General features: G+C 36.4%; 2 protein-coding genes across 5 annotated transcripts; one reads left to right on the top strand and one right to left on the bottom strand.

The window, feature by feature from the left end:
• Nucleotides 1-7,279: 7,279 nt before the first annotated feature.
• On the bottom strand, nucleotides 7,280-11,105 carry LOC108342042 (protein JASON). The gene is made up of 7 exons (XM_017579746.2): nucleotides 10,831-11,105; nucleotides 10,569-10,617; nucleotides 10,414-10,484; nucleotides 9,325-9,464; nucleotides 8,016-8,781; nucleotides 7,847-7,929; nucleotides 7,280-7,706 (listed from the first exon to the last, which is right to left on the bottom strand). The coding sequence occupies exons 1-7, from the start codon at nucleotides 10,924-10,926 to the stop codon at nucleotides 7,598-7,600; spliced, it is 1,314 nt and encodes a 437-aa protein (XP_017435235.1). The 5' UTR covers nucleotides 10,927-11,105; the 3' UTR covers nucleotides 7,280-7,597.
• An 18,649-nt stretch (nucleotides 11,106-29,754) lies between these two features.
• On the top strand, nucleotides 29,755-40,044 carry LOC128197325 (uncharacterized). 4 transcript variants are annotated; one of them, XR_008249719.1, is made up of 5 exons: nucleotides 29,755-29,978; nucleotides 30,055-30,161; nucleotides 30,247-30,301; nucleotides 30,715-30,795; nucleotides 39,574-40,044. XR_008249719.1 is itself a non-coding variant. In XM_052878679.1 (4 exons), the coding sequence occupies exons 1-4, from the start codon at nucleotides 29,989-29,991 to the stop codon at nucleotides 39,586-39,588; spliced, it is 324 nt and encodes a 107-aa protein (XP_052734639.1). In that variant the 5' UTR covers nucleotides 29,755-29,988; the 3' UTR covers nucleotides 39,589-40,044. The 4 variants fall into 4 exon arrangements, 2 of the variants coding, with proteins under 2 accessions (XP_052734639.1, XP_052734640.1); XR_008249718.1 differs by having other exon boundaries at nucleotides 30,055-30,301; XM_052878679.1 differs by having other exon boundaries at nucleotides 29,755-30,161.
• The last annotated feature ends 32,045 nt before the right edge of the window (nucleotides 40,045-72,089 follow it).

Genomic DNA, 72,089 nt, shown 5'->3' on the forward strand with positions numbered 1-72,089 from the left:
CCATGTTTTGGAATTGCTTGGATGACTACCATGAGTTTCTGTTTCCTCTGATTATCTGTGTGTTGGATGTTGTCTACTCCTTTTCTTTTTCCAGAATCATTGAGGATTGTGTAAATCTGCTTTGTGTCTTTGGTGTCTTTTTCTTTTTGTTTCCTAAAGATTGTGTCACTCTCTTGATGTATTTAGAATTGTTCCTTATTTTGTGTCTTGATTTTGCCTAGGAGTGCAAAAGACTAAGTGTGGTCTATTTTGATGAGTCATTATTTTCTACTATTCACTTAGCTTTTCGCACCCAATTGTATTAGTGAATTGTGCTTAATTCTCAATTATTGTCTCATTTTCACTATTTGGGCTTAATTTCAAGATTAATTCTTATTTTAATTAATTTGAATTATTTGGGCTTAATTCTTTCAATTATTATTTTGCAGGACAATCACTGTTTGAAAGGTAAGGAACTTATTGCACACAATGGCTTGACCGAACGGTCTGTTCTTGACCGAACGGTCTGTGCTTGACTGAACGTTCTGTTATTGACCAAACGATCTATGCTTGACTGAACAGTCTCTTCTTGACCGAACGGTCTATGCTTGACCGAACAGTCTGTGCTTGACTGAACGGTCTTTGATTGACTGAACGGTTTGTGCTTGATTGAATGGTATGTTCTTGATTGAACGGTCTATGGAAGCCAAGCTCTACTGGACCGAACGGTCTCTAACAATTCGTGCACCGAGCGGTCATAGAGAGCGAACCTGCTGAACGGTCTGCTGAAGCCTTGACCGAACGGTCTGTTGAAGCTTGGAATCGAACGGTCTGAGAATTGTTGCATCGAATGGTCAGAAAGCGAGCATGCATTGAACGCCTTTACCGAACGGTCTGAGTCCTTAATGACCGAACAGTCAGATGCAGTATCCAAAGGAACAACAACAGTGTCAGAAGCACATTTTGGGACTTCAAGAGGGTGCCCACGTCAATAGTGTAGTTTAATTTTGTTTTAGAAGGTCATTGGGTCAAACCTTAGGACTTTGGACCCCATTTTAGGTCATTTTGTAGGAGACCCATTAGAAGGGAATTTTTCTAATTTGGGGTATATATACCCCAAAATCACTTTCACTTGGCCTACCTCCCAGCCGCCACTTACAATTTCAGTTCTTGGGAGCTTCTTCTTCTTCCTCCCCCTTTGGGGAGATTTAGGTTTCGCTTACTTTTTCATTTCTACCTTCATGTATTGAATCCTTTTCATTTTAAATAAAATTTCATTTTAATTTTTACAGCACTGATGTCTAATGTTCTTGAATCTGAATTTTCATTCACGCATTGCCATTTCATTTCCAATACCGTTTTGATATTTCGTTCGCATTTTGTGTTCTTCAGCGATTTCCGATTGTGTTTTGAAGTGTATTTTCTGGTGTACATTTAGTTTTTGTATTAACTTTCATTTTCTGCCATTATTTCGTCTCCTTCAAGTTAGTTCTTGTTAGCAGCGTTTGATTCTGTTCGCATTTTGATTCTGCACAATTTATTGCTTCTACAATTGCTATAGACCGTTCGGTTTTAAATTAATATCGTTCGATCTCTAACATGTTTCCTTGTTAGAGACCGTTCGACTTTCTTTGCATTCAATTGTTTAGTTTTTAATCTCATTTCCATTCGGTCTTGCTTTAATACCGTTCGGCTGTGTTGTGTTTTAATTCATTTTCTTGCTTTGATTCCGTTCAGCCTTCGTCTTTGCTTACTTTAATATCATTCGGTCTGTTAGGACCGAACGACCCCTTGTCCTTTTCAGTTTGCTTTTACCGTTCGGTCAGTGTAGAACCGTTCGACTTTTACTTGTGCGTTTAAGTTTTACTTTTACCGTTCGGTTTGTGCTTATACCGTTCGGCTGTCTTGTGTTTTAACTCATTTCAATTGTTTTGCTTAAATATCGTTCAGTCTGAATGTTAGAACATTCAGTCACTTGTAGGACCGTTCGATATTCTTGTTTTCCACATCTCTTTCAGGGTTTTTAATTATGTTTGGTTGTCTTCAATTTCCAGTTTTAATTTATTTTAATTTTCCTTGCAAAAACACTTTCAAACACTCCCTCCCCAAGTGCGTGTTTGACCTAAGTCTCGAACCACATTTGGTCCTTGAGAGATAACCTAGAAGTTACTTCCTAGTCTATACTGCATTTTAATTGCACATCAAATTTGTATGGGATGCGACCTGCATTAGTAAATCATCCATTGGGGGAGCATATTCTTCGAGATTTTTCTAACCCCAGTAAATGCTCAATCACAATCCCAATTTCCATTGCATTTTTTTTTTCCGATGAACAACAAGAGGAAAGAGCCTGATTGTGTTTTCTTTCTTTGAATTTCCAAGTAAGCGTAATATAAGTTATATATAGAGTTTGATTTGGTTGTAAAAGCTATGTAGTTAGAATGGTGCACTTAACGAGGTAATGTGTCATTGAGTTTGTATTATTCATTATTTAGTATTTTTTCTTTTTCTATTTTTATTGAACAACTCCTCCTATGTCTTCTTATAGAAGCTTTAACATATTTGGTCACACTAAAGGGGTGTCTCTTGTGCCACCTCATCAAATTTTAATATGACATTAGAATTTTAGGTTAATATTTATTCCCTGTTTTATAGAAATTGTTTTATTTTATTTTTTATTTTTACATAATGTGGTCTCAATATTTTATTAAAAAAAGTCAATGTGATCTTTTTTTTTCGTCTGATCAATCTTAACATAGTTAAGGATGATAATAGAATGATGTGGATATTTTCCCTCTTGAAGAAATATAAATATATCACTTTGTCAAATTATCACATTCTAACAATGTTCATGCAGATAAAAAAAACGACATTGACTTTTTGGAATGAATAATGAGACCACAGTGAGACCACTACGAGTAAAAAATATTAAACGAAAATATTGAACCAATATTACAAATATTGAGAGCAAAAGAGGATTGTACCTAAAATTTATGGATGTCTAAACCTAGAATCCATTGAATAAAATGACGATGAAAAGATTTCTTAAGAAAAAGTGAAGACACAAATACATGATTTTAGCAAGTTTAATGTTATGGTTGCATAACTCATGAATTGTTGTTACATCTTGATTAAGGGTAGTAAAACAGTCTAGCTTAGCCTATTTTGGTCCAGTCCTTCACTTAATAAAAACGAGTTGAGTCAGGCTAGTGTATTACAAAAAGTGGATTAGAAATTAGAACCTGCCCCACCACAAAGCGGGTTAGTCTACCATTTTTTTTTAAAAAAATATTTTAATATTTTGTTTATATATATACTTATAAATGAATATTTAATCATATAAATATTTTCTAAGTTTTAATTGATTGATATTTTTAATTGGATAAATTAAAATAATTACTACATGTACATATTAAATTACTCTATTATAACTAATAATTGAAAATATATAAAATTTAATCTTTTTAATTAGTTATTTTATTTCTTAATTTAAAAAAAAATTAAAAACAAAACTAGTCTGCTGGTCAGGAATGGATTGGCCGACCTTTTACCCACCAATTTGACGGATTAGACAGGTCGGACCAAAACAGAATGGTGGGTTGAAAATTTAAACCCGATCCACCCCGTTTTGGCATGTTGACCCATAAGCAACAACCTATTTTAAAAGTCCTAATCTTGTTAACTCCGAAACTATTATGTACTTTGATTTGTTTTTTATATTTGTTATGGTTTAATTTAATCTCGATCTCATGTTCCTCAACTATACTAAATAAGATAAGAAAAGATTATGGTTGAATATGCATCTTTTATTTATAGAAACTCCTGATAGAGAAGGAAACAATGGAGACACAAGATTTGCACCCTTGACATCACAAAGGTTTCTCTTGGTTCTGATGAGTTATGTGGTCGACCACAAAGACAAAAAACTGAAAAATTAAAACCCAAAGGTGTTAGGAACTCTTATATACATTGTGGGGAGCTTCCAGTTAACAATATAATAACTGTATGTTTCTGTGAAATTTTGACTCACCTTTGACCTTCCAATTTGATAAGTTAGACAGGCTAAACCAAAACTAGTTTGTGATTTAAAAATTCCAACTTGACACACTACATTTTGACAGGCTGGCCCATGAGCAACAATTTGACACCCCTTTCCTTGTTGTTAACTCCAGAACTACCATTCTCTCTTATGTACTTAATTCGTTTTGATATATGTTATGGTTTAATTTAATCTTCATCTCAAACTTCTCAACTATACTTAAAAAAAAATAAAAAAATAACTAGTTATAGCTTAATATTCAATTTTTATTTGTAGAAACTCCTTATGGAGACACGGGATTTTCACCATTGAAATCACAAAGGTTTCTCTTTCTCATGATGAGTTATTGATTGTGGTCAACCACAAGGACAAGAAATCGAATAAATAAAAACCAAGATGTGGAAACTCTTATATATACTGTGGGAGTGTGAGACCCATAATAATTAGCCTCAATTAATCCTGACACCTCACCATTAATGCACGCCACGTCATTTCCAGTCATTAAAATCCACTCTCTAATCTGATCTCATTCCTCTCAGACGAGCACGAAGAACCACGCCCATCATTTCTCTGAAACACGCGCACGTCATATACTCAGTGCATTAAAAACGCACCAAGCGCTGCATGCACGCATGCCACTTGTCACGCTGGAAGTTTCGGAAGTCAGAATGGAGGTGCAGGTGTCCGAAAGAGAGACGCTCGTTCGTCTGGATTTGGAAGGAACAAAAGTGATTTTCGAAAACCCTTCCGTTCACCTGCATCACTCATCTTCTTCCTCACGAAAGCTCACCCCTTCATTTTCTCCAACTTCTCTCTAAAACCAGTAAACTTCTCTCTACTGCAACTCCTCATTTCCTTCTCCGATTTCAATTTCAGAACCGTAGGAACGTTCATCCGGCTGTGGTCTTCCTTTGGAACCGAACTGAACTGGAATCTAAGCTGGTAAGTTCCTTTCCCTAGTAGCTGTCCATTAGGGTTTCATGCGAAACCATACTCTCGGTTCATGCATGGACTGTATCTGAGAAATTTCTGGTTTTGGGTGTTAGATCAAGTGGTTAGATTGAGTGGAAGGAACTTAAGTGGCTGTTGCGTATAGAAGAGCTGTAGTTGAACGTGTGGAAGTCATATTTTAGGGCGTACACTGCTATCCAGGTAAGGGAAGCTTACATATATTTAAATTTATACGTGTATGATTGTATGAAAGCATGATGTGGGTCGTCTGTATGAAATTTCTGTATACGTGTTTTTCTGGATCTGCATGAACGAACTCTGTTGTGCTGTTATGAATGTTTACTGATATGATTTCTGGGTGGTTGAACTGCATGCTGGTTGAAACGTATGAGTGATGGATGAATACTATAATGTATGAATTGTTAATATGTTGATTATTGAATATGAATTAATCTGGAAGTGAAAGTATAAAGTTCATCAATTTGAGATTCATTTGAAGTATAAAGTATAGGTTAAATTGTTGAAATCTGGAATTTGTTAAGGTTGAGAAATCTGCACTGAAATCATGCCTTTGATAAATGACGCTCGTCACTGTACGGTCTTAAACCGTTCGGTTTTCCTCTTAAAATAACTTAGAATGGGATTCCTTCATTTGGAAAGAATTCTGCTCGTGAACGAGCGTCCCTATTTGGATCTTTGAGAGCGTTCGACCTTATGTCGAGCGTTCGTCCGTTAGAGCGTTCGACCTCATGTCGAGCGTTCGTCCGTTAGAGCGTTCGACCTCATGTCGAGCGTTCGTCCGTTAGAGCGTTCGACCTCATGTCGAGCGTTCGTCCGTTAGAGCGTTCGACCTCATGTCGAGCGTTCGTCCGTTAGAGCGTTCGACCTCATGTCGAGCGTTCGTCTGTGAGAGCGTTCGACCTCATGTCGAGCGTTCGTCTGTGAGAGCGTTCGTCTTTGAGAGCGTTCGACCTTATGTCGAGCGTTCGTCTGTGAGAGCGTTCGACCTCATGTCGAGCGTTCGTCTTTGATAGCGTTCGACCTCATATCGAGCGTTCGTCTTTAATATCGTTCGGCCTTATATCGAACGATCGTTCTAAATCGCGCAAGGTCTCCTATCAAGCGCTCGTACAACTGAATAAGTATTTGATTTTAAACAGCGTTCGTCCTGAATTTGAAATAGCGTTCGTCCTGATCTCAAATAGCGTTCGTCTATACAGTTAATTAACGTTCGTCTTTTAGAGAAGTGTAATTGAGAATGAAAATGTGATGTTGAGGAAATTATAAAATGGACGAATCATATATGAGGTGAAATTATGATATTGATATTTGAACGAGCGTTCCAAGGAGGAACGACTCTGATTTCTATTGGATATGAAATTTGGTAAAGTATGACTGTGGATAAGTTAAGACTCGCTGTCCATCCTGATGTTCCGTGATACGCCTCTTCAAGTAGAAGGGGGTATTCATGTGTGGGAACGGCAGGAGGTCCTTAGTCCATAAGTTAACATGGGCGACGTAAGAACGGACTTACCTCGAGTGGCAGCTGTTTGGTGTATCCCAGTTACTACATCACTCGGGTGCAAGGACGCTTGTAACTACACAGATTCATACAGTCCGGACGGTCGGTCTAGCATTAGTATATTTATGTTTGATTGATGTTATGCGTATATGAGTTGATTGTATGATGGTTTGAATAAAAATGTTGAAGTATGAATTTAAATTACGTAAGCTTACCCTTTCGTTTTTTTCATTGTGTTGTCTACTGTCCATGTACGTTCGTCCTGTCTTGCAATGATCATCCGTTGTGGATGTGAGCAGATGGTGGTGCATCCCTTGAAGAAATGCTGGAAGAAGAAAATTTGGACGATGCCAATCTGGTGGAAGTTGAAGTAAAGGCCGAGCCTTAGAGCGCTCGTAGATGTTAGGTTGTAGATGTTAGCTCATTTTTGGACGTTCGGTTACTTTTGGAAAACCGTTCGTTCTGATTTATTTTCCTGTTTCTCTGAAACGCTCGTTATTTTGTACTGTAGCCGTTCGGCTTTGACCCTTGAACTCTGTTTAATCTTAAAGACTGTTTACTATACTGTTAATTGTAATTAATCCTGATTTATGGTAATTATGGTATTTTGGGATGTTACAGGAGCATCCAATTAACAATATAATAACTTTTTGTTTTTGTGAAACTTCTTCACATTAAGCTGACATGTGGTCATAACAAATTAATCCTATATACATTGTTTATCCTTCTTATTTAAGTCTACTTATATTTTTAACATTTATCAGGAATGCTAAAATGATTAAAAAGTGTTAAGGATCAAAGAGCTCCTGTCCAAAAATTTAGTTCATGTAAATTCCAACGCTGAACTACTTAAACATTTAACCAAAAAATGTTCATTACTAGACTCCCAATAGCCATTATTTTACGCAATGATTCCCATTACTTATATACAATACAAGTTGTGTAACGCACAACTTGATAGTTCTAATTACCACAAAATTTGAATAATCCACTGTTTGTTCCAAGCAATCATCATGTTGAACGTGGTGGATTCAGACTTTGTTTCCACAATTGCCAAAATATCTCTTTAAACCAGACAAATACAGCAGGTATGGACAGTAGACACATCAGAATGACACCACGGACTGTGGATGAGTTGAAGATTGCAGCTGAGATAGTGCAGTATCACTTTCTTCGTTTTCGTCAAAAGGCATTGATTTTCCACATGCATCCTTCCTGTGAATCAAAATAAGAAATTGATAGGAAGTTATAAATCACAATTAATTATTTAAAAGAAAATAGCAAGCCTGCTATTAATTGCTCATACAAGTGAATATAGTTCAAGCAAAAAGCAAACCTTAAATAGGAATGCATACCTTTGAGTGATGACACTCTCCTCAGATAATGCCTTTTCCAACCTCTCTTCAAATGGCGTTGCATGCCAATTCACTTTCTGATCCTGAAAATCAATCAGTAAACATTAGATGCAGATGCAATATAGAGAGAGAAAAAACTCGCCTAGGAAATAATGATTACAAGTCATACTTCTTTATACTTATTGGTTGAATTTGGTATGCCGTTACCATCCCACCACTTAGGAGGAGGAGCTTGAGAATCCTCATTCTCGTTCCAGTGAGCTGCAACCATCCCAATGATAGGCCTGTCGACAGGTGATTTCCGGACATGATTATAAGCAATCTGCATTCTCCTGTTTCTCTCTTCCAGAATGACAGCCGCAGGCTTCAACCAAGAAGATAAGCTTTCCTCCACTTTACATTCATCTTCACAAGAAATTTTCTTTAACCCTTTATCTGGTGTTAAAGTTGTAATTTCAGAACATTCAACTGATTCACTCAGCTTCCTTGAATCTTGGGTATGACCATCTTCCTCAAGTATCTTCTGAGAGACTTCATCATCAGGGTTGTTAATAGGATACACAAACTGGGACTTAAGTCTAGGCCTAACGTTTTGCAAGTCTTCTTTTGTTGTAGGGTAAACAGTTCCAGGAGTTTGCATCTCGTCAGATAGCTTCATTGGGGTGGGATAAGGTGATGGTTTATAGGCACTCTCATTGTTTGTGGAATCTATTTTCTTCATTTGTGGTCTGCCATATTCAGACAAGTCACAGGACGATAAATCAGCCTCACATTCAAAACGTACAGACTTGTTTCTCTTAGTGTATGTGGCTGATGGCCAAGGTGAAACAGAAGCTGTATTTTCATTCTTATCCAAACTGTAAAGACTCCCTGTTCTATTTCCTTCCGTAGAATCGAGGGAGGCACATTGACTGCTTTGTGCATTGGAGATACAGCTGTAAATTAAACGAAATTCACATACAGTAAGGTTTTATGTAATTTTCAGGTATGACCCACAACACGTGTACATTCAATGAAAATCTCAAAAAAGTTCGTTGAAAGAAATCTAAGATAAAATGAGAGATCATCATATTTTATAACAACTCTTAATAAAGAACAAAATTTAATTTCGTGAGACCGTTTAATAATAATGGCCTGCAGCGTCAGTTGACAAGGCGGCTTTCCCATTGATCTAAGAGTGAGGAACAGAATATCCACCTCCAATGAAATTGACTAAAATGTTACTTGCTCACACCCATGATACAACATTCCCATTAAAAAAGTCTAAAATGGAAAAAATGAGAATCAATTTCATCATTTTTCGGAGACCCTTATTAACCGACAAATTTTCTTATATGTTTTAATGGTTCTGAGCTGCAGTTGATTCCCGTTGCCTTAAGAGTAAGGAACAGAATATCCACTATGACACGACAAAAATATTAACATTAATTACTATTCGATATCGGCATGAAAAAGATTCAATACAAAGACACAATAACCTGCTTGGCGTTTGCTCAAAACAATTAGTTCGCTTCTCCCCTTCCTCACAACATTTTACAGGAGTTGAGGGATTGAAAGGTCGACTCTCATGGTGGACTTTCTCAAAAGCGATCCTAGCCCCAGCTTTAAGAAACTTGGCCTGCAGAACAAGTTCATCCAATCATATAAGGAAATTTTACAAAGCATATATAAAAATGCACCCATCTAATGTACAGATAACAAAATACGAACAAACTTAAAGCTTCAAAAAAGTGTTTTTACACAATTCCTGTATAATGAAAACACAGTTCACTCAAGATAGACCGAATTTAACCAGTAAGAATTTAGAAATAAATTTACAGTAAAATTCTATCAAGACTGTTATTTTTCCGCCAGTAAGGCAGTGATCATCTTAGCAGATCTAGTGGCTAATATTACTAAGATTCATGTGCCTGAATCTGCATATATTAGCAAGTATATTACTAATATTACTAAGATTCAGGCTATTCCACAAGTTAGAGCTGGCACTGCCTACCACAAACATAACTATACTGAAATCAATGTTAAACCTCATTTCACTTCAACTAAAACTACATATTTTAAAGTTTACTCCGTGGCATCAGCAATCCAATTATCCATATTAAAACCTCAATAAAAACATTGTAAAATCAATAGAAGAAACAAAGAAGTTAGGATGCAATTGGATAAAACAATTCCGTGTTTAAGTTCCTCCCAGTTCCTTCACAAAGTTGAAAATGCCAGCTTTGTCTCCTAATTCTCATCATTTTCAAATAGTTTTTAAGAATCTCTGCTTATTAAGTTATAATTTAATTGTTTATTAGGCTTTTGTGACAAATGACACTTGCTTCCTTCACCTTGTTCTCAATGCACTTCATTCATCTATAAAATAAAATGCAATAAAGTCCCAAAAAATCACATGGTTCTCAACTAAAACAAAGTCAAACACCTCTCTTTTCCCTCACAAACATTAACAAAATGTTCGAACACTGGAAAACTCCAAATTTCAAAAGACAACAAACAAAACTAGAAAACTCATAATCACACAACAAACAATCGCAGCTATATCAACACTAACGAAAGAAACCCACCTCACAGTCACCTTTCTGAGATCGCACTTCAAAATCCTTCACATCATCACGGACAACAGAGTCTTCTCTCTCTTTTCAAAATAAAAATCACAGAATTGGTAAACACATTCAAACAGAAGAAAAAAAAACAATAACAACGCAAAATTAAAATTCACCTTCACAGAGAAACAAAGTGGATAACTGATTTCGAGAGACAGCAACATCCTGGTAGACACAGAAAAATAAAAACCTCACACATCGAAAAACAACAATAACAAATTAGAACTAAAACTACACAAAACTCTCACAAAATCAGAAGAATTACTCAACGACGGTTTGAGCTTTGCTTCTGCAAAGCGAACAAAGCAGCAGAAAATCGAAATCAAAAATAAAAATTACAAAATTACAAAAAACCAGTGGAGAACAGTAGTGTGTTACGTCGGGTTTGTGTTTGCCGGAACGAGAAGAAGGCACTGTGGTGGTTGTGGCGGTGGCGGAGTCGCGAGCTCTGAAGCAAGCGAAGAAGCACCCCATAGCTGAGGTTCGGGAGAAGGATCAGAAAACGAACCTCGGTGTCGAACCTAAAGAACAGCAGCAGCAACACTACTCAGAGCGTGTCATTGAAGAGGACTCGGAGCAGGTAAGGGAACGCTACATTTTTATTTTTATTATTTATTATTTTTCATTTTTATTTTTATTTTATTTCTGAAAAAAAAAAGTGAGGTGCGAGTGCGAACTCGATTTTGAAATTTGAACTAACGAAGGGGGAGGGAATGAATGAACGCGTGCACTGTGTGATTCACACGCTTAAGGTTATGGCATGGCGAGAACTCGCTTGGATACTGAAACACGTGGCTCATGTGGCGCGTATGATGGAGTGGCGAGTGGGATAAGGTATGAGAGTGCTGAATGTTTGTGTTTTTAGTGTCTGTGTATTGAATAAGAATGTTCTTTGGAAGGAAATTGTAATCATTTTAATCAACATGGAATCTCCCAGGTAGATCTTGCTGATTGGGGTTAGTGGTAACGTAATATTAAGGGTAAAATGTAATTATAGTTATTGGTTAAAATAAAATATTTTAGGAATAATATGAAATTTAAAATTTTTTCTTAACTCAATATAACTCGAATTTGTGATTTTAATTTGACAATTCTAATTAAATAAAAAAAACTAATTAGTCTTACCATTAATCTTGGAAGAAGTTCAAGTCTCTAACATTTAGTATAATTATAACTTTTATTAATATAAAATTTAATATTTTATATATTTTATTGACATACATATTATATATATATATATATATATATATATATATATATATATATATATATATATATATATATATATATATATATATATTTTGTGAGAATCAAGTAATTGGAATAGTCAAGTGTAAGTTCGAACCGAGCGTTTATTATTAAAATAAGTTTGATATATAAATGAAATTTTCAAAAGCTTCGTTCATTTTCTCTGATACATCTATCTCTCTAAAACTTCTACTCTCTTCTTTTCTCCTTCTTCTCTCTAAAGTTCTTCAATCTCACTTCATTTGACCGTGCATAAGTAATCTGGAAGACAAGAGCTTTTTGTTTCATCGATAGGTGTAGTGATTAGAGCTAGTAAGTTTCGTTCCTTTAATTCTTGTGAATTTCTGAAATTTCTGGCACATGCAAGTAAACTTTGTTGTTTACATGTGTTTATCAGTCTTCTCTTTCTCTTTCTAACTTCCTTTTTGGTACTTTGGTTGGTCTCTTTTCACCAATCAATGAGTTAAAGGTGTTCTTAGGATTTTCTGGAAGTGATCAAATTTCTGGAAGGATAGAAGCCGTTCGATTTGGTTAAGAGGTAAGGTGATGTGATCATAGAGAAGGCAAGTGATGAAGAGAATAAAAGGATGACAAGAAGCATGGCTAAAGGAAATCATTTTACTTCTTGTCTTCTTTACACATTTGTAAAAAAAGCAGAATAGGTTCATAGGTGTGTATTTTCCTCCTTATTTTCTTTTCGTTAGTTTTAGTTGAATAAACGCTCATAAACCCTTCTTTTCCTTTTAGCACAAGCAATGTGGGACTTCCCATGGCTTGGTCTTAAAAGAAAAGAAGAGAAAGTAGGTGTCTTAGCTTGTAGCGCAAGGTAGCATAGCTAGTTTTCATTTTTTGAACTTTAGGAGAACAAGGTAGCTTATATACCCTTTTCAAATGAGAGAACTAAGCAATGTGGGACTCCAAGCACCTAAGGGACGTGCTGCAGCTGCATGGCCAGACCTTGGAGCCTTCCAAGTCCCACATTGCTTGAAAGTCTTCACCAAACTCACTCCAAAAGCTATATAAGAAGTCTAGGGGGTCTCCTTTGTATTTACCTTTGAAATCAATGAAATTTTGAGTTGAATTGCAATCTTGCATTCTTCTTAGAGATAGTTTTATGTCTCTTTAGTCCAATTTGGCAGACCTTATCTTGATGCAAAGTCAAGTGGCGGTCCTTCCTCGACACTTATCTTGGAGTCCTCTCTCAAGTGGCGTGTCATCCAGTCATAAGTTTCCTTTCTCTTTCTCTTATCCGCTTTTATTTTCCATTCATTCTTTCAATTGTCATTAGTATACTTCTCTCTAGGCATGCACTTCCATATCATAAGGGAAGCTAGTTAATTTAATTGTTTTGTTGATGAAGTATAAAAACTTTGTTTAATGATTTTGCATGTGGGTGAAATTGAATGTTTGAGTGTTCGACTTTGGTTGTTTGACATGTTAAATACTGTGATTGTTGAGTTGTAGATTATACATACTTTGGAGTGAATTCTGGGTTGAGAAAAATATTCAGTTTTGGTAAATTCTAGTGTGTATTTCATTCTGCAGAAGTTTTGCAGAATTATGCAGAAAATCGAGCGTTCGTTGTTGACCGCTCAGTCAGGTTCAGGTACTCGGTAGGTAGTATTCAATTTCGTAGTAGTATTTGGTCTTAGAGTTGCTCGGTTTCGTGCTGACGTTCGTTTTCGGCCTTGGAAGTATTCGGTTTGCTATTAGCGCTCGTTAATGGTCGTACTCGGTTCTGTATTATCGTTCAATTTAGTAGTGCTAGGTTTCTTATAAGCATTAGGTTTTGTATTCCCGTTTGGTCTTAGTAGTGTTTGGTTTGGTATTCGTGTTTGGTCTTAGAAGTACTTGATGTTGTATTAGTGTTCGGTCTAAGTAGGACTCATGTGTTATTTTAACATTCGGTTTTAGTAGTATTCGGTTTAGTCATAACGTTCGATTTCGTACTAGTATTTGGTTTAGCTAGAGTTCGGTCTTGTACTGGTGGTCGATTGTTCTAGCGTTCGGTCCTTCAACTGCTTTAGGCACTTGTTCGAGCATTGCTCGTTAAAGGACCGTTTCAATCATGATCAAGTGTTGTGAGGGTTTTACCATTCGGTCTTATGCATTGGTTATGTTGAGTTTTCCCGTTCGGTCGTACTTAGAGGTTGTGTTGTGTAACATCCCAAAAATTCACCCTAAAAATTAAAATTTATATTCAAAACTTAAATGTTGTAATAATACATAACATCCCGAACATAAACTAAAATCTATACATCAGTTTTAAGCTCAGACGCAACTGCAAAGATAACCTTGAATCCTTCTAATTCGATCTTCCATCTCTTCCTCCATTTGCACAGGATCACGTGACAATCCTTCAACTGCTCCCGTATAACATCACACATTATACGATCATCGCATTCACATGCACAAACAAGCAAAGTAAGGGTGAGCTAACCTGAAACACATCATTTATAAAACGTGCATAGTTATTTCAATACAAATATCATATAATAATTAAATCAGACATCCTCAAGCCAACGTACCACAATTCCTGTTGGACACTCATTCCATAGTACCTAATAATCAACCCAGTACACAATAAACTCTCATCCGGACGATACGTTGATGAACAAATCAACGGAAAGTGCCCCACTTGTAATTTCATTCTTAGTCCCCTCAATATGTCCACAATCAACCACAAATCAAGACATCCTACTACAGTACCCTCAACCTCAATACATACCCAGATATCATATCATTACTGAATCAAACGATAAAACAACGAACTTATATTACATCGGATACTGTTTACACGAACATTAAGATTGATCACTTAAGCTCGAAACTAAACATCAACCGCTATTATACCGATTACCATTAGGTCGAATACCAAAAGATCAAACGCTGATTAAGATCAAGTACTTAGACTTCACGTTAAAACAGTGTACTCTGCTAGAACAATTACTATTATTTCAAACACTATTCGAACGATTGCTCAAAGATCAAATCTCGCACACCACAGATTAAGTACCATTCAGACGAACACTTTATTGATCACTTTACTGGATTTAATTCTATCTGAGGGTAACCTCATCGAGACCGGATGTTCCCTACGTACAACCACTAACTATTAATGATCCCTACCTGAGACAATCATCATCCGACCCGAGCATTACCTATGAATGATCACTTCCTGAATCATGCATCATCACAACTAATCACTATTTATTAATCAATCGTTACCTCAACGACTATCAAGGCTGGTCACTCCCTATAAATGATTACAACCTCAGAGCAACATCACCAATAAAGATCATTCCCTATGAACCATCGCTACGAGACAGAACACTATAATAAAGAACGCTTGAGTCTGGGTTAAACGCCTAGAGTACTCTACTGAACACCTCAGTACTGACCGAACGTAATCAAACTAAACCTCAGGTTACCAAATTAAGATCGGACGCTAGCTACCTCAGATCCACTAACATCAAGATCAACTGTTACCTAATAACACTCGCTACCTGGAAATAAATAACACCAAGACCGAACGTCACTAGTAAGAACGCTCGTTACTACCTATAGATCCAACAAGTTTACTTCCCGTCTCTCTCTCGAAGTATTCCAAATCCAACTTTATCTGCACTACCATCTCTCCTGTATCCGTACGACCATCACGGTTAGAAACCACAGCCACAACATGCAAGAATGAATAACCAGAATTATCACATTATAAACCCACTACATATACTATAATAATTCGCAGAATAAATCGACTCACATGACACTGCATACTAGTCTTTCATAAACTGATGTCGTTTACTTGTAATTCGTCGTCATAACCTGCTCTCAATAACAGGCGACCCGAGCCGTCATCCATCGCGACTTCAGACCTATCTCCCCGACTCCTCAAGGACTAACGAGTAAAAACATCGATACTACGCGTAACGATGCACTATACTCAACACGAGCCGAAGTCAGTGGGCGAGACATTCACCTCCTCGTGCAGAAGAAGGTGACACTCGAATCTCCGTCTCACGCGTGAGACTAGCAAAAATGCTAAAAAGACCGACGAAGTTACAAGTAAATAACATAGTGTATGTACCACCTCCAACCGAATAAACGTGCTCAATCACGAAGTCATACATATTCTCAATAATATGTATAACTAGAATAAACGTGCTCAATCACGAAGTCATACATATTCTCAATAATATGTATAACTAGAATATACGTGCTCAATCACGAAGTCATACATATTCTCAATAATATGTATAACTAGAATATACGTGCTCAATCACGAAGTCATACATATTCTCAATAATATGTATAACTAAACCAATATTGGATAAAGGAAAATAACCAACAATTCTCAATAATTGCTTCAAAATACTCCCACGGATTCATGCATTATTACCGAACGCTATTTCCAACTCTGATGCTGTCTGAACGAACGTCCTGAAATCAATCCTCATCAAAACCGAACGCTGCCGAGCTCCAAGGACGAACGCTCATAAAACCAAGGACGAACGCTCTCAAAATCAAGGACGAACGCTCCCAAAACAAAGGACGAACGCTCCCAGAAAACAAGGACGAACGCTCCCAGAAAACAAGGACGAACGCTCCCAGAAAACAAGGACGAACGCTCACTGAAACCAAGGACGAACGTCCAAGATCCACACCGAACACTTAAAACCGAACGCTCCCTTATATCCAAAAACCGAACGTTCACTTATACTCAAAAACCGAACGCTCGTTATACCCCAAAAGCCGAACGCTCATAATTATCACAAGGCCGAACGCTCAATTACTGAGCCGAACGCTAGGATCCATCATTTAGGCCGAACGCTAAATCATTGGACGCTTTGGACGAGCGCATAAGATCAAACATCCTCAAAGACCGAACGCTCTACATAACCTACGGACGTTCGTCTTGAGACCAAGACCGAACGTTCAAGATTACTCCACAAAGATACTAAGTTACGGACGAACGCTCATAATTCACTGTTTAAATACCACTTGGACGAGCGTCCCATATATTATGACGAACGAACGCGGACGTCCGTTCAGAACCGAACGCTCAACAATTTGGACGAACGTCCAATTTCACCAGAATTGGACGAACGTTCAGAAGTTGACCGACCACTATTTGGTCGAGCACTGTTAGGACGAACGTTCAGAAGTCTTCTGGGAATTATTATAGTATATGTAGTGGGTTTATAATGTGATAATTCTGGTTATTCATTCTTGCATGTTGTGGCTGTGGTTTCTAACCGTGATGGTCGTACGGATACAGGAGAGATGGTAGTGCAGATAAAGTTGGATTTGGAATACTTCGAGAGAGAGACGGGAAGTAAACTTGTTGGATCTATAGGTAGTAACGAGCGTTCTTACTAGTGACGTTCGGTCTTGGTGTTATTTATTTCCAAGTAGCGAGTGTTATTAGGTAACAGTTGATCTTGATGTTAGTGGATCTGAGGTAGCTAGCGTCCGATCTTAATTTGGTAACCTGAGGTTTAGTTTGATTACGTTCGGTCAGTACTGAGGTGTTCAGTAGAGTACTCTAGGCGTTTAACCCAGACTCAAGCGTTCTTTATTATAGTGTTCTGTCTCGTAGCGATGGTTCATAGGGAATGATCTTTATTGGTGATGTTGCTCTGAGGTTGTAATCATTTATAGGGAGTGACCAGCCTTGATAGTCGTTGAGGTAACGATTGATTAATAAATAGTGATTAGTTGTGATGATGCATGATTCAGGAAGTGATCATTCATAGGTAATGCTCGGGTCGGATGATGATTGTCTCAGGTAGGGATCATTAATAGTTAGTGGTTGTACGTAGGGAACATCCGGTCTCGATGAGGTTACCCTCAGATAGAATTAAATCCAGTAAAGTGATCAATAAAGTGTTCGTCTGAATGGTACTTAATCTGTGGTGTGCGAGATTTGATCTTTGAGCAATCGTTCGAATAGTGTTTGAAATAATAGTAATTGTTCTAGCAGAGTACACTGTTTTAACGTGAAGTCTAAGTACTTGATCTTAATCAGCGTTTGATCTTTTGGTATTCGACCTAATGGTAATCGGTATAATAGCGGTTGATGTTTAGTTTCGAGCTTAAGTGATCAATCTTAATGTTCGTGTAAACAGTATCCGATGTAATATAAGTTCGTTGTTTTATCGTTTAATTCAGTAATGATATGATATCTGGGTATGTATTGAGGTTGAGGGTACTGTAGTAGGATGTCTTGATTTGTGGTTGATTGTGGACATATTGAGGGGACTAAGAATGAAATTACAAGTGGGGCACTTTCCGTTGATTTGTTCATCAACGTATCATCCGGATGAGAGTTTATTGTGTAATGGGTTGATTATTAGGTACTATGGAATGAGTGTCCAACAGGAATTGTGGTACGTTGGCTTGAGGATGTCTGATTTAATTATTATATGATATTTGTATTGAAATAACTATGCACGTTTTATAAATGATGTGTTTCAGGTTAGCTCACCCTTACTTTGCTTGTTTGTGCATGTGAATGCGATGATCGTATAATGTGTGATGTTATACGGGAGCAGTTGAAGGATTGTCACGTGATCCTATGCAAATGGAGGAAGAGATGGAAGATCGAATTAGAAGGATTCAAGGTTATCTTTGCAGTTGCGTCTGAGCTTAAAACTGATGTATAGATTTTAGTTTATGTTCGGGATGTTATGTATTATTACAACATTTAAGTTTTGAATATAAATTTTAATTTTTAGGGTGAATTTTTGGGATGTTACAGTAATGGTATCAGAGCAGTTCATCCTTAGGATGACCTTTGTGTTGTGGGTTTACCGTGTCTTCGCTGTGAAGAATTTAGTGTAAATGGTTTGATTTACCACTTCCTCCGTGTCTATATAGTAAGATGTGTATCTAACTAGATGTTTTGAGAACAGAAAACGTCTTGATAAGAGTAATGAGGGTGCACACTCATGTCTTTTACCATAGACGATTTTCCTTTCTTGATTCTGAAGGTTAGAGTTAAAAAAAGGTTAGAGTTTTAGTGGTGTTTCCTGTAGTAATTCGTGTCTTGTTCTTGCTTTTGTGGTAGTCTTTTGTGCTCGATAGTAGTAGAGGAATGCATATTCAAGGACAACTTGAGTTGTATACCTTTATTAGAATTGGTTTAAGCCTTTGAGACAAGATCTTGCCGCGAAGATAGGAGTTAGAAGACTAAAAGTTAAGCTTCGGAGGGCGAGTGAAGATATTGGAGTTTAGGAGTAAGGTTATGAGTGATGAAAATTTCCAGAAATCAAGTCATAAGGTCATATGTTGTACGTTCGCAAGAAGTTCAGAGGCTAGATTAAGAGAAGCTTTGGATAAATATGGTTGTAACAAGGTTGGAGAAATGAGTTGGGTTTAGAATATCAGTAACGTTAACAGTCAGAAGAAAAGGACGTGTTGGCGAGAAACGGGGTGACGCTGTGAGAGTTTGGTAACATGAACCTATGTATTAGTGATGGTTGGAATCTGAATAAGAAAATGGTGGATGACCTAAAATTTAAGTTAAGAAAGGAATAGGAAATTCTATAGCAGACTAGGGGAAATAAGTATCAAGAAAGGAAGTAGAAGGAGAAAATTTCGAGAGGTAGTCAGATAAGGCAGGACATGAGGTATTTGAAAGAGAATGAAGTATTGTTAGGATCTTAAGTTAAGTGGGAAAATTTGAAGGAGATGATCAAGTTGTATCAGCAAGTGGATGATTCAGAGTCAAGTTTAGTTGGATGTTTCAAGATTAGTAGTTCACACAGAAGAAAGGTTTGATCATAGGCTAAGATGAAAGGTTTCAAACGATGAAGACAAAGGTATGTTTTTGTCGATCAGTGTTTTAAGGCAAGACCTCCTAGAAAATGATAGTTGCTTCTTAGTGTTATCACCCATGGAAGCGACTCAAGCTGCAGATCTTGCGGTGCAGGAGAACTCGGAGTGTAAACTTTGCGGTCGTGAATGACTTCTTAGATGTTTTCCTGAAGAAGTTTCTGGTTTCCTCCTTCACGAAAGCATGAAGATCATTTTAGGTAAGTGTTTAAGGTTGAGAGTATGCAAGCCAGAAAGGATTTGTCATTTGAAGTGCAACCAGTAGGGATCGAGGACGAACTGTTAAACGATTTAAGGTCATCTGGAATGGTATCACAGGCAACCCTACCTGGAGGTTAGAGGATGAGATGAGAGAAACTTACCTCGACTAGTTCCGATAAGCTTAATTTTCGAGGACGAAAATTTTTGTTGTTGGGGAGAATGTAAGACCCGTATTTTTTTGGACATGGTGGGGACATGGTGGTCACCCACCTCTTTGACTATCAAGATGCAATTATTGGGGGTGCATTTTACCGGAAGCTTTGCAAGGTGTGGGATTCATTTTTTGGCAGGAGAGGGAGAGAGAGAGGGAGAGCAACCAAAGGGAGGGAACCCTTTCTCCCATTTTCACCCGTCCAAAGAGCACCCATGGGAAGCTGTTCCAACCTTGGAAGGGGCTTAGAGGAGGACCTGAGTTGGGCATCTGGTGATGATGGAGTTCTTGCATCAAGAGCTGAAAAAGGAAGTGAAGAGCTGTTGAAGTTCCTGGAAGATCTTGATCTGCACGTCTGGGAGGAGATTGATCCCAAAACTTACATGGAAGTCTTCAAGAGGTAAGGGGAGCTTGAATTATTTCCTTGATTTTTGAGTTATTAGTGTTTGATGAAAAACTGGGTAAAATCTGCGAAGAAGGAATGAAAATGGAGGTTTTCTGGGCTTTCTGGACTCTAGTGCGATTCTGCAGAATTTCTGCAGAATGCGCGTTCGTCCAATTTTGGGAAGTCAAAATTGGACGTTCGTCCTAACAGTGCTCGACCAAATAGTGGTCGGTCAACTTCTGAACGTTCGTCCAATTCTGGTGAAATTGGACGTTCGTCCAAATTGTTGAGCGTTCGGTTCTGAACGAACGTCCGCGTTCGTTTGTCATAATATATGGGACGCTCGTCCAAGTGGTATTTAAACAGTGAATTATGAGCGTTCGTCCGTAACTTAGTATCTTCGTGGAGTAATCTTGAACGTTCGGTCTTGGTCTCAAGACGAACGTCCGTAGGTTATGTAGAGCGTTCGGTCTTTGAGGATGTTTGATCTTATGCGCTCGTCCAAAGCGTCCAATGATTTAGCGTTCGGCCTAAATGATGGATCCTAGCGTTCGGCTCAGTAATTGAGCGTTCGGCCTTGTGATAATTATGAGCGTTCGGCTTTTGGGGTATAACGAGCGTTCGGTTTTTGAGTATAAGTGAACGTTCGGTTTTTGGATATAAGGGAGCGTTCGGTTTTAAGTGTTCGGTGTGGATCTTGGACGTTCGTCCTTGGTTTCAGTGAGCGTTCGTCCTTGTTTTCTGGGAGCGTTCGTCCTTGTTTTCTGGGAGCGTTCGTCCTTGTTTTCTGGGAGCGTTCGTCCTTTGTTTTGGGAGCGTTCGTCCTTGATTTTGAGAGCGTTCGTCCTTGGTTTTATGAGCGTTCGTCCTTGGAGCTCGGCAGCGTTCGGTTTTGATGAGGATTGATTTCAGGACGTTCGTTCAGACAGCATCAGAGTTGGAAATAGCGTTCGGTAATAATGCATGAATCCGTGGGAGTATTTTGAAGCAATTATTGAGAATTGTTGGTTATTTTCCTTTATCCAATATTGGTTTAGTTATACATATTATTGAGAATATGTATGACTTCGTGATTGAGCACGTATATTCTAGTTATACATATTATTGAGAATATGTATGACTTCGTGATTGAGCACGTATATTCTAGTTATACATATTATTGAGAATATGTATGACTTCGTGATTGAGCACGTTTATTCTAGTTATACATATTATTGAGAATATGTATGACTTCGTGATTGAGCACGTTTATTCGGTTGGAGGTGGTACATACACTATGTTATTTACTTGTAACTTCGTCGGTCTTTTTAGCATTTTTGCTAGTCTCACGCGTGAGACGGAGATTCGAGTGTCACCTTCTTCTGCACGAGGAGGTGAATGTCTCGCCCACTGACTTCGGCTCGTGTTGAGTATAGTGCATCGTTACGCGTAGTATCGATGTTTTTACTCGTTAGTCCTTGAGGAGTCGGGGAGATAGGTCTGAAGTCGCGATGGATGACGGCTCGGGTCGCCTGTTATTGAGAGCAGGTTATGACGACGAATTACAAGTAAACGACATCAGTTTATGAAAGACTAGTATGCAGTGTCATGTGAGTCGATTTATTCTGCGAATTATTATAGTATATGTAGTGGGTTTATAATGTGATAATTCTGGTTATTCATTCTTGCATGTTGTGGCTGTGGTTTCTAACCGTGATGGTCGTACGGATACAGGAGAGATGGTAGTGCAGATAAAGTTGGATTTGGAATACTTCGAGAGAGAGACGGGAAGTAAACTTGTTGGATCTATAGGTAGTAACGAGCGTTCTTACTAGTGACGTTCGGTCTTGGTGTTATTTATTTCCAGGTAGCGAGTGTTATTAGGTAACAGTTGATCTTGATGTTAGTGGATCTGAGGTAGCTAGCGTCCGATCTTAATTTGGTAACCTGAGGTTTAGTTTGATTACGTTCGGTCAGTACTGAGGTGTTCAGTAGAGTACTCTAGGCGTTTAACCCAGACTCAAGCGTTCTTTATTATAGTGTTCTGTCTCGTAGCGATGGTTCATAGGGAATGATCTTTATTGGTGATGTTGCTCTGAGGTTGTAATCATTTATAGGGAGTGACCAGCCTTGATAGTCGTTGAGGTAACGATTGATTAATAAATAGTGATTAGTTGTGATGATGCATGATTCAGGAAGTGATCATTCATAGGTAATGCTCGGGTCGGATGATGATTGTCTCAGGTAGGGATCATTAATAGTTAGTGGTTGTACGTAGGGAACATCCGGTCTCGATGAGGTTACCCTCAGATAGAATTAAATCCAGTAAAGTGATCAATAAAGTGTTCGTCTGAATGGTACTTAATCTGTGGTGTGCGAGATTTGATCTTTGAGCAATCGTTCGAATAGTGTTTGAAATAATAGTAATTGTTCTAGCAGAGTACACTGTTTTAACGTGAAGTCTAAGTACTTGATCTTAATCAGCGTTTGATCTTTTGGTATTCGACCTAATGGTAATCGGTATAATAGCGGTTGATGTTTAGTTTCGAGCTTAAGTGATCAATCTTAATGTTCGTGTAAACAGTATCCGATGTAATATAAGTTCGTTGTTTTATCGTTTGATTCAGTAATGATATGATATCTGGGTATGTATTGAGGTTGAGGGTACTGTAGTAGGATGTCTTCATTTGTGGTTGATTGTGGACATATTGAGGGGACTAAGAATGAAATTACAAGTGGGGCACTTTCCGTTGATTTGTTCATCAACGTATCGTCCGGATGAGAGTTTATTGTGTACTGGGTTGATTATTAGGTACTATGGAATGAGTGTCCAACAGGAATTGTGGTACGTTGGCTTGAGGATGTCTGATTTAATTATTATATGATATTTGTATTGAAATAACTATGCACGTTTTATAAATGATGTGTTTCAGGTTAGCTCACCCTTACTTTGCTTGTTTGTGCATGTGAATGCGATGATCGTATAATGTGTGATGTTATACGGGAGCAGTTGAAGGATTGTCACGTGATCCTGTGCAAATGGAGGAAGAGATGGAAGATCGAATTAGAAGGATTCAAGGTTATCTTTGCAGTTGCGTCTGAGCTTAAAACTGATGTATAGATTTTAGTTTATGTTCGGGATGTTATGTATTATTACAACATTTAAGTTTTGAATATAAATTTTAATTTTTAGGGTGAATTTTTGGGATGTTACAGCAGAGAGCTCCATTCCATGGATCAATCTTCTCCCAAATCCTTCGCAACAGAAAATGGGTTGTCACGGCAACAAGGAGAATAAATCAAATGCAGAATTTAGCGCTGCTTATGGATCAGGCACTCACAGTGGTAGTGGTAGTCAAAACACTGTTCAACCACCACCTACCACCACTGTTGCTCAGGTTCAAACATCACCTCCTCCCAAACCACAAAGACCGTCAGAGGTGGCAGTGACTCCACCAAAACCCAAACTTTCTCCGACCTAGAATGCAAGGGCGGTGCAGAATAAAAATATATTAAAGAACTAAAAATAATTATGCTTCAAAAGTTCTTCAACTCTCCACATTTCATCTTTTTTGTAGTGCATAAGAAGTATTATGAATCCTTCTTACTCTTTTGCAACTCTAATTTGCAGGAGAAATTGTGGTTTTGAAAAGGTGCTTTTAAATTTTTTTTACTTCTAAGTATTATAATTTTTTTACAAAATTCATTTTACTTCTAAAAATTATAATTTTTTAATAAATTCATTTTACTAAATTATAATTTTTTTACTTTTAAAAAATTAATTTTAATTATTATTTTTAATTTTTTACTTTTTATAAACATTTTTACAATTAAATATAACATTAAAAAATAACATTTTATATTACTATGGACAATTTGGTAATCTTCAATTTCTATCAATTAAACAAATTTTTAAATTTGTCACATCAATCAAATCCTACACTAATTCTCACATACTTTACTTCTAAATCCACTCTCAATTACCCACAAATCCACTCAAAAAAACAACAACAAAATTACCATCAAATCCACTCAAAAAAACAACAACAAAATTACCATCAAATTCATTCAAATCATCTCCTCCAAATCATCTCCTCTAAATCACTACAAAAGAACAAAGCCTTAGATTTCCCTCTTCTCCACATTCTCTTGTAAAGTCTCATTCGTTCATTCAGAGTCTCATTCCCTCATTCACACAGAGCCATTCGTAGAGTCTTATTGACACATCTACCTTTGATGCCTTGTTCACTCATTCGTAGTAAAGTCTCCTTCACACAGCCACCTTCGGCGCCTCGTCCTGTGAGCAACCTCAGTCCTTCTCACCGATTGCCATGGTTCTCCGTCAATGCATTGCATTTAGTAAGTCTATCATTCTTTCATTTTGCAAATAGGGTATCTCTTGATCTTATCTTTGTGGGTTGCATTTTGCAGGCCATTGGTGGTGAATCAAAGCTTGAGTGAGGCACCATTGAGAGACTAGGTGTGCCCATTGTTCCTTTTCTCTATCGTGCCCTAATTTATATGTTTTGTGTTTGGTTGGGTTGAATTTTTATAGTTGTGTTTGGTTTTGTTCAATGATTTTAATTTGTTTGTTTTTATTAAGAACCGTTTGATTGTCTATGTTCCCCTTTGAATTTGTATCTCTCGGCTTATTCCCAAGTAATGTGGAATAACTATATGATGTTGAGGCATTAGTAATGGTATTACTTCCTCATATAAAGCTTTGTTCCTCTGATGTGAACAAAAACAAGATTATTTCCTAAGACAAGACATCAAGGAAAACACGTTGAGAATAAAAGCTAGGATTTGTTCAACTCTTAAATTATTCTTCTTTTAGTTCGATTCAACACAACAAATTTCCCTTCATTCTCCTTTAATAAGCTATGTACAAGTGTATTTAATTGTCTTTAAACGTTTACAAGAGCTTGGACAAACTTATCGAGGTGACAAAAAATGAGGTTAGTCTCCTGTACGTGAAGATGGTAGATAAAATCTAATTTAAGTTATAAGACCATTTTGAGAAAGTGGATAATAAGTAAAAAAAAAATAGAAATAAAGATAATACAACACTGTGGACATTTATTTAAAATACATTTTTTAAAAGAGATATATGATTTATGTGTCATAAATTCATGTAATTATTTATATTTGTTATGTACACAAACACTAACAGTGCAAACTTCTAATGAAAAATTAGTTATTGTGTGTTTCGGTCAATTTAGTTCCTTATGCGCTCTTTGATTGTTCTATTTATTTGTCATTTACATTTAATCTAAATTTTTCTTTTATTTATCTAAGATTCTACTTTTTTCTTTTAATATCTTACTTTCATGCAATTTTTTATCTTCTTTTTTTTCTTAAAGATTTTTGTTCTCTCCTCTTTCTACCTTTCTTCTTTAAAACATTATTTTTTCATAATGTAGTCCGACTTGAAAGTAGTAGAAGATTTTGAAAATCGTATCAATTGAACAAGATCATCGTTAGAGCTTCTAGGTGCTATAGATGTTTTCTCAATTGCTCTTGAAACTGTAAAGCCTAGTTAAAGGGAAAGTTACATTAGTTAAGCCTTAGTTAATAAGTTAAAAATACAGTTTTTCCTTTGTAAGGATCCTTATAGATCTTTTTTCACAAGCTAATTGTAAAGGTCACGAGGTCACATGTTGGGTTAGAAGTTTTAGGGTTCCATGTAGGAGTAAAGTTCTTCAATAAAGAACTGAAGAGCATCAATTACATTTGCATCTAATGCTCTCGAATAACCTTAGAAATTTGAAAGACATTGGTTGTATCAACACCTAATTTTCTCTAATTGCATGTAAAATTGAAGAATGTATTTTGCGTGGGTATTTGACATTCCCAATAAGCATGCAAAATTAGAGCAAAGTTAGTTGTGCCTACACTTGATGCTTCTCATATAATCATGTATATTAACTAGGGTTTATTTTATTTGTCTAAATTTGAACATCCATAAAGTATTGAGATGTATGCAATATCAACTCTCTAGTTTAAAAGAAAGATTTTAGTGGTTTGAAATAGAAGTATGTGTCAACCCCTTTTGAACCTAAGGAATTAGTAAAAAAAAATCTTATTTTCCACCTAATGCGTATAGGAAGTCAACCAAGGTGTCAATCCAAGGAAATACAACTTATTTTATAGCTAAATTGAGTTTGTTATCATCTTAAAACTAAACAAATAGTGGGGGATTGAAATTAACATAAATCCTAATATAAAACAATCCTAAGATTCTATGGAAATAAAGCGAAAACAATGAACACGAGCCACTCACACACACCAAGTTCTAAGACAACTTTTTAAGGAAAAAGTGTATAAATATCTTCGAATTGGTAGTGTGAGGGGTTTAAAATGAGATATGAATATGAAAAGCTATAAAGAAACATGCCATGAATGTTTTCTAGGTGCTAGATTGTCATAATTTTGTGTCTAAATATGAAGTTGAAAACTATTTGATGAAATGCCTAAATGAAATTCTAAGTTTAACCAAGTGTTTGACAAAGGGCTTGAATGACCTGACCTAAGATTTATGAATTAAAATTGACCTGAAAATGTTTCTATGTGATTAAATATGTATATTAAATGCTTAAACTGACTTAAAAACTCTAAAATCACTAGTTGGACTAGACTTGACAACAAATTCTCAAAAAATAGTTGTTGATACCAACTATGATTATGTAGAATTTTGGGTCTGATGCGATGCTACTAGTCTAGATATATTGCTATATGAATAAGTGGGAAAATGCAACACTTAAATAGAATCAAATATGTTGGAAACACAAATTCAATGGTTGAATGAAATTTGGCAGCAAAGCTAATCAACCTTGAATTTGATAGCAAAATAAATTGTGCATGATTTGAAGTTTTGATGATATGTTGTGCATGAGTTGATATTTTAAGAATTTGGGAATGTATATTATGATGTTAATTAAAGACTAAAACAAGGAATTAGACATAGTATGCATAAACTTCAAAATGCCTAATTTTATTCTACTCTATTGATAAAAAACTGTGAAATGACATAAATTAGTAAAAACTTGATACAAACAAGAATCTAAACACTAACCAAAATTGTTTGAATGCTTAAATAACTGCTAAAATTAAGAAAATACAGAAATCAAAATTTAAATTGAATCAAGAACTCTAAGCGAGACAAAATAACTACTATACCTATTTTGTGGGTTTTTTATGATTTATGATTCTAATCCTAAAACTTTGAATTGAAACATGTTAAAGATGATGGAAAATGGGTAGAGGCAAGATATGACAAAACATTAAAGTAAGACTCAAAAATAATAAATGAGTTGTGAGTTGTGAAAATGGGTTTTTAAGGCAAACTCAAAAACATGAATCTTGCACTAGTGGAAAAAGAGGATTTTATGATGATTTATTATGACGGGGAAATCCACCTGTCATAATAGGTTGACCGATGACATTTTCATATTAAAAGTAACAATTATTATGATGTACTTTTGAAGGCTAGTCATAATATATCAATGCGGTGACAAATTAAAATTATGTATTATGATATGTCTAGGAAGACCTGTCATAGTAGACCTTTTTTTATGGTTGTTAACTTAGCATCTGTCATAATACGTGGGACACCGTGACAAACTCGAAATTAAGTTGAAAAGATATTATGACTAGCTGTAAAGAACCTGTCATAGAATCTCTTATATCCTAATTTTCACGTGTCCTCTCTAACCACATCTTCACGCTTCTCAATCCCTAATTTCTTGTTCATGTTCCTTGTATCCTCTCTTTTCTTAGTTCATGATTCCGGTCACCAAACCATCAACATTGTGCAAGAACACTATCGCCGAGTTCGCTGGTCACCAAATCCCTAATTTCTCGTTCACGTTCCCTAAATCCATCAATTGAAGAGATCGAGTTTGCGAGAAGTATTTGGGAAGGGTCGAGTAACGAATTCCCTTTTATTCTAAGGTTTTTTTGTTCGATCAAGCATTGGGTGTGTCGTAACCGAGATTGCGACGGGACGGCGAGCCGAAAAGCAGACGGGTTTGAGAAAAAGATTTTGAGAGTCACCACCATAATTTATTATGGAAAAATTATGGAAAATCATAAAATAAGACATGGTCTACGAAAACTGGATTTTAGGTTCGGGAATCGGTTACGCGTAAGGGAAGGTGTTAGCACTCTACTACGCCTGCCCAAAGATAGTACCTTTAATTAAATGTATAAAGTTGACGTGATTTTTTCAAAATATTTAATTTTCCCTAAAAATAATTATATAAAGAAACTAATAAGAAACAAAAAAATATTTTTTATGAACCCGACAATGATTGACCTTGCTCCTACGTATATCCATTTATAATGGACAATCAGGGATCACGTATTTCTTTATATAGAAAAAGGTTTGTGAGTTTGTTTAAAACTAATTATGGATTGTTTGAGATTTTTGAAAAGTGAACCCGACAAGGGTTGACCTTGCTCTACATATATCCATTTATGATGGGGAATTAGAGATCACATAGTTATGGTAAAAAAAGTTTAGTTTAACAAAAATTGACATTTTTTGGTTTTAAAGATTTCGTTTTTTTATTTCAAGAATGGTGGGAAAAAGGAAAGAAATATGATTTAAAAAAAACGTTATTTGTGTGTAGTAAAAAAATAAAACCTTTAGAAACAAAAACCTTTCAAAGTACAATAAAAAGAGAAAAAGAATGGTGTAGAGGTAACATACCTTTTTAGCTTTTAGTACTCCCGTAGTTCTTCTTTGGTAGTTTCTGTTGGTAGAATTCCTCCTCTAGCGGTGAAAACTTATTTTCCTGTATACTCTCACTCACTCTTTCTATCTCTATTATTTCAGAGTATCTCTCTATTTTTTTTCCTCCTCTTTTTCCACGACAAGGTGCATATTTATATACACACTGTAATATTATGGTAATTTTTCCCTTAATTGTGAATTAATTGACAAGAAACAAAACAGGGAAAGAAAATGTCTTGTTCCAAGAAAAAGAAATCAAATAATCTTCAAGACATTCATTATAATTATTGTCAGAAAATTTGTTCATTTTTAAAATCATATTTTCCTTTCTAAAATCATAATTTTCTCTTTAAAAACAACTGACACAACAAATTATATATTAACATACTATTTTAATTACTGCTTATAATTATTGGCATAATATTAATTCAAATTATTATCATATTAAATTAATATTTCAAAAATATTTTTTAATGATGTGTCCTGCATTAAGAAAAATTATTTTATTTTATTTTATTTTTATTTTCTTTACCCACCATTGATCATTATTTTCTTATTTTTTGTCTTTTTACCTTTATTTTTAATTTTTTTTTTATTAACTTATCCGGAAGAAATTGTAATTCAATTTGCATCAAATAGAGCTTCATATATCTCACTGGGTGGGGCTCTCGAGTACACTCTCAAGTACTGGCTGAAATCCTTCTCCCAAGACCAGTTCAAGTTGTAGGCACGCACCATTCACCTCTCCAATTTAGTTACATTCAAATCCAAATTTCAAACTCAAATTTCATTATTTACTAACTTTGATTCGATTCTTGCTCTCAAATATTGACAAAGATGCCTTGCATTCTAGTGTCGGATTGTCGTCAGCACTCAACGTTACCAGTGCCAAAGTCGAAAAACTAGAGATAACAATTGAGTTGCTTACGGTAACTGATTATGTTTCACTTCTTCGTTGTGTTTTCGGTCGTGAATTGTGATTTGCTGTTTGTGGCTTTTTTGCAGCTTCGGTCTGTGAGCATTGTGCAGACGGAGCCAATCGTTGTGCATATTACATTCGATCTGGTTCTCGAGGAGAATTCTGATTTTGATGCATCGCTTAGCTTGAACTAGTAAATAATGAAACGAGGCTGATGATGCTTTATGGTTTTGTTGCCGTTTGTTTAACGTTTTTTTTGCTTTTGTCTATTATTACAGTTTTGCGTCGTCGGTTGCCTCTACCAAGGGAAGTGGTTATGGTTTCGCTGATAAGGTTTGAGCTTGATTCTGCTCTTTGTTTATCTAAGCATGAGTTCATACATGTGTATACTGTTAACGGAGTTGTTCGTAGTCAAATCATGCTTCAGTTGATTTTGTAGCAATTTTAACAAGGTTGGTGAGATTTGAATTTGAATATTTATATCGTGAGGAAAAATTCTTAATAACATAGTAAAATGTACATAAAGATAATTTATTGATTATAAGGAGAGATGACTAATTTTAGTCTATTATTAAGCCTAATAAAGGAAAAGGATGCAATAAAAGATTGCAACATTGTAGTGCTGTTCAGCCTAATAATTTTATCCTTCCTATTAGGCTTGAAATTCCTAGGTTGATCAATTGTCCATGAATCTAATTATATTGTTTGATTGTTAATAGTTCTTACTAACTAGGGGTGATTGTCAGATTGCCGATGGTATGACTATACAAATTCAAACAATCTATTGCTTAAAACTTGTGTTCTCGTTGTCATGGGGGAGCAACATGGTAAGTTCTTGATACCAGCCAATGCTTTAAACCATTGCTCTATTCAATATCTTATTTGTCATTTAATAATTTATCTTTTACCAACCTTATCAAGTTTTGATACTAATATCTTGTTCCCAGCTGGGATTGATGCAATATCTAAATTGTGTTTCTTGTAATGTCGTTAGAATATAATGGGTGATTTAGAGGGGACAATCTTAATTCTTATCATAGACCTGATGTGTGATAGATTGTTGTGTTTGTCTCAAAGGCAATTTATAAATGAAACTTTGTGTGACTTAATCTAGTTCTGCCCCAAATCTTTTTATAATATCCTCATTCATTACTCGGGCACCACCTATGACATCTATCATCATATGCAACCTTTTGTTGTATAATACAAATGAAATCTGGTAGGTAATTATTTCAAAACTAAGGCTTTCTGATTATAGTTGCCTATAGCACTTCATTGAAGAACTTTTACTACCAGGTTGTAAATCTTAAGGAAGTGCGGGAATTCTTTAAGTACATATATTGTTAAGACAAAATCCTAAACGTTCTTGTATTTTGAAGTTTAACCAAATAATATTAAAATGGGATAATAATCTAGGATTAAAACACAAAGACTTAAAACTTGAATCCTCAACATAGAAAACCTACACAAGACTTAGAACTTGAATTCCCAATACATAAAATCTTAGGAAAACATTTAGGCTCTTAGAAAATAGAAAAATATCTAGGTCAAAAAGACCTAGACGCTATGCTAAATGGTTGTTATTCCTAAAGCATCTAAGAGAGTTAAAGCTAAACGCTTAAAGCTTATCATACCCAAAGGATATTCAGTTTAGCTCTCGAAAACAAAACAATGTCAAAACGATATCTTTGACAAAACACTCTAAAAGACTAAAAGATAAAATACAAAAGAAAACATAAACAAGTTCAAAGGTATCTGTCCAAAGAAGAGACATAGATCAAAAGAAGCGTTTAGTTGGCTTAACAATACCATGAGCTAAAACATACTCCGTCCAAAGATGAAGTCTTACTCAACACTTGGTATTTTCAGAAGAAAAACTTAATTGTCTAATGCTACCTTACGGTAGGAAATAAAAAAGCACTTTGTTGTTCTAAGCAAGCATTAAATGACATTAAATGCTCAATGTTCAAAAGCAACAAAAGTGATAAGAAAAGACCTATCTACTGCATGCACAATTTACTTTACTCTTTGCAAACAAGCTATTCTACACGCATCTATAGAGCTTCAGATGAAATATCAGAAAGTGGACGTTAGAGACAAAAGAGATATTCACAAAATGTTCTTCACTTGATGCCATGCCTAAAAGGACGTACTACATACTTCAAGCAAAGTACTGAATAAGAATGTCTGCTCTAACAAGTTGACTTATCCAATGGTTATTGTACACGAAGAAAGAGAAAACACAAGAATCAAGGGAACCGCTCAGTCTAACAAACATTTATTCAAGGAGCCTTTAAATAGAAGAGCTTTCGAAAGAAAAATCAAGATGATAGCCAAGAGAAAAACTTACAATGAAATATCTATCCTAAGAAGTTATCAAAAGAGAAGAAAAGAAAGAGCTCAAGAAAAAGATATTATCTAAGCAAAAAAAGAGACTAAGAGAAAAGAGAATAGAAGAAAAGAAATACTCTCAAGCTTCATTATTGTATTGCTTACTGATTGTAAGAAAGAGAGAAGAGAGAAACACCTGCAAGTGTTTAGACTACTTTGTATTGTATTCACATCCTCTCTACGAGAGTAATAATCTGAACTACTTGTAAACAATCTTTAATTGCAGTTCTGGAGAGAATTAAAACACTTACAACTGAGCTCATTTTGAGTTGAGGAAATCTACATGCAGTAGTCTAGTACCAAGAGTGATGCGAATACTTAATGGAAATCTAGGCGTGGTAGTCTAGCACTAGGAGTGGTGTGAATACTCAGACTAGGAGTGGTGAGAATACTCAGTTGTAATCTTGTGAAGATTATAGTGGAACCCTCTGCGGAGGAGACTAGATGTAGCTTAGTTAGAATGAACCAATATAAAAATAACTGTGCATCTATCTCTTCTCGTACCTAAATGTTTCTCTTATAAAAATCTATAATTGTGCTTTTATTTTCAAATACAAGAACTCTCCAAGCTAAACGATTATCTTCAACTAAGGAAGTTCTCATAAAACTTTGCAGTGTGTATTTTGAATAACACATCAAAAGCAATTATTGTTTACAACTTTTATTAGGTCAAGTGTCTAAGCTTTCATAAGATATAATCAAAGATCGACTACGTGCTATATCAGAAGGGTAGCAAAAAGAATTTTTCTATTAAGACTATTCAACCCCACCCCTTTATAGTATTTTTAAGGTACTTCAATTGGTATCATAGCTAACCTCGCGGGATTAGTTCTTAACAGGACTTGAGGAAACGATCCTAGAAGATGGAAAATGAAGGATACGCCATCAACCATCCTCCCCTATTCAAGGGTGAAAAGTTTGACTATTGGAAGCAAATAATGATGACATTCTTTTAATCATGTCACATTGACATGTGGGACGTTTTGGAGCATGGCAACTACATTCCTGTAGATGAAGACGGAGAACCACTCTCAAGAAGCAAGTGGACTGACGAGTAGAAACAATACTACCTATTAAACTCTAAAGCTCGCAAGTCTCTAATGTGCGCTCTCTTTGAAGAAGAATACATGAAGGTTTACACTTACCAAGGAGCTAAAGATATGTGGGACATCTTGGTCATCACTTATGAAGGATCAAACGAAGTCAAAATGAGTAAGTTGAGCTTGTTGACAAGATAATATGATCTGTTTTCGATGCTTGAAAACGAAAACATTCAGAGCATGTTCAATAGATTCCAAACGATCCTTAATGAGCTGAAATCCCTAGGGAAGTCATATGATAACTTCGATCATATTGAAAAGATATTGCGAAGTCTTCCCAAATAGTTCAATGATAACGGTTGAAAAACTGTTATTTTTTTACTTAATTTTTATAATCAATCAACCCTTTTCCTTGGAGGTCTTGGTTCACAAATTAAATTGATGCTAGATGCCTCGACTAGAGGTAATATCAAATGCAAGACTCTAGAGGAAGCCTATGAATTGATTGACAACATGGCTACTAATGACAATGAGATGCATAATGAAAGAGGAGCTCCATCTCAGCAAAAGGGAGTCCTATAGTTACAATCTCATGATGCCTTGCTTGCGCAGAATAAGATTATCACTCAACAATTGGAGAATTTGACGAAGAAACTCTCTCAATTGCCAAAGGAGCTGTAGAATGTTTCATACGTTCAACAGAAACTCTGTGAATTATGTGGTGATGATCATATTAATGGTCAATATGTTTTTCCAGTGGAGGCCCAAGAAGATATCAACTATATGGGCAATCAATTCCGCCAAGGTAATTTCAACCAAGGGTGGAAACCTCACCCAATTATAGGTCAAGGTCAATTTGGCAATCTGGGCAAGCAAGACAATTTAATAGACCACCGCAGCAACAACCACAATGACAACATATATCTGCATTATCTGACAGAACTTCAAAGCTTGAAGAAACCTTTCAACAATTTATTCAGGTGACTATCTACAACCATAAGAGCACTAAAGTTGCTATAAGGAATTTGGAGATGCAGGTGGGCCAACTGGCTAAGAACTTGGAGGATAAAGTTGAGAGGAAATTTCGGGCTAATACTGAGGTTACCCCAAGGAAGAATGTAAAGTGATTGTGAGCATAAGTGATGAGCGACTAGAGGAGAAAAAAGAAAGAGTTGAGTTAAAAGAAGAAAAAGAAGAGAGAGTAGGTGAGGTTGACATAGAAGAAAAATAAAAGGAGAGGGGAGAGAAAAAAATTGAAAAAGTTGAAAAGATTCTTCCTTATCCTAAGGAGTGTTCAAAGATTGAAAAAGAGAAGCAGTATGTGCATTTCATGGAGATCTTCAAGCAATTAGAGATTACTATGTCTTTGACTGAAACACTGCAACAAATCCCTGCTTAATGTTCACGGTTGAAAATACCGTTATTTGTGATGTAATTTTGATACTAAATACACCCTTTTTTGCTTAGAAACTTGCTTGGAATCATGTTTTTCTATGAAGTTGTGTGAATAAGAGAGTTGAGGTTGAATTTGACAATTTTATGACTAATTCCCTTTGTTTTGATAGAAAATGTGTTAATATGGACAACAAGGATAATGTGGTAAGAGAATAGAGCTCAGGAAAGTCCAAAAATAGCACCAGACGTAAGGAAGCTCGAGGCTTGGGCGCCCATTTTAGAGGCTTAAGCGTAGGAAGTGTCGCTCACCGCCCGGACGCCCCTTTTGGAGGTGCTTGAGCGCCAGATTCAGAAGGCTTGGGCGTCCTCTGGAAGGCTTAAGCGCAGGAAGTGCCACTCACCGCTTGGGTGCCCTTTTTGGGGGCACAAGAGCGCTGCACGTAGAAGGCTTGGGGGACCTCTACGAGGCTTGAGCGTGGAAGATCACCACTCGTCGCCCGGGCGCCCTAAGTGGGGCGCTTCAGTGTCGGCGACTCGGGCTTGGGGTTTGTTTCTGTTCTGCTTATGTTCTATTTAAAGGACCCAGGCGTCCTAGGGTTTGTATCTCTGGATGGAGCAGCACAACACCACACTCTTCTACTCTCTGAAGGCGGATTTGGAGGCGGGAGCTTCCATCCTCTACTTTTAGGGTTTTACTATCTCATGTTTTTCCATTATTCATCTAGTTTCTCCATGTTTATGGGGAACTAAACTCTATTTTTTGTTGGGGGATGATGTAACCTTGTGAACTCTCATGTATTTGAATTGATTCTTAATTCCATATGCTTTTTCATTAATTGTTAGAGTAATTCATCTGTGCTTATTACATGTTTTGTTTAACTCATTCATCGCATGATTTATGAATTGCATGAGTGTCGGGAGGTTCCTTATGATTCAGGTTCTTGTTGAATTCTCCCAAGAGTAATATTTCTCAAGGATGAGGATATGAATCTTAGTCGTCTTAAGCTCTTGATCTTCACATTTAATTACTATTAATGCTAGGAATTGCATGAACTGGTGATTAAGGACATGCTTCTTCGCCGAGGGATTAGGGTTAATTGATTTAGTGAGTGACGTTGACATTAATGCATAAAGAAGAATTCTTACATACATGAGAGGGAACTTGGTGAAATCTAACCCCAACAACATACTCATATGATAAAAAATAAACGAAAGCTCGATGCTTTTGGTTTTCCTATTAGAATTAGAACCACCAAGTTCTATCTATCCCTTTATTAATCAAACCCAACTGAATTTTTTTTTACGAGCCAAAAATTCAAACAAAAATTTGAGCTGGATCCTATAAGAATGGAATATTTTTAGAATTCTTCATTGATACGACATGCTACTTTTTCCAGTCATTCCTTTCGGGATCAGTCGTGGTTTTACAAGCTCTACCGATAGTATCAACGAATTGATTGCTTCATAGAAATGTGTAAAAAAAAGAGTCGCTCTTAAAAGCCGAGTACTCTACCATTGAGTTAGCAACCCCACTACAATTTAAAAAATAAGGTGGATGTTTATACCCAATCGCAATAAAATAAAATAAAATTACAAAATTGAATGATTTGAAAGAAGAATTGAAGTACCGAATGATTGGAATGCTGAAAAGTCAACTAGAAATCAGAAACGTCAACCAGTCAACCAGAAAAGTGAATAGTCAACCAAAAAAGTCAACAGTCAACTAGAATGCTGAAAAGTCAACCAGAATGCAGAAAAAGTTGCGATTGAGTGGCGCTGAGTGGTAATTTTGCATTGAGCGGCAGTTTTCAGGTGCCGAAATCACCGTTGAGGGGCAAAACAGCAGTTGGGGGGCAAAATGGATCATGCACTAATTTTCTGTATTTTTTAGAATAATATATAAGCTTTAGGACGTCCTAGGGTTTGTATCTTTGGCTGGAGAAGACGCAAAACACACTTTTCACCCCTTGGGGGTAGAATTGGAGATGGTGACGACTCTCCTCTTCTCTTTCTAGGGTTTTTCTATCTCTTCCATTCTTTCATTATTGTTCATCTAGTTTCACCATGAATATGGTGAACTAAACTTTGTATTGTTGTTGGGGAATCAATGAAATCTTTTGAAGCTCTCATATATTGAATTTTGTGTTTAAACATCATATTTATGATACATGCTTTCTTTCATCATTAGTGAGGGTTTTTCTTCTTTGCTCAAAGCATGCATTGTTTAACTCATTCGATGTGATGATTATTGGTTTTATTGATATGGACACATACGGTAAAATCTAGATCCGGGGAAACTCTCTTAACAATAAGATAAACCTAAACATAGGAATATGATGGTTGGTTGCCGTTAAGCTTCCGTTCACTATAATGGATGATTAATTGCTAGGGAGACAAGAAATTGTAAACTAGTGATTATGATTAGGCTTTCTTCCCCGAGACATCGGGTTTAAGGTAAATTAGAGAGTGACATTAACATTGATGAAAAGAATGATGAATTCCTAAATATATGAGAGTGGATAAGATGAAATTGATTACCCCAACAACATACTCATCCATATAATTCGTTCCAAGTGTTTGTGTTCTTCTTTCCATTGATCAAAACTCATGCATACATGTTTACTTTTTGTCTTTTGCATTTGGAACCTCAAGAATTTGTTTATTTTCACAAGTCTTAAATAATCAAGAAGTCATATAAAGAATTTGTTTATTTTCACAAGTCTTACCAAGTTTATTACTTGATACGATTCGGTCACACTTGCCGAGGTTACAAGTTTTTGGCGCCGTTTTCGATGTTCAGAAATTTGTCATCAAGTTTTTGGCGCCGCTGCCGGGGAGGCAACCTAGTTGGTTGATTATATTTTTGTTGTTTTTTCTGCTTTAGTTTTATGATAGGGATTGAATGCATGAGTGATATGAGAACTTAATTGTAGGGAGCAAGTGAGGAGCATGAGTAGAAGGCACCTAGGTTAAGCTAGGAAGAAGAAAATCACAACAGGAAAGCGCCGCTGAGCGGTGGTATCGCAAAATGGGCTTAGGTTGCCCCTTAGCGGAACCCGAGCCCATTAGGGTATTCTTATACCCTAAGTCACGCTTTGGCCTCTATTTTCAGATTCTTCTCTGCACACACACACTCCTAAACACTTTTCCAAAGGTTCTCTACATTTTTCCCTTCATTCCTCTTTATAAAACCTCCCTTCCACTCACTTTCTAACTAGTTTTCCATCTAAGTTTGGGGTTGGGAGAGAGCATCATTCTTGGAATGTATGATACACCCCTAGCACACAGGTGGACTATGGATGAGTTCCATAATGTGGTAGCTTGGCCAGAGGAGTAGGCCCAAGGCGGTAGAGCTGGAGCAGCTGAAGCTTCAGCCATGGAGAAGGATGAAGATGATGCTGATGATGACACATTTGAGGATGCTGAAGATGAGGAAGAGGAGGAGGATGCAGATGACAGCACAGACTGATGAGGAGCTGAGATAACATTTACTGATGAATGCTATCAACACTAGAGCAGGATTTATTTTATGCTTTTGTTTGGTTTTATATTATTAAACTTATTTGCTTCTGTTTTTAGAATAGGGTTTGATGTACTCAATTGGAAACTTTGTCTGTTATGATGGTTTGCTTATGATTGTTGTTTGATAAGTAATGTTTGATGATGCTTTGATGTTGATTGATGTTGAGATTGTGCACATTATATGCTTATACAGATGGTTCACTAGCTTTGTGAACAAATGCATGATGTTGTGATTGTGATTATGATACTAAGCAGGATGTGTATATGTGGAATGTGAATGAGCTTATATGTGAGGCTTTGAGCTCCAGAGTTGTTGTGATTGAATGTTATTACTTTGAAAGCATGAATGACTTTGCCCAGGTTTTCTATGATTGAATCAATTGCTTGTTTGCATCATATGATCAAGGCCATTTGTTGGTAACCGTTTTATTAGCCAAATGCATGATTTTAGCCCCACAAAAGAGAGCACTATGTGTTCTATCCTTTGAACCCTTAGCCTTGAACATGATTTGAAAACCCTTTGTGAAAAGCTTTACCTTGAGTTAAGTAGAAAATATTTTGTGGTATTGATAAATGTTCAAGTTTGGGAAGAACGAAGAATGGTTTTGTTTAGATGATTTACTTGACTCAAGGATTTGATGATCTAGAAAAACCAATTTTCTTGTTAGCCCAGCCACATTAAAAGCCATAGAAAAATCCTTGTAATGACACTTACTTGTGAATGTGTTTGACTGTGGTTAAATGAAAGGCAAAGTTATTTCATGTGACACTGTGATAGTAGAATGAATGAGTGACCTCTTATACACTTGTGTGTTTGAGTGAAAAACTTTTTCTGGTGAGGATAAATTCCATGAGCACATAATTTCATCTATGCTTGGTTGATTGATCATTCATGAGAATAACATTTGTTGGATATTATGGGATTATGTGAACACTAAAGCATGTGTGCATCTTAACTAAATTCTTTGTGATGAGTTGATTTGAATATTTACTTGTCTTGAGAAAAGAAGTTTTGAATGTGGTGAACCACTGTATGGGTTGGTGAAAGATTAATTTACATCTTGTTTGCTTGAGGACAAGCAAAGTTTTAAGTTTGGGGTTGTGATAACAGTTGAAAAACTGTTATTTTTATACTTAAATTTGACCTTAAAGACAACCTTTAATGACTTGGAAACTAACTTGGAATCATGTTTTTGTTGAAGTTTTGGAAATAAGAGAGTTGGACAAGTTTTATGCTTGATTTCCTTATTTTTGCAGGTTTTTTTGAGATGAATTGAGTGAAAGAAGAGAAGGAGCTAGGAGTTGGATTCAGAAAAGGGAGAAAAAGTGCATAAAAGGAAGAAGCCGCAAGTACCGCTCAACGCCATTTATCGCTGAGCTGCACTTTGAAGACCCGCAGTCACCGCTAAGGGGCAAAACTGCAGCTAAGGGACAGAATAACAGTCACGCACTTACCACTGAGCGACATTCTTATGGGCTTGGGCTTACTTTTCTGTAATTTTTAGAATACTATATAAGGTTTTAGTTAACCTAGGTCAAGCATATTTGGCTGAAACGAAGCAGAAACATACTTTTCACCCCTTGGAGGAGGATTTTGGATGCTACAGCTCCTTTCTCACCTTTCTAGGGTTTTATCTTTCACTCCTTCATTGTATTTCATCTAGTTTCATCATGAATATGGTGAACTAAAATTTTATTGTTGTTGGGGAATCAATGTAATCCTTTGAAACTCTCATGTATTGAATTTTTTCTTGAAGATCTTTTAAGGATACATGTTTTCTTTCATTAATTGTTAGGGTTTTTCCTCTTTTCTCTAAGCTTTCATTGTTTAACTCATTCATTGTCACGATTATTGATTTTGTCGATATGGACACATACGGGGAAATCTAGATCTGGGGAATCTCTCTCAATAGTAGTATAAACCTAGACATAGGAGTTATATGGTTGGTTGCCTTTAAGCTTCTGTGCTTTATAACGCATGAGTAATTGCTAGGGAGACAAGACATTTTAAACTAGTGATTATGATTAGGCTTTCTTCGCCGAGACATCGGGTTTAAGGTAATTTAGAAAGTGGCATTAACAATTAATGAAGAAAGATGAATTCTAGAATACATGAGAGTGGATAGGATGAAATTGATAAACCCCAACAACATATTCATTCATATATTTCATACTACGTGTTTTGTTTCTTCTTGCTCATTGATCAATTCATGCATTCATATTTACCTTTTAGTATTTTTCATTTAAACCTACAATATTTTGGTCACAAGTCTTAGATTATCAACCAATCTCATAAATGTCTAGGTCGTGAGTCCTTTGGGAGAACGATACTTGGTCTTACTAGTTTTATTACTTGATACGATTCGATTACACTTGCCGAGGGTTAAACACGTGCACAAATAGTGATCAACCCGCAAAATGTAAGTGCTATTACTTTGAAAACGGGTAAGCAAGTAGAAGGCCTTGATGAAGCCCAAGAGGATGAAGATAAGGAGAAAGAAGGAGCACAAATTGATGACAATAGAGGACCAAGTGAACCATCACCTGAGACTACCACTGATAAATCTAAGTTAGTATCCTATAACTCTTTTTCTAACAATTCTTCTTCATCTTATTCTCCACCTCCTCCACATCCAAATCGGTTCAAACCGAGAAACAAAAAAATGGAGGAATTAGACCAAGAGATCTTAAATACTTTCAAAAAAGGTGGAGATCAACATTCCCTTGCTAGATGCTATTAAGCAAATCCCTAAATACAAAGTTTTTGAAAGAAATCTGCACAAATAGAAGGTGTTTTAGGGATAATGAGGTTGTGAATTTGGGAAGAAATGTGTCAAGCTTGATTAAGAAGCACATTGAAATACCGCAAAAATGCAAGGATCCAAGTATGTTTTCTGTTCCATGTGTTATTGGAAATTCAAAGTTTGACAATGCCATGCTAGATTTAGGGGCTTCCATAAATGTAATGCCTTTATTAGTGTTTACTTCTCTATCTTTGGAACCTCTTAAGACTACTGGTGTGGTCATTCAACTAGACAACGTAGCACAGTTAACCCTACAGGTGTGCTTGAGGACGTCCCTGTCTTAGTAGACAAGTTAATTTTTCCTACAGATTTCTATATCTTGGACATGAAGGATGATGAAGGAATCAGTCCAACAAATATTATCTTGGGAAGACCTTTCATGATGACAACACGAACCAAGATAGATGTGCATGCAGGATCATTGACAATGGAGATAGGAGACGAGAAGGTGCGGTTCAACGTGTTGGAAGCATCAAAGTGATAACGGTTGAAATACCGTTATTTTTATACTTAATTTTGATATTAAAAACACCCTTTATGATTTAGAAACTAGCTTGAACTCATGTTTTTGCTTTAGTTTTGTGAATAAAAGAGTTGAGGTTATACTTGATGATTTTATCACTAAATTCCCTTGATTTTGTAGACTATTGAAATGATTTGAAAGAAGAGTTAAAGTACCAAGTTGTTTGAATGCAGAAAAGTCAACCATAATGCAGAAAAGTGAACCATAGTGCAGAAAAGTCAACCATAATGAAAAGTCAACCAAAGTACAGAAAAGTCGCAGCTACCGTTGGGCGCCCCACTTAGGGCGTCGAGAGCTAGCGAAGTGGGCTTGGATCCGTTTTTTGTTATTTAGTGGGCTTGAACCTGTTTTCTGTTATTTTTCTAGTCTATTTAAGGAGTTGGACGTCCTAGGGAATGTATCTCTTGATGGCATAAGCACATAAACACACATTTTTCTCCTTTGGAGGCAGATTTGGGGATGCGGGAGTCTCCTCTTCAGTTTCTAGGGTTTTTCTATCTCTTCCATTCCGTTGTTCATCTAGTTTCTCCATGATTATGGTGAACTAAACTTTATTTGTTGTTGGGGAAGATGTAACCTCTAAACTCTCATGTATTGAATTGATTTATTTTATAAATGCTTTACTTCATTAATGGTTAGCGTTTTTCCTCTACGCTCTATGCATGCTTTGTTTAATTCATTCAATTGCATGATTATTGATTTTGCCGATATGGACACATATGGGAAAATCTAGAACTGGAGAAATTCTCCCAAAATCAATATTACCTAGAAATAGGGATAGGAGGGTTGGTTGCCTTTAAGCTTTTGTGCCAATGTAATGCATAATTAATTGTTGGGGATACAAGACATTGTGATTTAGTAATTAAGAGTAGACTTTCTTTACCGAGACATCGGGTTTAAGGTAAATTAGAAAGTGGCATTAACATTAATGAAGAAGATCAATTCTTATATGCAGGAGAGTGATTAGGTGAAATCTAAACCCCAACAACATATTCATCTCATATTTTCAATATCATCCATTCACCCTTGTGTTTAGCCTCAATTGATCAAATTTTCATTCATGTTTATTTGTATTGCATTTGCATTCAAAAACCCCAAAAATTGTTCTTAAGTCTTAATTGGTTAAGCGATTACATAACTGTTTAGTGTCGTGAGTCTCTTGGGAAACGATACTTGGTCTTACCATTTATTATTACTTGATACGATTTGGTACACTTGTCAGAGTCTTAACAGGAAACACCTGATTAAAGATTATTCTTTGTTTTGTATTGACTTATCAAGTGATGTTGTAAACAATTTTTCTTTTTCAAATATGTCGTGCCTAATTTTGGACGAAAAAGGAATCTATAAAGCAGGTGATATTGAGGACGCGATATTAAGAGATGATACCTCTATGGCATCCAAGTGTGATGTTGAGGTGGTTGAGATTACCTTAGGCAGTAAAAGTTTGCCATCTGTGGTACAACCACCCATTTTGGAGTTCAAACCTTTACCATCCCATTTGAAATATGCTTATCTTGAGAGGGATGGGAAACTCCCTATTATGATATCTGCATTGCTTACTGATGAGCAGGAAAAACATCTATTACAGGTTAACAAAGACCACAAGAAAGCAATAGGCTGGCTTTTAGCAGATATTCCCGGTATCAGCCATTCTTTTTGCATGCATAGAATACTTTTGGAGGAGGATGCTAAACTAGTGAGACAACCTCAAGGAAGACTGAATCCGCAACTGATGGGGTTTGTAAAGAAAGAGGACACCAAGTTGCTACAAACAGGTCTTATATATTCAAATTCTGACAGCACTTGGGTAGGCCCTATACATGTGGTTCCCAAGAAATATGGAATCACAATGGTCAAGAACGAGAAGGACAAGTTGACTCCTATTCAGGACAAAAGTGGGTCACATAATTTAGTAGTTGACCATCTTAGTAGGATTGAAAAGGGAAAAGATAACATTGCTATCCAAGATGACTTTTCCAATGAAGTCCTACTAGCATTCCTTCCACCATGAAGGAGGTAAGTTCCCTCATACTTTTTCTGTGCATTCCATATATAAGGTATACATTGAGCAATATGGATAGTTTAAGTGTGGGGATGTGGGGAAACAATTAATTTTGTTCCCTATTTTGTTTTTTTTTTAATAAATATTTGCATTGGATTTGAGAGTTTGAATCAGTAACTTGAATGATCATGAATTCAAGAGAAAAAAAATGAGTCATGTTGATATGAGTGGATTGTGTTAAAAGTAAGTAGTGAATAAGTGTGTGGGTGACCCACAAAATAATAAAAAGGGCAAAAAGGAAGATGAAAAGTTGGAGTTTTAAAAAGAAAATAAAAGGAAAAGAAAAGAAAAGAAAAAAAAAGAGAAAGAAAAATAAATCTTCCTTAAAAGAGCAAGAAATAGATTTGTTTTTGAAATCAAGTACCATTACTCTTTCTATATCAATTTCAAAAACTCAGAAATTCCAAGAAAATTTCCTACCTTTGCCTTGGCCTCAATAAAACCTTTAAAAAGCCCTCATGATCAATAATTGCATGTTTTCTGAAGTATGTGAATGTTAGAATCTTGCTAAATATCAAGGGAGTTTACTTACATGGGTATTTTGAGTGTAAACACAAGCCAAAAAAATTTGAGAGAGTTGGAGACAAATAGATACATTTTAACTTGAGTGTTATCTTTCATATTTGATTTTCTTGGGAGTTCCAAAAGGTCAACTCATGTGTGAAGAATAGAGTGATTCATTTGCATGTCCATGACAAAGTAATGTCTAGATGATTGATCTATGTCTGGTGCTATTCATTCTTTTGATCCAAATGCAGATATAGAATAAAATGACCCAGAACAAAGTTTTGGAATTAATCAATTTTGCCCAGGAGTTCAAAAGGATAATTGTAGGGGTGTGATGAGTGCATATTTATGCCCACATTTATACTTTAAAATTAAATTTTTTGATAAGATTCATGTGCTTAAATGATTGATTTAAAGTGAATTTGTGATGACTGGAATTGTTGAGTTTGAGAGTTAAAGAGACGTAAAAGGGGAGTTTTAGCGCATATATTATTCTTGGATATTCTAATGTTTATTTGTGCAGCTGAAAATAAAGCTTTATTGGTCCACATTGCAAATTACGGCCCAAAATTAGATTTTATTTGGAAAATAATGTACAAGTGGGCCAAACAGGCAGTCTTTACCCTTGCACCTCCCAAATTTCCCTACATGAACCCCTCTTTTCTTAACCAAGCCCAAACACTAAGCCTTTTCTCCTACACCCCTAAATTTTCCTACCCATACCCCTCCAACGACTAACTAGTCAGACTTCACCAGATCATGCCACGTGGTAGTCCACCACTAATAGATTGAACCACCGAGATGATGCCATATCACTGATCCTTGCACTCACTAGTGAACCAATTAGAACATGCCACCTCAGCCCTAACACGTCAGCATAATCTTCTCCATAGAAACCCTAGCCACCGCTCTGCCGTTTCCAGCTTACCGCAACCATGCTCATTGCCGGCCAACATGTTCTTTCTCGCAAGCTCCCTTGCCGCCTTGCCGCACTGTTCTCACCATCTCCACAGTGCAAGTCTCCGCGATTGCAACCAGTCTCGCCGCCAACAGCACAACCTCCATGGTCATCGCATCACACCTCCACGTGCGACCATCATCTACAGCAAATCACTAGCACCAGGCCAAATCGCATGCCACCGTACATGTTCTCCATAACCCATCACCGCCGTCCAAATCTCCTTTGTCAAACCAACAACAACCTGCAAAAGATCAAACCACAGAACCCAGAATCGTGAAGCCTTCTCCTCCGTCGCGTCGCAAGCACCATCTCCTTCCTTGTGAGTGCGAAGCCCTAACCTCCATGGAAATTGCCACCATGTTGCAACGCTGCTATCCTCACCACAACCACCATCTACAATCGCCATTCTTCAGCTGCAGAGTCCTCCTCCATTCGCGAAACCTTTCGCGTCTCCATCGAGCCCAGTTTCCACCACAACAATTGCATCAGGAAATCACCAGAACGCCGCCACCACCTTCTTTGCAACGAAACCAAACCGTGCATCAGAATGCCCTTCGAAAACCCTAATTTTTGGGCTGCCACATGGCAGTCCCTCATTGGACGGTCCTTTCTAGTCAAAACCTGGTCAAACACTCAAAGTCTGGTCAATAGGGGTTAAAGTGCAATTAGGGAAACTTTTAGGGACTTTTCTATAATTTGGAAATTTAAGAAGGATATTAGTGAAATAGATAATTCAGTTGATATTTTTAAAGATAATTGATTTAATCTAAAAATATATCAACAGAAAATATCTTATCAACAACTTATTCAAAGTCCAAGCCCAATAAAGTCCTATATAAAGAGACCTAAGGGATGCAAAAATCACACTTCATTCATTCTCACACTCCTCCACTGGAAGCATTCATCCACCACTCCTCTCACTTTTATTTCATCAAGTGTTTCACTCCATTCATGGAGGGCTAAGCTCCTAGGGCTATTCCACTATAATTTCATTATGGATTCTGAGGTTAAGTTGAATTAATGCAATTGTTTCTTTTGATTATTGATTTAAGTTATTCTCGTTCTATGTCTTTCATCTCTCAATCATATTAAAAGCAATGGTTTTTGCATCATAAGGTGTTTGAATCTACATGCATATTGATCATATGAGTTCAAGGGTTTCTAGGTTTGGTTGAGAATCTACTTTGATTAAATTTAGGAACTATCATATGATTAAACTGGTTTTTGCTATCAATTGAGAATGTACTTTGATTGGTGGTAACAATTTCAACTATAATTAGTTGAGAATTTACTTTGATTAATCAGCTTTTAATTTGGTTTGGAGATTTAAGAATATACATGATTAAACATAATAGAATTTAATTGAGAATGTAATTTGGTTGAATTTATTGTGAATAATCTAGAAAGGTTTTGCATTTGAGAGATGACTCAGGGTTACTTTAACCATATCTACTTTCTTGAATACTACTTGGCAACACTGAAGTTGCCTTGAAAAGTAGTATTAATTTGATAGCTTCAACGACAACTTATCAAATTTGGCGTCGTTGCCGTGGAATACGGTTAGTATTTTGAATATTTTGATTCTTATTTTTATTTCTATTTTTACCTTTATTTTTATCTTTATTTGTTTTTTTTATTTAATGCAGGTACATTTAATTTAGTTTGAGTTATTTTGTAGCCTTTAGTCATTCTTGTTTTAGCAAAAATCTTTGTTCTTGTTTTAATCAAGAATTTCTTTTGAGAAATACTTGAGGCTAGTTTGAATATACTCTGGCTAGGAAAGACTTGGTACTTAAGTTGTCCATTGTGACGCACCTCTCTTTTCTAGGAGTGAACCCAAACAAAGTCTCTCTTATCTCTTATTTGAAATCTTTATCTAAAAGCAAGAACAAAAGAAAAGAAAAAGAGAAGTCAAGAACAGAGAAACAACTTCAAGCAGACTACATAGTGCATGACCAGAGCTAACCCGGGAGAATTTTATGAAATTAACCTGGAAGTTGAAAGGAACACTTCCTACAGTTGAATGGCCATCTGCCTCACTTGATTAGTGAAACTTTGAATGGATGCGCTGGTCTCTTGCTAGAACTAAATGTTCTGCATGGTCATCTACTTCAACAACTCCTCCAATGTAGGTTTAGATGTAGAAGGTTGAGGAGCTATTTGGGCAGGAGCATCATGTTGTTGACTCTAATATTGCTGGAGTAGTGGAGGCATAAAGTATCCCAAAATGATGGTTCTTGATATTGATGTTGCTACTGTTGAACATCATAACATCTCAGGTTAGTGGTTCATCTTAGATTATTGTTGTAACTATACAAATCAAATTGATGCTGAGCAAGGAAGAATTCGTCCAAAAATATATGCTTAAGATCTTCCCAAATTGCAATGGACCCTGAAGGAAGAAAATAAAGCTAGTCCTTTGCTACTCTTGTAATGAGTGCGGAAATGCCCTTAAGAACATGTGATCATCCTAGACATGTGGAGGTTTCATTGTAGAGCAAATTATAAGGAAGTCCTTCAAATGTTTATGTGGGAATTCACCTACAAAACCATGAAACTTAGGCAGCAAATGTATCAGTCCAGTGTTGAGAACGCAATGAACATCATCCTCATTAGGTGGAACCAGCTCCCAAAGAGCACCTTCATGAGTTGGAGGATGAGCCATATTGTTCTCAGCATAGAAATCAACAAAATACAAATGAGAATCAAAAGTAGAATTTGATGCAACAGATGCAATATGCCCAAAATATGGAGAAGTGGACACAGAAGAAAAATCATAATCAGAGTTAGATGCAGAAGGAAACTCATAATCAAAGCCACTAGCAGAGTAAGCACTATGCACATAACTAAAGTAGTTAGACATGTGGAAGGAGAATGTAGTGAATTATGCAACTAAGGCTATCTAAATCCAAAGACTACAAATTCCTAGTATGCCTAAGTAATCTATGAAAAGTGTTATCAATATCAGGATCAAAGGGTGGTGATGGTCCAAGATTTCCCCTAGTCATACACTACATGAACTCTATCAGCAAAAGTCAACACAGTGAAAACATAGGTGGGTAAACATCAAGTATATGCAAATAAAATTAGAATGGGTGAAACTTTGTGACAAAGACCCAAAAATCATGAAAAGATGGCACAAAAAAATTCAAATTAAAATTCAAAAAAAAAACTTCAAAAATAAAAAATAAATAGTAAACAGCCTTTTTTCGAGTTTAGAGGTTGGGCCCATGGCCAGGCTTCGAGTCTTGCATTATTCGTGGTTTTCTACCCAAAAAGCTCATAGAATTTGTCTAATTCTGAATCCGTGAGAAAAAACTATTCATGCACTATTCCCTATGTGCGCAACTCTTTCATTGCATTCCAATGCCTCATTAGCCAAATAGCACCAAATTTCTCCTAATTGTGACTCAAACAAACAAAAAACAACATAATTAAACACACAACACACACATACAGACCATAACTACACACAAAAAAACACACACACAACAGAAACTAACACAACAAAGAACCTAAGAACGAACCGTTGGTCCCCGACAACGATGCCAAATTTGATCGAGGTTGTACTCAAATCAAATTTATATGCAAATGAAGTGTAGTATAGACTAGGAAGTGACTCCTATGTCATCTCTCAAGGACCAAATATTGGTTCAGTCATTAGATCAAACACTTGGTGAGGGGATGTTTTTGGACAATTTTGAGAATTGAAATGCACTAAATTAAAACACGAATTCAACACAGATTAAAAACGGTTGGCAACTAGATCATTTACAATGCTTCCATTCTCACATTAACAACAATTAAACACTACTCTCACCCCTAATCCAACACGAATTAACCAACTAAGCAAAGGTTAATCTGGTCCTAAAAAACGTGACTTAAGCAAACACATTGCATAAACCCAATCAAATCTACACCCACAGTCCAATTAACTAAGCGAAAATCAAACACCAATTAGGTAACTAAGTGTATACCTAATTGCAAGCATAAATCCGAATTAGCATCATGCAAGGTAAGAACAACACCATCAATTACAATCTAGAAATCTCAAGCAAGCATTACAATATCCCCAATTACCAACCACACAAATTTACACTTCCATTAAAACTAAATTGAAGCTGCCAAAACAGACCTGAATACATTAAAGCAATGCTGGAAACGAACTCAATGCAACAATGAAAACTACTTCCAATTCATAAAAGCGAAATGCCCAAAACGAAATGCAGAAACGAAATGCCAAAAACGAGATGGAAAACAAAATTGCAATGGGTTGGAAAACTGGAAGAAAAATTAAAAATGCAAATGAAAACGAAAATGAGATTTGAAACGAAAATTGCGATGCGAGAATGAAAGTGAAATTAAATGTGCAGAATCTAAATTGCGAAGAGAAGAAAACGAAATTCAGAATTTAAATTGTATTGTTGGAATTAAAACGGCATGAAAATGTAAATGAAAACTTAAACAAAAAAATGGGGGAGCTCTCCCTTTGTTGTCCAAAAGTTCTAGAAACGTAAAATGAGAGACTGAAAAGGGTTTTGCCCTCATTTGGTCCAAAACCCTAGTCCAAGGTTAGCCCACAAATTGGGCTTTTACTATTTTGACTCAAAATGGCCCAATGGTCCAAATATGACCAAAAATACACTAAAAATGAATTTACAATTGAATGAAATCTAAAACGCGTATGTGGAGAGTGGTTGTTGATGTTCTTGCCCTCTTGAAGTCCCAAAATAATATTCCAACAATTCCCTGCAATTAATAATGGACATAATTAGCCTCAAAGAATTCTAATTAACTAAAATAAGAATTATTGGTGAAATTAAGCGCAAATATCAAAACTGAGGAAATATTGGACAATTAAGCACAATTCCCTACTCAAATGTAGTACAATAAGCTAAGTGAATAGTAGAAAGTATTGATTCATCAATGTGTGTTGGCAATTATGAAATACAATTTTACTGAAGGGGTAAGGCCTAACCTTATGACAGTTAACAATTTGACACTGGTGAAATTTGTTACAAACATAGTATGAATTGAAGTTGGATGAATAAGTGTCACAACAATCAAGAATATGAAAAGGGAGTTTTTGAGTTCTTGCAATATGTTCAAAAAACACAAGCTCTGTTAACGTGACATATTTTTTTCCTTGTGTTCGTTGTCTTAACAAATACTTCAAGACTTAGGCAATATGTGTGACCATCTATTTATGTTCGGTATAATGAGAACTTATACAGTTTGGACTCGGCATGGAGAAGTACTAGAGAAGCCTACATCATCACGAGGAATAGATTTTGTGGAAGAATAGTTGAGTGATAATTTAGAGTACATGATACATGATGTTGGTGAAGAAAATTTTGGAAGAGCTAATTTGTATGATTCTCTTAAGAATGATTCAAAGAAAGAGTTGTATTCAGGATGCTCCAACTTTACATGTCTATTTGAACTTTGAAATTATTTAGATTAAAAGCAAGGAATGGATGGACCAATAAAAGTTTCATAGAGTTGTTGGAGTTGTTTAAGGAGGTGATTCCAGAAAATAACACTCTACCTATCCGTAATTACGAGGTGGAGAAATTTTTGTGTCTAATGCGTATGGAATACCAAAAGATACGTGTGGTTTATCACGGTTTAAAAAGAAAATGGATAGAAACAATGGTGATAAAGGCAATGATGGTCTACCCACTAAGGTGATGTGGTACTTGCTTATAGTACCTAGGTTGAAACGATTGTTTTTAATAGGAAGATGCATAAAACCTTAAGTGGCACGTTGACGAAAGAAAGTGCGATAATATTCTTCGATACCCAACTGATTCCCTACAATGGAAGAAGATCGATGAAACATTTCCAAAATTTGGTGCAGAACCAAAAAACTTAAGATTTACACTTGCGACTAATGGTATGAATCCTTATGGGAACATAAGTAGCAAATATAGTTCATGGCTAGTTTTATTGATGATATATAATCTTTTACCTTTGTTGTGCATGAAGAGAAAATATGTGATGTTGTCAATGATGATATCGGGTCCTAGACAACCTGAAAATGACATTGATGTGTATTTGAAACCTTTAATCGATGATTTGAAAATGTTGTGGGAAGAAGGTGTCGAGGTCTTTGATTCATATTCTCAAGAAACTTTTTGTTTGCATACAATATTGTTTTGCATCATAAATGATTTTCCAACATATGGAAATTTGAGTGGTTACAATGTTAAAGGTCATTTTGCATGTCCCATTTGTGAAGAAAACATTAGTTACCTTCAATTGAAGCATGGTCATAAAGAGATTTATGTGACTCTAAATAAAAACACTAGTTAAATTTAATGAACATATCAAAACTTTCTTACCACAATTTAAGAAAAAGATTTATGCGACTCCAAATGTTTTTGAAAGTCTATTGAGGCTAGCTTGTGGGTCGATTACCGATGTGATCACATATCGTGGCTACTACATAAACAATACCTCTTTTCAAGCAAAGCTAGAAGATAACAAAAGTAGAGTTCAAAATAGTGGGGTTACACTACAAGTTGAGGTTGTCCACTTTTCCAGTTCTAAAGACAAAAATCCACTTACAACATGTTAGCAAATTGATGAAGATGAAGTTTTGATGATGTCCAAATCAAGTCAAGAACAAACAAGACTCATGAAGAATGATCTTTGAAAGACTTGTAATCTTTTGTAATAATTGTATGAACATAGGAAAATTAGTAGTTTTATGTATGCATTCAAAAGTGATGTAAAAATAAGCCATAAGCAAAATTTTGTGCAGTGCTAATCGATTAACAAGAGGTGCTAATCGATTAGCGTTAATCGATTAACAAGGGCTGTTAATCGATTGTTCCAGTGCGCCATGAAGAAGCCCAGCAGTGCAGTGCTAATCGATTAACAGAGGGTGTTAATCGATTAGCGTTAATCGATTAACAAGGGCTGTTAATCGATTAACAAGGTGAACGTTTGAAAAACTAGCCGTTTTTAGAGCCGTTGAAGTATCCGTTGGGTTGTTAATCGATTAACCACTGTAGCTAATCGATTAACACAGTCAGAAAGTCTAAAAGCGAAAATGGAGGAGCCTTTGGATGAGTCTATAAATAGACTCTCATTTTCTCTCAACTCTAACTCTTCCCTTGTGCTCAAGTACTCTGAACTCTTTTGAGAACTCTGTGAAATTGCTGAAGCTAAGGAAACTCTTGTCTGCAAAGTCCTGAAGTGGTACTGCGGTGACAGAGGAATAGCTTGATCATCCTTGGTGTGTCTGAGGAAGTGTCTGGAAGAGAATCATCCTTCGTGAAGCATTCGAAGGAGGTGATCATCCTTTGTGAAGATTCAAAGGAGGTGTAAGTTCATCTCTTGTGGTTTCAAGAGAGGTGGTAATTTCTAAACTGTTACAAATTGTTTTTCTGTGTGACTAATATTTGTAATAGTTTTGTGATAGTGAAAAAGGTTTATCTTGTTTGAGATAAGCGACTGGACGTAGGATCCTAGTGATCTGAACCAGGATAAAATACCTGTGTAATTTTTCTCTTTCCCTTACTCTGTTATTTAAGTTTAATTATCTGCTTAGTAAGAAATTAAGAGAAAAATATTAAAAAGGGATAATATTTGAATATAACCAATTCACCCCCCCTCTTGGTTTGTTCCCACGCTAACTATTCCGCTGCAGCCGCTTCTGACAATTGGTATCAGAGCTTGCTTTGATAGTCATTCAAATGGTGGGATCACATCAAACCTTTGCAGAGGGTGCTTCTATCAATAGACCACCACTATTCACAGGTGAAAATTACGCATTCTGGAAGGTAAGAATGCAAATTTTTATGGAATCTATTGATATAGATATTTGGGATGCTGTTGTATCTGGTCCTTTTGTTCCAATTAACAATATGCAGGAACCAAAGCTCCGTGACCAATGGACTGCTGAAGATAAGAGAAAATTTGGTAATGATGTAAAAGCTCGTAATATTATTTCATCTGCTCTAACTGTTGACGAGTTTTACAGGATTTCTATTTGTAAAACTGCACAAGAAATGTGGGAAGTACTTAGAGTAACCCATGAAGGTACAGATGATGTTAAGAGAGCAAGAAAGAATACATTAATCCAGGAATACGAAATGTTCAGGATGAAGCAAAGGGAAACAATAGTAGATGTTCAGAAACGCTTCACCAACATCGTAAATCATCTTATTGGATTAGGTAAGTCTTTCGATACTGATGAGCTTAATATTAAAATTTTGAAATCTTTAGACAGGTCTTGGCAACCAAAAGTGACTGCAATTTCTGAGTCACAAAATCTCAACACAATGACAATGGCTGCATTATTTGGAAAGTTGAGAGAGCATGAACTTGACCTCGGAAGACTAGATGAAGAAGAAGCAAAAACTAAGAAAAAGACTCTAGCCTTCAAATCTGAGGTAGAAAAGAACAAAAGCAAAATGGAAGATGAAGACTCAGAAGAAGATGAAAATTTGAGTTTACTCATCAAGAGGTTCAATAGGTTCATGAAATCAAAAGGTAAAGGGAGATTCAGAAATGAAAAGAGAGAAAATCAAGGATCTTCCTCAAACTATAGATGCTATGGTTGCGGAGAAAAAGGACACTTAAAAGCAGACTGCCCAAATCAAAAGAAGGGTGAAGAAAAGAAAGAAAAGAAGTTCTTCAAGAAAAAGAAAGCATACATCGCATGGGACGATGACAACGAATCAATTTCTGACTCGAGCAGTTCTGATGAAGAAGCAAACATATGTCTAATGGCGGATGACGATGACTCTGGAAGCCAAGTAAGTACATCTAACGATTCAGATAATTCTAGTCAATATGATAGTGAAACTGAATTGCATGATACTTATGCTGCTTTATTAGTAGAAACCGAAAAATTAGATATAGCTCATAAGAAATTGAAAAAGGATTTCAAAGAGGTAAAATTAAATTTTGAAAATGTTCTTGAAGAAAATAAAAATTTGAAAATTACTTCTGAAAATTTCTCTAAAATAAATGATAATTTGAAAACTGAATTTACAAATTTATCTGAAGAAAACAGAAGTTTGAAAAATAAATTTTTATATCAAGCGGAAGAAATTAGAAATTTAAAAAGTAAAGTTTTATATTATGAAAAAGAAAAATATGTTGCTAATAATGAATGTGAATCTTGCATAAAATTCAAATATTTTTCTGAAAATACAACCACTGGAGAATGTAGTAAAACTAATGAAAATAAGGTTGTTAAAAATAAGTATGTTCCTAAAATTAAACATAATCATAGAACCCGTAGAACTTAGGTACAAAAAGGAACAACTTATAGGAACACAAATGTTGCATCATGCTTTTATTGTATGAAAAAGGGTCATACATCAAACAAATGTAAAATTAAGCATTATGGTGTTCCAAGTGGTAGATATGCTTGGGTTGTAAAATGATTTTAATCTTCTTAAATCTAACCCAAAGGACCCATACAAAGTAGTTGGGTACCTAAATAGCTTGTTCTTTTTATGTTGTAGGAATTATCAAAACCAAGGAAGTATATGTGGTGTCTTGACAGTGGATGTTCAAAACACATGACCGGAGATAAAAAGAAATTTACAAGCTTCCGGAAAAAGGAAAGAGGCTTTGTCACCTATGGTGATAACAACAAAGGAAAAATCCTTGGAATTGGAGATATTGGAAGTGAAGATACCTTGATGATCAAAGACGTGCTATATGTGGAAGGATTAAAGCATAACTTAATTAGCATTAGTCAATTATGCGATAAAGGATTCAAGGTAACCTTCGAACAAAATTCTTGCACTATTTATAAAAATGATTCTTCTGAAATTGCTTTGAAAGGAATTAGGCATAACAATATTTATTTGATTGATTTAGAAAATGCATCAAATAGGAATATTTCATGTTTAGTAGTAAAAGAAGAAAATCCATGGTTATGGCATAAAAGAGCTGCACATATTCATATGCAACAATTGAATAAACTCATTTCTAAAGACTTAGTAATTGGTTTACCAAAACTAAAATATGTGAAAAATAAATTGTGTGATGCATGTCAAAAGGGAAAACAAGTGAAATCATCTTTCCATTCGAAAAATGTTGTTTCTAGTTTAAAACCCTTAGAACTTTTGCACATGGATTTATTTGGTCCCTCTAGGATAAAAAGTTTTGGAGGAAATTATTATGCTTTAGTTATTGTGGATGATTATTCAAGATATACTTGGACTTTCTTTCTTACTCTTAAAAGTGAAGCTTTCAAAGAATTTAAAAAGTTTGCAAATTTAGTTCAAAATGAAAAGGACTTGAAAATAAAGGCTATTAGAAGTGACCATGGAGGTGAATTTCAAAATGAATCTTTTGAAACTTTTTGTGAAGAATATGGCATTTCTCATAATTTTTCTGCACCTAGAACTCCTCAACAAAATGGAGTTGTAGAAAGAAAGAATAGATCCTTAGAGGAACTTGCTAGAACTATGTTAAATGAATATAGTGTTCCTAAACAATTTTGGGCTGATGCTGTGAGTACTGCATGTTATGTATTGAATAGAATGCTTATTAGGCCTATTTTGAAATGTACTCCTTATGAACTTTTTAAAGGTAGAAAACCAAATGTCTCACATTTAAGAATTTTTGGATGCAAATGTTTTGTCTTAAATAATGGAAAACAAAATTTAGGAAAATTTGATTCCAAATCCGATGAAGCTATTTTTCTAGGATATTCTCTAACTAGCAAAGCTTATAGAGTTTTTAATCGGAAAACACTTGACATAGAAGAATCTGTGCATGTTGTCTTTGATGAAATTGTGGACCTTGAGGTAAAACCTCTTGAGTCAGATGAATCAGATGCAGGTGAAAATGAAGACTTGCAAAAGACAACCAATGAAGAGAAAATGAATAATCCTCAAGATGATGAAGATCTAAACAAAATATGGCAACAACCTAGAGGATTATCATTGGACAACATCATTGGCGACATATCAAAAGGGGTAAACACTAGAAGAAATTTAGTTAATTTTTGTATGAATGTAGCTTTCATGTCGCAGATAGAACCTAAGAACATTAAGGAAGCTCTTCAAGATGAACAATGGTGTATTGCAATGCAAGAAGAACTCAACCAGTTTGAAAGAAATCAAGTTTGGGAATTGACTCCTAGAGAAGATACTCATCAAGTAATTGGAACAAAATGGGTATTCAGAAACAAACTGGATGAAGATGGAAACATCACCAAGAATAAAGCTAGGCTTGTGGCTCAAGGATATAGTCAAGAAGAAGGTATAGATTATGATGAGACATATGCTCCAGTTGCCAGGTTAGAGGCAATACGCCTACTTCTTGCTTATGCATCTATAATGAAATTTAAATTATTTCAAATGGATGTTAAAAGTGCATTTCTAAATGGTTTTATAAAAGAAGATGTGTATGTTGAACAACCACCCGGTTTTGAAGATTCTAAATTTCCAAATCACATCTATAAATTAAAGAAAGCACTTTATGGTTTAAAACAAGCACCTAGATCTTGGTATGAAAGACTTAGCAATTTTCTTTTAGAAAATGATTTTAATAGAGGAAAAGTTGATTCCACTTTGTTTATTAAGAGAGTCGGAAAACATATTTTGATTATTCAAGTATATGTTGATGATATTATTTTTGGATCAACTAATAAATCTCTTTGTGAGGAATTTTCTAAGACTATGCAGGGTGAATTTGAAATGTCTATGATGGGAGAATTAACATTCTTCCTTGGCCTTCAAATTAAGCAAATGAAAGAAGGTACGTTCATTTCTCAAACTAAGTATTGTAGAGAAATTCTTAAGAAGTTTGAAATGGACAAAGCAAAGGAAGCATCTACTCCTATGGGAACCTCTTGCTATCTTGACAAAGATGAGTCAGGTAAAGAGGTAAATCAAACTAAATATAGATGTATGATAGGTTCTTTGCTATATCTCACTACTAGTAGACCAGATATTATGCAAAGTGTTTGTGTATGTGCTAGGTATCAATCTAGTCCTAGAGAATCTCACCTTACTGCAGTTAAAAGAATATTGAAATATCTTAAGGGAACTGCATCATTTGGTTTATGGTATCCATCTGGAACGGAACCTAGTCTTGTAGGATTTTCAGATGCTGATTATGGAGGTTGTAAGATAGATAGAAAAAGCACTAGTGGAACATGTCATCTTCTAGGTAGTTCCTTAGTTTCTTGGCATTCTAAGAAACAAGCCTGTGTAGCCTTATCAACAACTGAGGCTGAATATATTGCTGCTGGAAATTGTTGTGCACAAATTTTATGGATGAAACAGCAATTAGAGGATTATGACATTCACTTAGATCATATTCCACTTAAGTGTGATAATACAAGTGCCATAAATCTTACAAAGAATCCCATAATGCACTCTAGAACCAAGCACATTGAGATTAGGCATCACTTTCTTAGAGATCATGTGCAAAAAGGAGATTGTGAAATAGAGTATATTGATACCCAACACCAATTAGCTGATATTTTCACCAAAGCATTGCCTAAAGATAGATTCTATGAGCTTAGAAGAGACCTAGGGATATTAAAAACATGTTAAAAATTGAAAAGCAGAACAATTTGCTGATTTTCGGAAATCAGCGTCTGTTAATCGATTAACACGTCCTGTTAATCGATTAACGTTAATCGATTAACACACCCTGTTAATCGATTAACAACGATAACCTGCAGTAAATTCTGCAGAATCTAGCCGTTATAAACGGCTATAAACGGTAACTTTTTGAATTTGAACGTTGGGGGGTCATTTTTTAGCCTATTTAAACTCATATCATCCCTCATTTTTACCCACTCACTTTACCCATCCCTCTACAAGTCAAAATCACTTCATTTCTTCTCTCAAAATTCAAATCTCTTGCTCTCATGGCTGAACCATCAAGAAGAAGAAGAAGAAGAAGCTATGGATCGGAAAGCACACCTATTGCACGTGGTCCGAATATTCAAGGGTGGATTTCCGATGATGGAAAGCATGAAGAATATCTACAAATGTGGAAAGAACGCAAGATTCTTCGTCAAAAATTTGTAGATCTCAATTGGTTTACCACACATCAATTTCAATTTTCTCAGCAATTGATTGAGCAAGGTGTCCAGCATCTACTGCAACTTCAAGGGAGATATTATCCAGATTTGGTAAGAGTATTCTACTACAATCTAAAATCCCAAAACGGTATTATTTACACTCGTGTAAAAGGGATAGATATCATTCTGGATAATGACATTTGGACCAATGTTGCTCATCTTCCCATCTTAGAAAATACCATGCATGTGCCAAATGACTTTGGTGATTTTAACAAAATTTTGGCATATCGTTCTTTCATGCGCAACCCTCAACAACCTCTACCAAATAGGCGATATCTTCTTGTAGGAAATCTTAGAATGGAGGAAAGGGTTCTTCATTATCTTATTGTATGGTTGTTGTGTCCAAGAGGCTCAAACCTAGCCCAATGCTTTGAAATTGATCTCATAATCATGTCTGCCATTACTCAAAATATCAAAATCAATTGGGTAGATCTTATCTCCGACACTATTGTCCGGGCAAAGAGGTATGATAGAGGTCATCTTCCATATCCCCTCCTTATTTCCTTAATATGTGTGTATAAAGGAGTTGATGTCACCGGAGAGAAACATCTATCCGTCTTAAGAAGTCATGAAATTGAGGAATCAGCTTTGCATCAAATGGGATTTATACGCCAAGGAAATATGTTTGTCCGTGCTGAAGATGATATTGCACCAGAAGATGATGCATCAGCTGAAGAAGATGAAGATATACCTATGCCTCATCCAACCAATGTTGCTGGACTATCCCATCCTCCCCAAGAATATAGTCTAGAGAGTATATCTAGACAAATTGCAGATATGGCTTCTATGCAGCAATCACGGATGGATGATATGATGGCTTATCATGCTCTTAGATATGATGCAATTGATAATCATCTTAAGGAGATTGATGAAAAACTGGCAAAACTCTATGTACCCGATAGCGATGATGAGCCCTAGGAAATTTATGTTTCTATGCTTTTATTAGTGTGTGCCCTCTATATTTCCTTGTATGCTTGCATCTTAATATTCAATAAAATGTATGTTGTCTTTTCTTATTCTATGCCTACATGCTTTTATTAAGGGGGAGTATAATTTCTAATCAAATTAGGGGGAGCACTTATTCATCACTTTTTAATAATGATCAAAAAGGGGGAGAAATATTTAAAGCCTTAAACTTATTTCTAAGTACCCTAACAATTATTTCTTCCTTAAGTTGTGTTTCAAATACAGATTATTACCAAAAGCTTTAAATCAAGAAAGTTTTGATCATCATCAAAAAGGGGGAGATTGTTAGCAAATTGATGAAGATGAAGTTTTGATGATGTCCAAATCAAGTCAAGAACAAACAAGACTCATGAAGAATGATCTTTGAAAGACTTGTAATCTTTTGTAATAATTGTATGAACATAGGAAAATTAGTAGTTTTATGTATGCATTCAAAAGTGATGTAAAAATAAGCCATAAGCAAAATTTTGTGCAGTGCTAATCGATTAACAAGAGGTGCTAATCGATTAGCGTTAATCGATTAACAAGGGCTGTTAATCGATTGTTCCAGTGCGCCATGAAGAAGCCCAGCAGTGCAGTGCTAATCGATTAACAGAGGGTGTTAATCGATTAGCGTTAATCGATTAACAAGGGCTGTTAATCGATTAACAAGGTGAACGTTTGAAAAACTAGCCGTTTTTAGAGCCGTTGAAGTATCCGTTGGGTTGTTAATCGATTAACCACTGTAGCTAATCGATTAACACAGTCAGAAAGTCTAAAAGCGAAAATGGAGGAGCCTTTGGATGAGTCTATAAATAGACTCTCATTTTCTCTCAACTCTAACTCTTCCCTTGTGCTCAAGTACTCTGAACTCTTTTGAGAACTCTGTGAAATTGCTGAAGCTAAGGAAACTCTTGTCTGCAAAGTCCTGAAGTGGTACTGCGGTGACAGAGGAATAGCTTGATCATCCTTGGTGTGTCTGAGGAAGTGTCTGGAAGAGAATCATCCTTCGTGAAGCATTCGAAGGAGGTGATCATCCTTTGTGAAGATTCAAAGGAGGTGTAAGTTCATCTCTTGTGGTTTCAAGAGAGGTGGTAATTTCTAAACTGTTACAAATTGTTTTTCTGTGTGACTAATATTTGTAATAGTTTTGTGATAGTGAAAAAGGTTTATCTTGTTTGAGATAAGCAACTGGACGTAGGATCCTAGTGATCTGAACCAGGATAAAATACCTGTGTAATTTTTCTCTTTCCCTTACTCTGTTATTTAAGTTTAATTATCTGCTTAGTAAGAAATTAAGAGAAAAATATTAAAAAGGGATAATATTTGAATATAACCAATTCACCCTCCCTCTTGGTTTGTTCCCACGCTAACTATTCCGCTGCAGCCGCTTCTGACACAACATCCATGAGTTATTTTGGAATAATACAAGAAATATGGGAAGCTTATTATGACAATTTTAGAGTTCTAGGTTTCAAGTGTAAATAGGTTTATATAAATTCTAGTGTGATGAAAAATGACTTCGGGTTAACTTTGGTGGACTTTAGCAAGATGAGTTACATGGATGAACCATTTATTATGGCTAGTCAAGCAAGACAAATATTCTATGTCAACGATCCAGCCAATGAAAAATGATGAGTGGTATTGGAAGGTAAAAACATGCACAGATATGATGATGAATATTCTCTGTTTATACATGAGACAACATCTTTTTCATTAAGACCCATTAAAGACAAGGTGAATGATGTAGCCGATGACATCCATGCAATTTAGAGTGATCACAATGAAGGAATCTAGGAGAAAACAATACCTTAATAGATTTATTTTTATTCTTTTTATCACGTTTACAATTTTTCTATTTATCATATTTCATGTACTAACATTGTGTTTTCAAGTGTGACGAGCTCCGGATTAAGAAAGAACACACATGGTAGATATGTGACTCGATTAGTCGATGTAACATCCCAATGCATTGCCATAGAGAGGTTGGTGTTCGAGATTGATCCTCGATCGGGTATGCCTTCAGGGCCACATGCAGATAAGTTTAGGAGTTATTTGGGTATGTTGGCAAAAACTTATGTCTCTATTGTCATTGCATATTAGGATGATTTCCCATAGATGGACTAGAACCTCCTATGGTAGGACATTCAGGTATGTTTACTTAAAACAAAATTGGTATACCATTTAATATGATTTAATTATCTCATTAACATATTTTTTGTTTTCAATAGCAAAATTTTGATATTCCAAACACTAGAAAAATTAGAAAGAAAGTTTTATCCCACACGGTAATTAGATGGAGGAACTTAAAGACAAGGTTGACATGTCTATATGTGTTTGGAGACAGACAACATGAAACTCCATGTGCGAAGTACATAATAATTGAGGAGGAGGGGATGCAGTTTCGTGCATCTAGAGAGTCTAAGGAGTGGCAGGTTTGTTTCTTAAAATTTTTCTATGGTTAGATAAGGCATTCAATTGTGATTTACACTTATGAATATACATGGTTTGACAGGTTAAAGGGTTAGAAGCCCAAGAAAGACAAAAACTTATTGATGAACCATGTACTATCACGAGGTGGTTATGCATTATTAGAGAGAAAGATGAGATAGAGTCATGCATAGGCTCTAGGACTTCAGTCTCCTAACCTAGCACTTGCACATGCTAAATCTGATAGGAATATGACATCAAAATCAACTATCTTCATATCACAAAGAATTATAAATGCAAATTCTAAACAGATAAATAGTTTATTGAATGTTAAGTGTTTTATGTAAAAAACTTCATTATCATATGCATAATGAGTTGGTTGACCAACATACTCAGGGTTCTTTTGTTTGCCAATGTAAGGTGATAACGGTTGAAAATAGCGTTATCTGTAATGCAATTTTGATATTAAATCAACCCTTTTTGACTTAAAATCTTGCTTGAACTCATGTTTTTAGTCTAGTTTTGTGAATAAGTGAGTAGAGGGTATACTTGATGATTTTTTCACTAAATTCCCTTGATTTTGTAGATTTGTTGGAATGATTTAAAAGAGGAGTTAAAGTACCAAGGAGTTGGAATGCAGAAAACGAGAAAAAGACGTGGTGTAGAAAAGTCAAGCTCAAGCTGAGCACCAAAAAAGGGGCCCTGAGCGCTAGCCAGTTAAGACTGAGCGCTAGAAAGGGGCGCTAAGCCCCAGTTTGATGTATCGCTCAAAGCTTGGGCGCCCTTTTAGGGGCCTTGAGCGCCAATTTTCTTGTAGTTTCGCTTGCTTGCCCCTACTTAGGGCATTGAGCGTCAGCGACGTTGGCCCATGATCCAATTTAGATCTATTTAAGGACTTGCACGACCTAGGGTTGGTATCTCTTGATGGCTTGAGCACAGAAACACACTTTTCGCCCCTTGGAGGCAGATTTAGAGATGTGGGAGCTCTCCTCTTAAGTTTCTAGAGTTTTTCTATCTCTTCCCACTACTACAGAATTCGTCATAGATAGCGCTCAATAGATAACACTTTTTTAAATAAGCGCTATCTATACATGTGTGAAACAATAGATAAAGCTTATTTAAAAAAGCGTTATCTATACCTGTGAAGAAACTCCTCAAAAGGAAGAAATATCTAAAGGAGGAAAAAATTGAGATATAGGGAAAGTGCAGTGTGATCTTGTAGAAGGCACCTCATCCTAAAGTTAAAGATCCAGGAAGTTTCACCATTCCTTGCACTATCAGGAGCCATAAAATAGGGAAAGCCCTAATTGATTTAGGGTCCAGTATCAATTTGATGCCTTGATTTGTTCTTGAAAAGATTGGTGGTCTTGAAGTCCAGCCTGCAAAGATGACTTTGTTTATGACGGATGGATCCACCAAAAAGCCCTATGGTGTGGTGGAAGATGTGATGGTTCAAGCTGACAACCTCAGATTCCTGGTGGACTTTGTAGTAATGAAGATGGAGGAAGAAATGGAGATCCCTATTATTCTTGGAAGGTCATTCATGAAGACGGCCAAGGTGATCATTAATGTTGATGATGGAACTATAACACTCAAAGACCAAGAAGAGGAGGTGATTTTCAATGTCTTCAATGTTGAGCAACAAATCCAGATCAAGAAGACTAGTCTTAAAGGTGCAAGTGGAGATGCACCAGAGGTTAGGACTAAAGCTGCAAAGCCAGGTAAGAAAGGAAAAAAGTGTTTTTTGTCACAGGTAAAGGAAGAAGAGAAAGACAACAAAGGAGAAAGTGTTCATCAAGACTTCCTAGAGAACCATGAAGAATTTAGACCAGGCATTCCAGTGAGATATTACAAAAAGTTTTGGATTGTGAAAGAACTCAGGACTGATGGACTGATAGAGATTGAATCTCAACCTTCCAGAAAAATAAAAAAAGGTGAACAGGAAGTTACTGAAGAGCAGTTGGTGTGGAGAAAGAAAAGATGACACCATGATAAAAGATGTGACATGAGCTTATTGGGTCAAGGTAGTAACGTTAAAGAAGCGCTTGTTGGGAGGCAACCCATTGTTTTACAAACTTTTATTTTGTTTATTTTTTTTTAGTTTGGATTTTTGTCATTTGAATTTTGTTTCTGTTTATTTTGTGTTTATTTGATTCCAGTGTGTTTAGTTTGTAATAACTGAATGTTTGAGGGGTGGAGAGAGATTAATTGTTTGGTTTGAGTGTTGTTTTGTGAGCTAGGGAAAAGAAACGTGAAAATTCTAAGTTGAATCTGAGAACCCAAGGCCAGGAAGAAACGTTAGGGGTAAGAAGGTTGCCTTTGATGCTGTCACTATTAACTGCTTTCTTGGTATAGACTGGTAGGGGGAGCAATTTCAGTTGGCCACGTCCATGCTGGAAGGAGTTGACTATGAGGACGTGGAGCGGACTTTATGTGTGCCTGGAGGGCACTTTTAGAGGAACAGGTCTGGAGCACCCATCCACATCATTAGACCCCATCTGACACCTCTGGCAAAGTATTGGATGACATTCTTTCATGCCAACATTCAACCATGCTCCCATGTGTCGGACATCACTGTCCAGAGGTCCATCTTCCTCTACTGTGTTCTTAGGGGCCTCAACATTAATGTTGGACAGGTTATAGCTGATGAGATCCAAAGTTGTGCCCGTGGTGCAACCAGCAAGGCACCCCTGGGACATCCCTCCTTAATCACCCATCTTTGTGAGACTGCTGGTATTGATGTTTCTAGGCCACCACTAGAGCTTCCAAGAAAGGAGTTGGACGTAGCTTACATCACACATTACTGTGTAGTGGATGAGCCAGGCCACCCAGCGCCACCACCACAACAGCCTAGGGCACACAGGAGAGCACCACCACTAGCCCATGAGCCAGTCCATGAGGTCGTCCTTTCCAGATGTGGGACATGTACTTTTCTTTACTGGATTATAGACTGTTGTCTTATACAGGGGCGAGCAGGAGCTGTTGAGAACACTGACGTTAGCATTCCCTAAGAGACAGTTCATATCTTAGGATGACTTTGCAGCCTATGTGGCCTGGCCCACTGACCCAACACATGAGGGTGGTAGAGCTAAAGCAGCTGAAGCTTCAACTATGGACGAGGATGTTGAGGATGAGGACTCTGATGATGAGTGATGAGCTGTACTGGGCATCTACTGATGGATGCAACCTTTGTTATAGACCATGATTTTTGTTATTTTTCTATATTTATTGCTTTAATTCTTAAACTTTATTTTGTTTTTGTTTTCATTGTTTTCTTTTTAATCATTTGTTTTGTTATTGTACTTTGCTTGGATAAATTACACTTCTTTGGTTCAATTGTTGTGTTTTGTGATAAGTACTGCTTTGTGATGCTCTAGTGTATTGATTGATGTTGAGATGATGCATAATTTGCTGATATATAGGTTATGGCTCACAGTTATGAAACAGGTGCTTAAGGTAAAATTTTTATTGAGATACTGAGCAGGATGTTTTTCTGAATTCTAGGACTTGAGAGTTTACCTGTGTGAGTTTTGGGCTTCAGAGTTTTTGTTAATAATTGCTATTGTTATGGAAGCATGAATGAGTTTGCCCAAATTTTCTATGATTGAACTACTTGCTTGCAGGTTTCATATGATCAAGGCCATCTTTTGATATCCCTTATTCTTCTTAGCCTTCACATGATTTCTATCCACTGAAAAGAAAACAATTTGTTTTAACCTTTGAACCTTGAGCCTTTTACATGTTTTGAAAACCCTTTGTGAAAATCTTTACCTTGAGTTAAGTTGAGAACATTTGTGAGGTATTGATAAAGGTTCAAGTTTGGGGTTGCTGAAAAGATTGAGAAAGGAAAAGAAAAAGCATTGAGCTAAGTAGTGAATATATCAAAAGAAAAAGAAAAGAAATATCAAAAGAAAAGAAAAGCTCAATGCAAGGGAAATCTGGGAAAAAGAAAGAAAGTCTGTGCTTGAATGATGAAATCATAAATGTCTCTCTTAACTCAAGGATTTTGCTGACCAGAAAAACCAATTTCCTTCTTAGCCCAGCCAAGTTACAAGCCATGAAAACCTGATTATGGTTAAATGAAAGGTAAAGTTAATTTGTTTGACATTGTGATAGCATAGTGAAAAAGACATGAACACCTCACTATAGACCTGTGAGTTGAGTGATACATTTTTGAGTGCTTGAGTGATACACTTTTGAGTGCTTGAGTGAAACACTTTCCTGGGTGAGGATTACTTCTTTGAATTTCTGATTACAACTTTGCTTGGTTGATTGTTCATTCTTAAGGATAACATTTGTTGAAGTATGTGAGCATCACATTGATTTTAATTGAATTAAGGCATTTGCTCATCTTGACTGACATTTGTATGCTGAGTTGATAAAAGTGATCTCTTGTCCTGGAAGAAATAGTTTTTGAAAAATGTTGAGTCATTGTAGTCATTGTTTTGAAAAGTTGAGTTACATTCTGTTTTGCTTGAGGACAAGCAAAGTTCTAAGTTTGGGGTTGTGATAACGGTTGAAAATACCATATTCTGTGATGTAATTTTGACACTAAATGCACCCTTTTCTACTTAGAAACTTGCTTGAAATCATGTTTTTCTGTTAAGTTGTGTGAATAAGACAGTTGAGATTGAGTTTGATGATTTTATGACTAATTCCCCTTGTTTTGGCAGGAAATGAGATAATATGGAAAGCAGGGATGAAGTGCCATGAAGATGGAGCTCAGAAAGGCTGGAAAAGCACCAGAAGGGAGGATTGCTCGAAGCTTGGGCGCCCTTTTTGGAGGCTCCAGCACAACAGAGTGTCGCTCACCACCCGAGCAGTCTTTTTGGGGCGCTAGAGCGCCAGAAGCACGAAGCTTGGGCGTCTTGTCTGAGGCTTAAGTGTGGAAGACCACCGCTCACCACCCGGGCGCCCTAAGTGGGGCCCTTGAGCGCTAGTGACATGGGCCTGAGCTTTGTTTCTGTTTTGTCTTCGCTCTATTTAAAGGACTCAGGCGTCCTAGGTTTTGTATCTCTGGCTGGAGCAGCACAACACCAAACTTTTCCACTCTCTAAAGGCAGATTTGGAGGCGGAAGCTTCCATGCTCTACTTTTAGGGTTTTGCTATCTCATGATTTTCCATTATTCATCTAGTTTCACCATGTCTATAGTGAACTAAACTCTATTTGGTAAGCAGAAATGGTGATGCGGGATGAACCGGAAGCTGGGTTACGGTGCCTAACTGCGCGCTAACCTAGACCCCACAAAGGTTGTTGGTCGATTAAGACAGCAAGACAGTGGTCATGGAAGTCGAAATCCGCTAAGGAGTGTGTAACAACTCACCTGCCGAATCAACTAGCCCTGAAAATGGATGGCCCTAAAGCGCGCCACCTATACCCGGCCGTCGGGGCAAGGACGAAGCCCCGATGAGTAGGAGGGCGCGGCGGTCGCTGCAAAACCTAGGGCGTGAGCTCAGGTGGAGCGATCATTGGTGTAAATCTTGGTGGTAGTAGCAAATATTCAAATGAGAACTTTGAAGGCTGAAGAGGGGAAAGGTTCCATGTGACGACACTTGCACATGGGTTAGTCGATCCTAAGGGACGGGGGAAGCCCGTATGATATCACTTTCAGTGCGTACTCCGAAAGGAAATCGGGTTAAAATTCCTGAACCGGGACGTGGCGGTTGACGACAATGTTAGGGAGTCCGGAGACGTCGGCAGGGCCCCCGGAAAGAGTTATCTTTTCTGTTTAACAACTTAGTCGCCTTGGAAACGGCTCAGCCGGAGGTAGGGTCCAACGGCTGGAAGAGCACCGCATGTCGCATGGTGTCCGGTGCGCCCCAGCGGCCCTTGAAAATCCGGAGGACCGAGTGCCTCCCACGCCCCGTCGTACTCATAACCGCATCAGGTCTCCAAGGTGAACAACCTCTGGTCGATGGAACAATGTAGGCAAGGGAAGTCGGCAAAATGAATCTGTAACCTCAGGAAAAGGATTGGCTCTGAGGGCTGGGCACGGGGGTCCCAGTCCCGAACCCGTCGGCTGTCGATGGACCGCTCATCGAGAGGGATGATGTGAACTCTCATGTATTTGAATTGATTCTTAATAACACATGCTTTTACATTAATTGTTAGAGTAATTCATCTGTGCTTATTACATTCTTTGTTTAACTCATTCATAACATGATGTATGAATTGCATGAGTGTTGGGAGGTTCCTTACAATTCAGGTTCTTGTTGAATTCTCCTAAGAGTAATATTGCTCAGGAATGAGGGTGTGAGTGTTGGTCGTGTTAAAGCTCTTGATCTTCACATTTAATCACTAGGAATGCTAGGAATTGCATGAACTGGTGATTAAGGACATGCTTCTTCGCCGAGGGATCGGGTTTAAGTGATTTAGTGAGTGACGTTAACATTAATGCATAAAGAAGAATTCTTACATACATGAGAGGGAACTTGGTGAAATCTAACCCCAACAACATACTCATCTCATATTAAACAACATTCGTTCATCATTGTGCTACTCTACTATTGATCAAATTGCATTCATATTTAATTTTCTGTCTTTGCATCTGAAACCAATCGTCTTTATTTGTTTAAGTCTTAATTAATCGAGTTATCACATGACTGTCTAGTGCCGAGAGTCCTCTGGGATACGATACTTGGTCTTACCATTTTATATTCCTATATTAACTCATTTTCTATCAAAACAAAGGGAATTAGTCATAAAATCATCAAATTCAACCTCAACTCTCTTATTCACACAACTTAATGAAAAAGCATGAGTCCAAGCAAGTTTCTAAGCCAAAAAGGGAGTATTTAGTATCAAAATTGCATCACAGAGAACGATATTTTTAACCGTTATCAAAAGGTGATGGCAACCCCTTTAGGGACTTCCCATCCAAAGAAGTATCAACTTAAGATTAAGAAAGGGAAGTTCAATAAACAAAAGGATATTTTCTTTCTAAGTCTTAGAATGTTCTCTTTAACTAAATACATTTACCTTGTTTTGTAGGTCACCAATAACGGTGGGAAACCTTGCCAAGCAAAGGAGAGAAAAGAAAGCAAAGAAGAAATGCCATTTCCGTAGTCAATAAGCTGCTAGCACGTGGCCATTATCTTTGCATCAACCATTTCACATTTTAAACATTTGCCACGTGAAACACATCCAAATCGTGCATCTTCTTCCTTTGAAGCACATTTCCCACGTGAAATGTATCTATCTGGTACCTTCATGCACGTTTGAATGTAAATTGGTAGCTTCCTTTTCACATTTCAGAGGCTTCTCTTACTCTATAAAAGAGAGCTTCTCATTCTTGTAAATCAACTTGAATGCTTTAATGAAATGCTGCTGAGATTTGTCCAACCATTTTTTGGTTCGAGTTCAACCCTTGTGCCTCTTTAAGCACGTTTTCCTCTAGCTTCCTTCCCTTTGGAAGGCTTTCGGAGTTAGAAATCTCACTTACACCACATACCACATTGCCAACCATTCGAGCGAACACCTGACATGCACCGATAGCTTCAACCTTGCTTTCTTTCCGCTGCCGCTTCTGGACCGAGGAGCCACTCCATTCTTGAAGGTGGAGGTTGCTTCCATCATTTGGTATCCAGAGCCAGGCGATCCGGGCCATGCTTCAAGAGCTAAGTGATTTTCCTTCGTTTTTTTTCATTAGTTCGTGTTGTTCTGTTCATTGATGTTACTGTTTCATTGATTTTCTTATTTGATTTTGTGTTTGAGTGGATAATAGCTTTCGTTCACTATTCCTTAGTGTTTCGTTATCATTTTAATCGATGCATTTCATTTGTTTTCATTTTATTCCAACTTCAATTTCAAAATCCAGTTATGCCACAGTCATGTGCATTGTGCAGTTTTCGTTTTACTATTGCATTGGTTTAATCCTATTCAGCTTTGTTTTCTTTCGTTGTCATTGAGCCCAGTGCCTTTGCTAGCTCTATGTTGATCTATAAAGCAAAGACAGTAAGTCAGCTTTGATCATTTGAGCTTACAAGCATTGCACACTGTTTTTCAAGTCAAAAATTTTGCAGCTAAAATGACTTTTCGAGTTTGATTTGTCAGATCTATTTTCATTTAGATTTCTAGTGTTTGAAGTTTTGTATAAGTTCGTCTACTATGTTGGAATGTGTCTAAAGTGATAACAACTCAAATGCATCACATAAATGCAAAATGAGGAATCAAGTTCCATAAAATTTGATTTCAAATTCTACATCCGAATCCTTGCTGGTTTGATCATGTGCACACTCTTTTTGGAAAAATTTATTGATTCTAATGCTTGAGACAAGTGTATTTTATGCATTCATACATGTTTCAAGTGCTAACAATCAGAAATTACCACTGAATCTCAAAAAGAGTAGTCGATTGATCCATCCAGAGCTTTGCACCTTGCTTTCTATCCTAGTATGATTTTTAGGTCATTGCATATTCCCTAGCTATAAATCTGAAGCTAGATCTAGTGTTTAGGACCTTTCTTACACATTGATTGATCCATCCAGCATAGTTTCCATCCAGTTTTCTTTAATTCTGCTGCAGTATGCTTTTTTGTTCTGCATTTTAAGCAACTGCCATTGTGATTTTGGGATGATGAGTGTTTTAGTGATGTTGCAATGTTTGTTCAAGTATATTTGGTGATTTGAAACCTGTTTTTACTGTTCCTTTGGTTAGTTTTGAACAATTAGGCCAAATCACCATCCAAACCGTTAAAATTGCCAAAATTAGGAAGTGGACCAATGTTATTTTGTTGTGGTTACTTTCTTTACTGTCTAAGAGTTTGCACACAACACATTGGAATCACTGCTATTTAGTTTCACCACTGTTGTTTCCAATTTTTCTGCCACAATTTTCCTGGTGTAGTACTTTTTGCTTGCTGTTTGCATCATATCAAAATTAGATTTTCAAATTGGATTGGCAAAAGCTGGGATTTACATATTAAGTACATTTACATGCTTACGCAAGCATAACCAAATCAGAAAAAGCAATTGATATCTGCAATCCAGTTTTGAAAATTCTACAAATAGAAAATATGAAAATCTGCATCTCTTTGTGGCATTCAATCAAAAAATTTAGAATTTTCATCAAACACTTTCATTGCATACAATTCCATCACTGTTTTGCGTTTTTCTTGCTTGTTTAATCTATTCTAGATCATTTCCTAGGTTCCTTTTGAGTGCCATCTCTGTTTCCAGCCCAAAATTCATTAGAAATCACTTTTATTTGGATTTCCATTGTGTTGTCAAGTGTTTTGCAAAATAAAATATGGTGTAGTGACAGTCTGGTGCTAAGTGTTTGTTTGCTGTTTTGTTTGGCCTGCTGCAACATGGTGGTGAAATTACACACTTCCAGATTGCTTCTCCAAAGGGGTAGCATATTAGGGAGTGGAAGACTTTTTAAAGAAAGTTTGGACTCCAAGTGCACTTCCCTATTGCTGTTCCAGCACCAATTTCAGCAGCAGTTTCAGCAACAATACCACTTTTTGCTTATCATTTTGGACCAACACTTTGTGACACAGTAGCCACACTTGGCTTTGCTACTTTTGTAAGCTTTTACTTGTATTTTGGCTTTATATCACGAAACATTTGAAGTTTATTTGGTTTTTCAGTTTTGCAACTTAAAGTGGCTTGGAAAAATGCTTTAAGCAATTTCAAGTGCACAATCACACATTGTAATAGCTTAGTTTCCACTTCTTAGTGTGAAAGTGTGTCAAGTGCCTCCAAATGTCACTTTCACTTTCACTTAGGGCCGAGTTTCATATTTCCTTTCCATTTTCATTCTTTCTTTAATATTTTGCTTGCTGTTTAATTTCTGTTTTAAGTCTCCGTGATATCTAGGTGCGTGCTCATATAGATAAACCTTCTTTTGGTTTCTAGGCGCATCTCATTGTTGCATTCCAAATGTTTTTGAAAGACTTCTACATTGAAACTTAGGTATGAAGCGATAGGAGAAACTCTGGCTAAGGAAGGACAAGGTTTTTAAGCTTGTCCGTTGAGACTCACTTCTTCTTCCTGGGAGCTATTTAGTTTCTTGACCTTTAGAATCTCTCTAGAAGTCATTCACCAAGAAAAAATCCAAAAACAATATTTGAAAAGTTTTTTACTCAACACTTGTGAAGCCTTTCAAAACTCTTATGAAAATCTTTTCTCTACTTCACAAGTATGAGTCACTCTAGTGTTCAAGGTACCATTCATCATGATCAGGAAACTATGAAATTGAGAGAGGAACTTAATAGAACTAAAGCTGAGTTAAATGAATTCAAATAGATGGTTGCAAACCTCACTCTCAATCAGAGAGGACAAAATAATGAGGAACACTCTCATAGGCAACACCATGATCATGGTGATCATTCCCAACATAGTGATCACAATACTTTTCATCCTTATGATCACTATCAACACCCTCCTAGGAGACACCACCATCATAGAGACCATCATGTGGAACCCAAATTAAACCTTCCCCCTTTTTATGGCAGAGACAA

Source organism: Vigna angularis, chromosome 6 (assembly GCF_016808095.1).
Source record: "Vigna angularis cultivar LongXiaoDou No.4 chromosome 6, ASM1680809v1, whole genome shotgun sequence".
In the NCBI taxonomy this organism is placed as follows: Eukaryota; Viridiplantae; Streptophyta; class Magnoliopsida; order Fabales; family Fabaceae; genus Vigna; species Vigna angularis.

Excerpts from the sequence above, each read along its gene's own strand:
- LOC108342042 (XM_017579746.2), bottom strand. The coding sequence starts at position 10,926 with ATGGGGTGCTTCTTCGCTTGCTTCAGAGCTCGCGACTCCGCCACCGCC. Across the intron at positions 10,485-10,568 it reads CACTTTGTTTCTCTGTGAAG|AGAGAGAAGACTCTGTTGTC; the intron begins GTGAATTTTAAT and ends TATTTTGAAAAG. Across the intron at positions 9,465-10,413 it reads CTCAGAAAGGTGACTGTGAG|GCCAAGTTTCTTAAAGCTGG; the intron begins GTGGGTTTCTTT and ends CTTGTTCTGCAG.
- LOC128197325 (XM_052878679.1), top strand. The coding sequence starts at position 29,989 with ATGTTTCACTTCTTCGTTGTGTTTTCGGTCGTGAATTGTGATTTGCTG. Across the intron at positions 30,162-30,246 it reads GCATCGCTTAGCTTGAACTA|TTTTGCGTCGTCGGTTGCCT; the intron begins GTAAATAATGAA and ends CTATTATTACAG. Across the intron at positions 30,302-30,714 it reads GTTATGGTTTCGCTGATAAG|ATTGCCGATGGTATGACTAT; the intron begins GTTTGAGCTTGA and ends GGTGATTGTCAG.